Source organism: Nannobrachium achirus (assembly GCF_963921795.1).
Source record: "Nannobrachium achirus genome assembly, chromosome: 11".
NCBI classification, from domain to species: domain Eukaryota; kingdom Metazoa; phylum Chordata; class Actinopteri; order Myctophiformes; family Myctophidae; genus Nannobrachium; species Nannobrachium achirus.
The window spans coordinates 17,787,554-17,859,642 of record NC_137820.1 but is presented as its reverse complement, the minus strand read 5'-3'; the positions used below and the strand labels follow the sequence as shown (position 1 = coordinate 17,859,642).

Genomic DNA, 72,089 nt, shown 5'->3' with positions numbered 1-72,089 from the left:
TTAATGCCAAATGATATCGATTTCTATTTTACTTTATAGGAACCTCAATAATCTAAATATACCACTCGACAAAAAATACATGGCTACCACAATTTGATTAATAGGCGTCCTGAAGCATGGCAAATTATCTGACCAGGGAGTCATTCTTACAAAGAAATGAATGGTTGGAATGGATTCAGCACCCCCACAAACCCCCCGTTAGATGTCCCACAAGCTCATATTGGCATATGTATTTTTTCCAGGACTTCTCACCTTTGATTGGCTCCCACAAAGTTTACCAGAGCAGAAGCATCAGCTTTGGACAACATGGGCAACGTGGGTGAAAGACGGACCCATGCATTCTCAACTTTGATTGGGTCCCACTCCTCACAGGCAGGTGAGTCAGTATAACACCAGCAACAACATAGCAATGTGTGGGGAGGAATTCGTTGGCATAACGACTAAATTCGGGATACAAAAAAAAGAAAGAAGATTACCGGTATATTGTAAAGGCAGCACTGAACTCAGAACCCCTTATAACAACTAAAAAACATGTATGCCCTAAATTAACACAATTTGCCTTCAGCACTTTAAATAAGCACATTTTCGAAACTTTCCCTTCATACAATTCCTTCATTCAGCACACAATAGGATACAAAATCATCTGAGTTTGGTTTTGTTGCAATTAGTGGGAGGTTGACCCCCATTTTTGGATAAAATGGATGGACTAAAAGACTTAACCCCCTATCTGCTCCCCCCTCTGCACTCCTCTGTGGGCAGCACGATCAGCTGGGAGAGGATGAAAAACTTAAAGGTGTATTCAGTGATAATGAAAGTGGCCGGAGGTCATCTTGTCCCTTACTGGCCTTACAGCGTGGAAATGTTTAGTTTTTTATAGATTTTTTACACCATTATAATGTTCTCGTTTTGATCATTAGACCCAATCACTGAATATCGGTAGGCCTACGTGTCCAGCTTCAGGATATGTATGATACTGATTTACTACGAGACTGTGGTATTTTATGAGTTCAGTAGTTTACAATCTAGGCATTTAGCAGATGTTCTTAATTCAGAGTGACTGTGGTTCTCAAAACTTTTATTTTGACCATCATAACTAAACATCATAACACAACTACGGCCATACTCTACTCTGATTGGTCGAGGACTGGCTGGCCACCTCTGAAAACCGAATCTAGCTATGCTCGTAACACGGGCCATGGTGGAAGTCCTTATATGTTCAGCACACATTCTAGTGAGGAGAATGAATGGAAAATGTACCAATTATATTTTTATTTGAATGAAATACAATCACTGAATATACATTTAAGTTCCCTGCGTCTTTGCATTTTTTATTTTTAGTATTTTTGCAGAACATTATGATGTCACAGCCGCCTAACACTTCAATGGGTCAGTCCAATTGTTTCGCAAAACAGGATATGCTGGGTGGAGTTCGCTATCAATTGAATGTAATTCTGGCCCCGCACGACAGCCGCATCAGTAATAAAATCAAGGGCACTTTCTAAGGAAGTGCTCTGCATTTCTCGCAGGTGCCAAGCACCCTTAGGATCTGATATTAGACGTGTGTGAAATCTTGTCTCGAGTTGTGGCCAAAATCTGAATCCGTTCATCCTATAGTCCAAGTGTCCGTCTGCACCAGATGGCCTAGACATCTGGTGCAGACATTCCTGAGATGTCACATTCAAGAGAATGGGATGGACATGAGATCACAGTGACCTTGACCCATGACAATAATTAGTTCATTCAATGTCGACGTGGACATTTTGAGGGAAATTGCCTCCAGGCTGTCCTGAGATATTGATTCACGAGAATTGGATGGGGGGGGACAGACAGACAGACAACCAGAAAACAATGCCTCGAGCCATGGTTGTCACTGGCATAAGGCATAATTAGGAATTTACCACAATCTGTGGCACACCCAGTGTACAAGTGTCATAGCAGGCAAATAATTTACATGTAAATTATGAGTCGCAAAGAAAAGGAGAAAAAAAAGAACACAGTTAAAATAGTAGCTAAATAAAAGCCACCTGAAGTTAATATGATCTAGCATTTATTTTATTGCCGTGGCATTCATAAACCGTGCATAAGGCATGCAGCATATTCTAAATACTGCCATGCAAAACAAATCCACCATACAAAATAAAAATTGTATGTACTCAAATGCAGATGCGGCAAGATTATCAAGCTGACGCTGCAACCCACACCACAATTTAATGAATACACCATGTTGTACGTAGTGTAGGAGCATGACCCCAACGTGAGATTAATGATCTGTGTCCTGTGAGAAAGGTCTGCCCTGAATTCTATCCTGGGCCTCAAGGGCTGTATAAAGCCTGTGAGCTTTTGATCAAGTTTCTCTAGGCAAACACAGACACACACATATATATATATATTTATATATATATATATATATATATATATATATACACACACACACACACACACACACACACACACACACACACACACACACACACGTTGCAAGATTAATACAACCGCCTCTTAGAAATGTATAATTTGTTAAGTGTCACTGTGTCACCTGGCTCTTTACCATAACAACTTCCAGCCTCTCTATGTCACTGTCTAAAAGGAACGCCTATAGGGGCTGTATGCTGGCCCTGAGCATTGTGGACAGGGTGTCTCTGATGGAGATGGGGAGATGCTCAATGAGGGTGATGTATTATGCATGAGCTGCCCCTGTGAGCATTTGTTTGGCATCTAAATCCCACATGTGGCTCAATCTGTACTCCATTCAGTGTCCTGACTGCCGACCATTGATCATAAGCGAGGGACCCAGGGTTGCTGAATAAGCGTTGCGGCTTTATGTTATAGGGGCTCACTGATATGGTATCAGTGAGCTATACCATAAAGTTAGATCCATCATCATATGTTGGCAGTGGACCAGGATTTGGCCAAAAGCACTGATCCCAAGAGATACGAGGAGTGATAAGCAGGGTTTATTAGACAGGAGAAACGTAAGACGGGGAATTATGTTTATGTGATATACTGCCATGGCATTCAATGTTCAATGGAGCAAAACACAAGTAGCTATCTATGTCTTGTCTGTTGATCTAGGTTTGAGTTGTTGTTCAGTAAACCACATTGAAAACTAAACAAAAACATACAATACACACTGATATGCAAGACACTGATATACACACTGTATCTCCCTCTCTCTCTGACACACACACGTCACACACACACACACACACACACACACACACACACACACACACACACACACACACACACACACACACACACACACACACACACACACACACATACCCCCAGCCCCCCCCCCCCCCCCCACACACACACACACACACACGCACGCACGCACGCACGCACGCACTCACGCACTCACGCACACGCAAACAGGCGCACAGTATGATGACATCCTACCCTCTAACGTGCCGGAGGCAAGGCATCACGCTCTAGCAGTCATCACACTATTAAAGGACAGTTAAGCAAGCACTGTGAGTCATTTGTTCAATTTGATCATCAATCTAATAGGCTACACAGTCTACTAAATGTGACAGACAAAACTCACACCTACATTCCTACCGTATGTCGTTTGTCAGATTGACGGTCATCTACCGACTCATGACGATCTACTGTATGTGGTATCCTAGGACACCCAGGTGTTTTCCAATATAGATTACTCGTCATGCTTGGATTCAATACTGGTTTTGACATTTATGAGGGCGCGATTCATTAACCACTTTAGCTATTTTACTTTGTTGTAGGACAGTGTCACACAGCGAAGAGATCCAATTTACAAGCTCGCAACGCACTCAAATTTCTCTTTTTCAAAAATGTGTCTCTGTAATGTACAGTAGGTATATGCCATGTAAGAAAAGTCATTGACTTCCAGCCCATTTGATGCCTTCACATTAGGGGTATCATCAGCCCTATTAGTCAAGCTGACTTCTTCGAAATGTCTGTGCCTTTGCTCTCCCCTCAGGATCTGTCCCCTCATCGTGCTACTCCTGTGTTGATTGTGCATTGTGTCCACAGGTCTGTAATCTGTATCAGGTTACAGTAACCTGTGTGTATAATGTATAAGCCCTGCCTTCCTGTTAGTCCATGTCCAATCGTCGGTTCTGTTCTGCATGCTGTAAGTGATTATGACTATACAGTGTATCCTACCTGTACCCTTGTCTGTGTGTTCATTTATTCTGCCTGTCTGAAAAGGAAAACTTGTTTTAACAACAGAATTCTTGTCTACCCTTCCTGTGGTTGGGTCCTGCCTTAAACTGTGACAAGAACAGGATTAGCTGAAAATGAAGTTGCTCACAGAATGTGTAAAACAATCTTTTCTCTAAAGTCTAGACAAGCTATTAAGTCCTATTTAAACCCCATAGTGCTACCGTAAGTAGTAAAGCCAGAACAACTCACCAACTTATATACAGCAGAGGCAAATATGAAATGGATAAAAGCGTGAGCCTAAGATAAAGAGTTGGTTTAGCTGTCCAGACTCCAGGGCATTATGATTGCTTTAATAATAGCCCTATCTGCAATGAATCCACGTCCCTCCATCGAGATCTCATCAATGCTCATTTCCTCAACTGAATGTGGACTCTTACAATCTCCAGTGGAAGATGTGTCATATGTCCCTCTGTGCTGTGACAGAGAGCCTGGCTATCTGCAAAGAAAACAGGGATTTATGGTAATCGCCCCTGACCAGAAGGGTGTGGGGTGAAAAAAGTGGCAGGTGTAAGCAGATGCATCAGCAGTATTTGCAAAAAGTCACCCGACTCCCAGGAGGATGGTGCTTGTCATTAAGACAAACAGGAAAAGAACTGATGAGTGCATTAATCAGAATGCAGCCAAGCAGCAGTGGTGAACCGTGGTCTGTGGCATTCCTCCTGGGGAGCGTCCACAGCCCATCACACCTGAGGGAGGGGAGGGGGATTAGCTGAGCTCCTCTCTGGAGTTCTTCTATCTGAAATCGGCCTTAGCTCATCGTTTCTTCTCCTCGCCTAGGAGGCTGCGGCTGGATATCAGGCTCAGGCGATCTATTCCTCTGCAGAGTGCCGGCTGACCGACATCAATGCAGTGTGCATTGTCAAATTATTAATTAAAATGCATACAAGCATAATAAGATGCGGGACATGGCCAGACCTTTGGGACGGCTCTAACCTCAAATTGGATCTCAATCTAAATTGCAGATTTCTGTTATGTGTTTAGTTTCATTATTGTGCTCTATACTGTCTTGGAATAAAATATTTACTTTAGCATCACTTTGCACTGATTGTGTGGTATAGTATTAGATTAAGTAGGCTAAGCAGCACTTAATTACACTGTATTACAAAATGCATGATCAACCCATATAGACATAAAAACATAATTAATGAAAAGATCAATGCTGCCATAGATTTCAGAGACAGTGCGCATAACAAAATACATTTGTATAAAAATGTTCAGTTCTATCCAACATTATGTCTCAGTGAATGGATATTGCACATTTATACTAAACAATAGTGACTGACTGCTGATGCTAGGCTTTTACTGCTATTGAAAATCAACATATAGGTTACACTAGCCTATAGTATAAAGGATTGGGCTAAATGATCCAGGCACAACATATAGGCCAGGCCAGGCCTGGTTTACTGTTCAATTGTGTCCCTTTTCCATAATAAAAATGTTCAGTTCTATCCAACATTATGTCTCAGTGAATGGATATTGCACATTTATACTAAACAATAGTGACTGACTGCTGATGCTAGGCTTTTACTGCTATTGAAAATCAACATATAGGTTACACTAGCCTATAGTATAAAGGATTGGGCTAATTGATCCAGGCACAACATATAGGCCAGGCCAGGCCTGGTTTACTGTTCAATTGTGTCCCTTTTCCATAAAGGTGATTTATTTTTAAATACCACATGAACATGGCTTCCGAAAGTGTAGAGAGAATTTGCCAGGGAAAGTTCAGTACCAGCCTCCATATTTTTCATTAACTTTTGCTAATGCATTTACTATGGCTCCAGGGTATTTTGTCAGTGTTCAATGCACTTTTGCTGAATAATAACATCTATCAGTCAGCTCAAAGCAAAAACAGCTTCATTTGCAGAATAAAGGTCATTGGAGCCATTTCTTTTCAAGGGTTCTGAGGGACACGTCTTTATTTACTTTTTTTTTTAAAGAAAATGCAGGGTGTTTTTTTTGTTTTAAAGAAAATACTTACTAGCATATACGGTAAACTGATGGGCATACCATTTTGAATAACAAGTGAATTTTGACCATCATACAGGGTAGTAGCATGTATGGTGAATCTTTAATTTATGCTCTGCAAATAGTGTGATAGTGGAGATACATTAGAATAATTCACATGTAGCAAATCGATGTGTCTGTGCCTAATCATTATCTTATGATGTGTTCATTTAATTATCTGAAAAAGTGAATCTTGTCTACTAAGTTGATCTAATGATTTTATTGTGTATTCGCTGGACGTACTGTATAGCTTACAAACTTAAAATCGCGAATGTTGTTATACTCTTTTTAATCAGCCTTTTGCATACTTTACGCTATATTCCACAAACAAAAATGCAATTAGAAGTGAGAAAATCAAAAAGTCTTGCAAATTCATACAGTGGAATCCAATCGCTCCCTGGCTATAGCCAACGTCCTTGGGAATAGAAGCAACTGTCAGCTTTCCGCAGCCACACTCATTCATTAATCAGCACTAATTAAATGTATTGATTGAGCCAAACATCAGGATTTCCAGCTGAAAAGGTTTACTAGACTGTGAAAAATGCACACAACAAAAAAACCACAGCAAATGGACAAACCACTTGGCACGCCCTTGGGGAGCATGTCGCTTTTGCAAGAGCTCAGAAAGTGAGACAAAGACGTTTCTGCTCATTTCTAATCAAACACCGCCAGGATTCCTGCTACAATGCCATTACGCTGCCACGGTGCACTGCTGTCACCAAAAGAGCCTGGAAAACCCCACTCTAACCCATTTAGGCTTAGGATTATTGAATGCTTTAACTATTGAAAAATAGCAGATATTAGCTCACAGCGAGCTTGTAGATCTGCTATTTTTTGGAAAAAGTCGTGAAAATGTGTGCAAATCTTTGAATATGTGTATTTTCAAATCGAACGTTTGTAACTCAAATTTTGCTTCTGGGTGGTCCCTGGAACTAGATATTTTGAGATGGGGGTCCGTGGCCAAATACATATCATTTTGGGGGGTCCTTCACATGAGAAGGTTTGAGAACCACTGACACAGTAGTCTCTCAAGAACAGACTAACTGAGCTCCAGTTAAGTGAAAAGGACCTTTTCTTTGACCATGGCTGGCCAGATTGCTGACATAGAAACATAGGTTTTTCAAAAAACCTTAGAAGGATTCAAAAGACACTTATAGAATCGGGTCAAAATTCAAATTTTCACTATTTTTTAAAAATAGCAGATCTACAAGCTCGCAGCGCGGCACTCTGTGAGCTTGTATATCTGCTATTTTTCAATAGTTAAAGCATAAAATAATGATATACAATAATGTGTACCCATTCTAAATGGGCTAAATAGAGATGTATTTATTCATACACTGTACAGTATATGAATTAATAGATGTCATTCAAAGGTCCACCATTAAATAATAACATTTTAAAGCAAACCATTATAGTCAGCTTTAAATATTAATCATAATAACATAGGAAATAACAAATCTGAAAGTCCTTGATTGTTTCAGAGCCACGCAGAAACAGTCTATGATTACTGGAACCGACACTTAAGTTCTAGAAAGAACGTATAATAGAAAATATCAGCTATGGTTTCTTCATGTTCATTTCTAAATACACACGCACGCACGCACGCACGCACGCACGTAGGCACACGCACACGCGCACACACACACACACACACACACACACACACACACACACACACACACACACACACACACAGTAATTCTAATGTATGTTGATGAATGATGGGCCAGACGGATGTGTTGATCTCATAAAACATTGAACATTTCATTATTATTTATGGCAAATCGTGAAAATATTTAATATAAACCACTTGCATGCAGAACAGGAAAATAAGAAGAAAGCAGCCATGTATCCTAGCCCAGATATATGGTACATTAGCTTAGCAGCCCATAATAAATGTCTCTGTATTCCAGTTAATTTAATTGAAAGAGGCAAATGAAATAATCAAATGCATAAAACAAGTTATACAGAAATATGGTATGTTTACATTGTATTCATCAGTTAATGTTGTGTACATGATGAGTACAAAGGACCAGGATTGAGGTGTTTAAAGTTGTGAAGTTCATATTTTAAGAAATTACTAGTAACCATGACCTAAAAAGCCATACATACCGGTATACCGTACATGTACATATACATGTGCAGTATATCCATTATTCATTTATCTTTTAAAGCATCAAGAACATGAATGGAAACAGAAAAGCAAAAAGGTAACCTAATCTTTGAAAATGGTTCAAGGGGTATTTCACTTTAAAAGACTTCATCAGACTTCTTCATTCTAACATCTATTACAGAAGGAGCGAGTGAATTTCGCTGTCCATCCCTTATATACCCATTGTAGCTTCAACCATGTTACATTCACTGAAGTGAAAACACATGTCCTTGGTTCAGGTAACTGATATGTCCTTCTAATGCGTGAGGGGCTGTGTTTTTTTATTTTATGTTTTATATAGGCTATTATATCTGTTTGTAAATAAAAAAATATATAAAAAAAGAAATAAAATAGAATAGAATGACGATGACAGTCATCTGTGTTTTCAATGAGTCTATGGTCAGTTAAAATGACCCATAGGTGATTTAATGTGAAATACCCCTTTAAGAAAGTTTAATTAAACTAAAAGGTTTGGTCTCTGCCTGACAGAAAACAAACATAGAAACGCTGTAGTGCCAAAGTGCAGTTATGACAAATGACTTTATAACAAATTGTGTGTGAGTGTGGGTTGCAAATGCAATATATGGTGTCTACTGCTGCATCTACGTATCTTGTAATATTTAGAGTTAGAAGAAAGTTATCTTCTTGCCGTGTCCACCACAATGTAGCTTGTCATTCCAACACTGCATTTTATATGCGTCTCTATGTTGACAATGGCTTAAAGTTAACTACCATACAAATGTACTGCCTCTGTGGAGATCAGGCGGCAGCTCTGTAATGCTAATATGCACTCTTGGGTATTTTAACCCGCGAACAGAATGCATGGTGCTCATTCACAGCCTGACGCTGTCCACTGGTAGTGGTGCTGAAGCTGAAGCAATCACCAATGATGAATGTGTCACACATTAGTGTGTTGTCCTTGTCCTTTTGATTGGTTACGTCGTTTTTTTTGGCCTTCAGAACAAGCATGTCTTACAGTTTGTTTGGCTCAATAGTTGACCATTTGTGTTTATGATAGAATATTAGCTATATTTATACAGTTGTGAATTTCAAATATTTTTTTTTATCAGAAGGGCCCCTCGAGAGTGCTCCGCTCCCTCTGTGCTGAGAGAGTCTAGATCGGCCCCTGAGGCAAAGAAACGGAGCATGGGGCTCAAAGACACATTCTGTTACTGATCTTTGTGTGTGTGTGTGTGTGTGTGTGTGTGTGTGTGTGTGTGTGTGTGTGTGTGTGTGTGTGTGTGTGTGTGTGCGTGCGTGCGTGCGTGCGTGCGTGTGTGTGTGACTGTGTGGATGAGACAGAGACAGAGATAGAGATAGAGATAGAGACAGACAGACAGACAGACAGACAGACAGACAGACAGACAGACAGACAGACAGAGAGAGACAGAGAGAGACAGAGACAGGTTATATATTTAGACCAGTTTTTCATTTAGTGGGTAAAGGTAGGCTATACGTCAACCACAGCAGCCTACGAGTGATTTAATTATTAAACCAATGTAGCTCATATCTGCTCAGTGATTAATGCCAGTTTGAATAGCAGCTCATGTCAGTAATTTGCACTCTGTTGTCATCTAGTGGTTATAAGTGATATAGCAAACCATAATCGAGCCATTCAAAAACATTGTGACAGCTGGATTTCGTCTGCATCCATGGGAGTGAAGAGCAAGTTATAAACCCAAAGAGAATTCTTAATAACACCCCATACAACCGACTAGAACTGGCGCAATGACGCATCCTTTAAGGCTGCGACATTTCTTTTATCAAGCAAAATAATGCAGGCTAATTAATGTAGGGAAAACAACGTTGATGGGACCTAGTGAGCCAACTTAGGCTATGACAAACAACCAAATGTAAAGGTAACCATTCATAAAAATACAATGTAAATGATTCAAACAACTTCAGCTGCGTCCAAGTCTTGCGAATATTTGGGCTACGTTCAACACAATCTGTCTGAAAACACCAAGAGCAAAAACACACTTGCACTTGGCTATAGAATATAGAAAATGTGTCACTTTTGAGATGCAAATTATAACAGCGCAGTCGGGCGATACAACAAAATGCAGTGCGAACAATTTCACATCAACTTAATGTGGGCCAATGTAAAACACACACAAAAAAAGAATTGATAAATAACGTGGGAAATGGGAATACAAGTGAAAATTCCAAACTCTCACATGGAAGTGACCATAAATTAGGCTAGTAGGCGTGCAACATCACCAGCTGCTAACAGTCAGGCTAATGATCAAAAATCAAACCCGGCGATTGCGCTAAATTCAGAAAACGAAAACTCACCCTCAGCAGACTAGACTTCCAAATGAAAAGTTGTCGCCCATGGAAACGCAATTCAAAAGGTCCCATGCGCGACGTGGTGTTCTCCCATTTTTTTGTTTTAACAAAGTTACCCTGGAGGTGCCCGTTTAATGTTCGTGTAACGAAGCTGTTTGAAGTGGTTCTGATACCAAAACTCGGCGTATTCTCGCGTAGCGACTTTCCTCCCCTTCGCTCCTCTCTCCTCTCCTCTCCTCTCCTCTCTCTGACTGACTTGAAGCGCGGCCCACTTTAAACTCAAATGACGTCATTGGCGCTGGTGCTGATGCTGCACACGCGCGCGCACACACACGCACGCACGCACGCACGCACGCACGCACGCACACACACACACACACACACACACACACACACACACACACACACACACACACACACTTATCTCAGTGCATCTTCAAATGCAGAAAATAAAAGCATGTTTCCATTCTAGACATATCTCATGAATCATACCCCCTCAATAATATCTCCCTCTTCTCTCGCTCAAATTCCCTTGACGTGTACACCAAAAAAAAAAATATATATATCTGCCTTTAAGCTCTCTTTTGTTTCATGCTCATTAAGGATCAGAAACATCCGAATGAACTCGTAAAAATCCTCATTAAACTCATAAATTGCTCTGGAGACTGTTGGCTAAATCCCCAGAAACAGTACAACCAACCAAGTGATATGGCAACAGGTTTAGGTTCTATGTAGGGTGTTGTTGTGTTGTTTGTTGAAAGATAATTTAAAATGTATTTTCACCATAAAGAATGCTATTATACAATAAGTAACGTGTGTGCCTAGTTGCTACATGTAGATGGAGACAAATTAGACAAATTGCTTGGAACAGATTAATGAAATTCCAGTTCCTCTCTGAATGAGTAAAGTCTGCAGGCTATATAATATAGCTTTCTCCTACTTCGGGAGAACTTTAAAAAATATATATCCAAGGCAATATATTTCTTGCAGCATAAAGGATTTGACATTTTTCAAAAAAGAAATTTATAATAATAATAAACAGTGTGCCTATTTTTTAAGTTCTCCCGAAGTACTGTAATATAATATATTTAGGAAAGCAATAAAGCCCTTTTATACTGGATAATATGAAATATGACTGCTTGTAAGAATTTGCCTTGTATTTGTAACCTCTCCTCTCTCTATCCCTCCTGCCCTCTCCCTATCCCCCTATCCCCCTATTCCCCTATCCCCCTATCCCCCTTTCCCTTGGTCTCTCTCTCTCTCTCTCTCTCTCTCTCTCTCTCTCTCTCTCTCTCTCTCTCTCTATCTGTCTCTTTCCCTGTCTGTCTGTCTGTCTGTCTGTCTGTCTGTCTGTCTGTCTGTCTGTCTGTCTGTCTGTCTGTCTGTCTGTCTGTCTGTCTGTCTGTCTGTCTGTCTGTCTCTCTCTCTATCTGTCTCTTTCACTGATCAAACGTATGGTCTGAGTTGCCCTAACAACGCATTGGCTGGGCCCGGGTTATTGGGTACTCTCTGTCTCCCAGCCCCCCCCCCCCCCTCCTACTCCCTGCCTCCACCTCCATCTCTCCCTCCCTTGCATCTCTCCATCGCCCTAACAATGCAGATTTGTGCTTTCAGCGCTGTGATGTTAGGCACGTCCATATGTGGGTCTACTGTATGTGTCCAGACACCGTCACTCACAGACAACTTGATGCTCATAGAACATAATAGATAGATTAGATTACATTTGATTTGATTTGATTAGACTTGATTACATGAGAGTGTAGAGCGACAGGAGACTGAGAACAGAGAAAAGGCTGACATGCAAGATATGACCCTCGGCTCACCCAGTCTACTTGTCGAAGTATCCCTGAGAAAAACACTCTCAAACCCTATAGCATAGGGTTATGGCAACCCTGCCCACAAAGCTGCAGTTCTGTTATCCCCAACCCACCGCCACGCTACCCACTTCAACATTATTCATACAACATGACAGGGTAGTTTGTAGTTTGTGAGGGAAGTATTTATTGCTTGGTCTCGCAAAACTATTGCTTGGTTTCGCAAAACTATTGCGTGATCTCGCAAAACTATTTCAAGGGAACGCAATAGTTTTGTGAGACCAAACAAAACTATTGCGATGGGAGGCAAAACTTTTGCGAGAGAACGCAAGGCAATAGCATACTCATGGGAACACAAAACGTTTATGAGAGAACACAAAACTACTTATTTTTCTCCCATGTCTTAGGCTCTGTATAGTAAAATATTACATTTTTCCTTTTATATGATGAAATAGTATAACCTTTTTCATTTTTAATTATAGTACTGATTTATATTTTATTTATATATTATATATATATTATTTTTGTTTCATGCTGTTTTCTTTCACTATAGGCTATAGCTATATGATGTTTTATTCATTATATTTTATCTTATGTTACTGAATACAGTAGTACGACAGGGTCTTTTTGACGATAAGCCTAAATAAAGAATGACATAATTGGAGAGACACATTTACACTGTGTGTAAATGTTAAATTGAAATGTATTCATTATTGCAAGCCACATGACGATTTCACTGCAGTCAGCCAAATGCTTGATGCATATACAGTACAGTCAAATTAATCAAAATGATTGTTTCAAACATGTCAATCAAACTGAAGCCAGGCAGGTAGAAAGTGCCAAATGTTTGATGCGGAAAGTGCACTGTACAGTACAGAATGTAATGGAATTATATTTGACAGGTCATGGAAACTATTTTGTCAAAAATGTTTTATTTGCTTCTCTTCTGCTCAGCTTCAACTTTAGAAGGGAGGGGGGAGAAGTGAACTAAATGTCCCAGAAAGTCAATGGAAGAAAGTAAATACCAAAACATGTACGCCTTCAATTCAGTTATTTAAAGATACCGCAAAGATTATCCAGCTGCCCTGCAAGGTCTATTTGAGACTGGTTTATGAAGGAGCATGATAGATTGTCTTTAGATATGAGAGGGAATTAATGTTAGTTCTTTAAAAGTCTTTGCAAAGTCTACTACTGTATTGTAGATGTGAGAAGGTGTCAAACCTTTGTCTTTTCTAAGTATTTTCAAAATCTTGTGTATGATAAGCATTATTGAATACACCATCTGCAGCATTGCACATACTCCCTCACATCCTTTTCCACTCCCAGCTTCTTATAGGGTCTGCAGTTGCACTTGATGCCCTGCCTCATCGTAAACACCTTTCAGCAAGCACCCAATCCTGGAGTGAAGGGATTCTTAGACACCCCATACAACACCACACCTCATCTTCAACTTATTCCAACTCCTCAACAATCAAATGGCATCAATAGGTTCAGCAATACACTCTCTCTTCGAGCTCTGTCCTTTCTCCATTCCAAGATATATGGGCTTAATATTGATGATGACATCATGGGCATGAAAGGGACATGGACTGGACTCCATATATGGCCATTCAAATATTTGTGAATGAATTTCCCCCATTGACTTAAAAGCACACCACACTTTACATTTCCTGTTGCATCTTTTTAGTTTATAGATAGTGTTAGTTAGTTAGTCAGTTGTCTGTCTTTATTCCATCTTCCATTTTCCATCTTCCAAGTAATATATATGGGCCATATGTCAAATCGACCGGCTTCATCGGGACACGCACAGGTGCTATTTTGTGAATAATTATTCTCTGTTAAAAATAAACTTTTCCCAGATATGGATTTGATGTCTGACATCATCAGGTCTGACATCATAGACCACATGAGAATGACACAGTATACTGTATGTCCATATATGGGCATTCCAAGAAATGGGCTTAATATTGATGACATCATGGATCTCCATATATGGGCATGAAAGGGACATGATCTGACACAGAGATCTCCATACAGTATATGGCCATTGCAATATCTCCATTTGACTTAAAAGGGGACCACAGCAACCACACTTTAAATTTCCTATTGCATCTTTTTTTTTTTTTTTTTAATTGTTTTTTATCCCACGTTTTTTGCAACCCATTTTTCTCACCCGGTGACTACCTAACCTGTAGTCCTGGTTTCCGCTCTCCCCCTGCCGCGCCAGGGGACATTGGGGAGCACCCGGCTGGCTAGGGGGAGGTAGTATAGAAACAAGGACTACTGCATGTTTTTGTGTGAGGGCCTATGCCCAAGGAGACACGGGGAGAACATGCAAACTCACCACAGAAAGGCCCTATCGCCAACCCCACCTAGGGTGTGGGCGCTGATGACGTGGGTGGAGGAACACGCCCCCAGCGCCCACAGCTTCCCCCGGCGGAAATCGAACCCAGGACCTTCTAGCTGTGAGGCGAAGTGCTAACCACTGCACCACCGTGCCCCTCTATTGCATCTTTCTAGCTTATATGGTTGTCCGACTTTATTCCATCTTCCATCTTCCAAGTAAACTTTTTTTTGATGCGGAATTCCTCCCACAGTTTTGGTGGTATGCGCTTGCGTCATATGTCAAATCGTCCGGCTTCGTCAGAACACGCATGCGTGCAAAAACAGATACATTATATAGTTTAATGTATCCACAAGTTTCCGCGGGAGTTTACTGGAGACTATTGGGACCAAACTTCCGGGTTTAACAGCAGACATACAAGCTCACGTCGCGTCGCAGATGCAACCCGTTGTGAGCTTGTAAATCGGCGCCGGAAGCTCCGTACAGACGTCTGCGCAATGCACTATGGAGCGTTGGAAACTCGTGGATATAAATTGATTTCCTGAATGAATTTTCTCCATTGACCTTAATTAAAAATACACTTTGGTAGCACTTTATAATGAAGTACCTCAATAAAGGCTAATTAACAGCTAATAAGGCACTTATTGACAATTAATTAACAGCTAATAAGGCACATTAACAATTAATTAACTCTTATTCAAACATTATTAAACCGTAATTAACGAGTTAATTATAATGAATTAACAACTAATTAATTTTTTATTATAACAGTATAAACAACAACAAGTCATTAATTAAGCCTTTATTAACACTTTATTAGGCAATTTAAAGCCACCTATTCTAAAGTGGGAACACATCGGGTACACCCGCCACTCTGACATGTCTCCTTTCCGACATGTGAGAGTGGCGGGTGTACCCGATGTGTTCCCACTTTAGAATAGGTGGCTTTAAATTGCCTAATAAAGTGTTAATAAAGGCTTAATTAATGACTTGTTGTTGTTTATACTGTTATAATAAAAATTTAATTAGTTGTTAATTCATTATAATTAACTCGTTAATTACGGTTTAATAATGTTTGAATAAGAGTTAATTAATTGTTAATGTGCCTTATTAGCTCTTAATTAATTGTCAATAAGTGCCTTATTAGCTGTTAATTAGCCTTTATTGAGGTACTTCATTATAAAGTGCTACCTATGGGCTTGATATTGATCAGGGATCTCCATACATGGGCCTGAAAGGGACATGAACTGACACAGAGATCTCTGTGAATACATTTTCCCATTGACTTGAAAGGGCCGGACCACGGCAACCACACTTGCAATTTCCTATTGCATCTTCCTAGTTTATAGTTGGTGTGGTTGCCCCCGCAGGTGCAACCAGACTATAGTACCTGTCTGACTTTATTCCATCTTCCATCTTTCAAGTAAACTTCAAAGGGGACCACCGCAACCACACTTGCAATTTCCAATAGAGGGTATGCACGATTGCACGTCCACTGGGACCCACCCCCTAATCTAGACTGAGTGGCAAAACATTGAGCAGCTTGGAGCATTGGAGTTTGGAAGTGCTAGTTGCAAATCACTCAACGGCCCTGCACACCACCTGTTTCTAAATTGCACATAATGCAGGAGGCAGCAGGATGTTGTGTTGTTGAAAACGAGCGCTTCCAAACTCTGACACTTGGAAAAATAATCCCCTGCACAGAATGTCTTGACAGAAAGTAGCTCATAACATGCCTATGGTGGATTTTTATGAAACAAAACCTTTGCAGATAGAAAGAGGATAATTCAAGCTTTCAGTACAGCCGCAATTTTGGTGAGTTTAACTTTGTTTAATGCAATCAGAAAGGACTTTTCTGTTTGGATGTACCGGTATGGGCTGTCAATGGCAGAAAGTCGTTTTTTGCCACTCAGTAGACGTTCCCACATAACTTCCAGCAACAGTGATGTCATGCGTATACCCTCTATTCATTGCATCTTTCTAGTTGCGAACACTTCTGGGTGTGTACATTAGGCCCCAGTGAAGGGCTGCTCAACACTCTTTCCTGTACCAGATGAGGCATGACGTCTGAGCTTATGGTGTGTACAGGCCAGTGACCACTATCCATAGCTCTCACTTTCATTTTGTTACCAGGCAGGATATCTCATAGAATAATACATCATTTAAGGAGGATGTCTCTGAATGTTTCGCAGTGTACATATCCCCAAAGATGGGGCCCGGGTTCAGTAGACAGAGTAAAAGATGGGTCACTGGCACTGCATACACCCACTCTAACCACCTTATGCCCTCCACATAAGTCTACTAACTGTATCACTTCCACAGCCTAATCTGCCTCCAGAACCACCTTATGTAGATATCTCACCATTATTGCCTGCCATCAGCACTGTTCCCCTTAAACTTCACTACTAAGCTCAAGAGGGAAGGAATCCTCCCATGAACAGTACGTGTTCCCAGACACTTTAGACCTAACGCCAATGCATGAGCATCTGTGTTGCTATTCCTGCAATATGCTTCACAAATCCAACCCTCATCTCCCAGGATATGTCAATCTGAACCCACAGCAGTATCTTGTGGAGGAATACTGTAGCTGTAGTTGCTAGCTGGCAAGTTCTCAAGGTCAGTGTAGACAGGCTATGTGACAACTTAAATCTGTGTCTGCTACTGTCAGCTGATGATATTGGAGTGTACATTAATGCAACACTGTAGGTGTCATTACCTGGCAAATTCTCAAGGTCAAGCATAGATGTGCTATGTGACTGAAATCTGTTTGTTCCTGTCAGCCGATGGAATTGCAGGGTACAATTGGTGGAGACCTTTGCTCGGAAGAGCACTGTGCTTCTAGTTAACCTTTCTTTAATTATGTGTGTTTTGTGGATACACAGGGACATGGTGATGTTTAGATTTATACTGAAGTAACTCATTAACAGTAAATGGCTGCATTTAGGTATGTGTAATATTAATGATTCAAATGTATTCTAACTGTGTCTTCCAGAAAAAGCTCTCACCAGTTTCTGGTGCATGAAGGAGCCGATAATAAGAAGCACAATCAAAAACATGAAAGCTTGAGTGCTGGCAGGAAGATGTCCCTCTCAACTGAAGTTCACATTAGAGGGCCTTCAAATGCATATTGATTCGATCCATCCGGAAGGATGTGAAAAGAATCCTCCTGCCAGTGATCACACCATTGTGACATTTTTAAGCTCAAGTGGGCTTAACTGATGCAAAATCAGATGTGCCCTTTGAGATGTAGAATCAGCGATGTCCTCGTACCAGAGGTGGTGACATGGAGAACAGAACATCCCAGACTCGGCATCAAGCCATGGCCAGCAATTTCACACCGACTCCTCCTGAGAGGGAGAGAGGGCTGAAGCTGCCAGTATATGGAGATCAGCAATCTTTTGGCAGACAGCTCTCCCAGTGTGGACATGGTCCAAGAATTCTGATGTGCAACGTCAAGGCAGTGGCCCGGGATGTGGTCAACGTGACCTATAGCAGGTTTGAAGAGCAGGTAGAAAGTGTGCCTGGCATTGCCAGGGATGCCGTAATTGTGATGTGCCGTTCACCACTCAAAAATATATGTGTGTTTACAGAAAAAAGAGAGAAAAGGGAGTGCACCTGTTTCGCTGGAGTTGTCTCTCCTGATTGAAAGAAATTGGTATACCGACCTGAAAATGTATTTTCCGTTTACTAAACAGAAAATACAGAGACCTCTGAACAAACTCTATGATTACTGTTGGATTGTAGAGCTATTTAACACTTATTTTAAAGGAAAAAGGCTATCACTCATAGGATATGAGCCTTTAAATGTAAATACCATTAACATATATTGTACGAATAACCACAATCTTTTTGTTCATTCTTAAATACAATATACCATTTCCTGCACAATAGATTTGATTGCTATTGGTGTTATAATCTGTAGTTGACATCATCTTGCATAACTTTACTTGCACAGCATCTGATTCTATTGTTTTCCAGTAGAGGTAGTGCTTTCCCTAATCATAATGTCATGGTGTAGTTGCTACATAAAACAATCAAGGCTACTATACTACAAGAATGCACAGTTGCTCCAATCCACACCAAACTTACTAGAAACACTGTTCAGGAGTCGTATGACAATAGTCACACCAGGGGCCATGTGTGCTCACCTAGCGGACCCTAAATGGGCATTATTGTTTTTATCCGCCCCAAACTGGATACAAACACTGTACTGGCATGAGAATAATCACACCAAAAAAACGAAATTGCACACATAGGGGCACTACAGCAGTGTTTAACACTTCAAATGGCCATTGTTCTGATCTACGCAAAATGAGACTAGATTTTAAGGCTGTGTAGCCGTCTGAAATTCTAGTATCATAAAGGGAAAGCCCTGTAGCTCACTGGGAGGTAGGCAAATGGGTCAAAAGACCCAACATTTCAACAGTAGGCTAAACTTCTAGGCACACTGCCATGAACTAGATACATTTTAGAGTACAATATAATTGTATGACTGATGGAAATGTAAAATCATATTCCATATTGATGAACAGTTTTTCCCAACCATAATAACGTACTCCACACAAGAAATGAGTCCACACCAGTGTAATTGGGTTTTGAGTTAGTTGTATTGAAATTATAGTCCGAGTTTAGATTGTACTGTACAAGTACAGTAGAGAACAACTTCACCCATAGTTTCTCTCTCAGTCACAAGCATAATGATTTCACAGATATATGGATTTACAGAATACATTAGTCACATTCTGATTGGACAAAGTTAAACATGACAAGTACAGTAGAGCAATGGATATCAGATGTTTTCGTGTTACAGGCACCAGTAGCAAGGCCAGATATCATTTTGTTATCCTGGATCCTGGGCATTGTGACCTGATTGGCATCTCTCAGCGTCATTCTCCTGCGTTAGTTATTTGTTCAAAACATCATGACATTGACACTGAAAATGGTATCTATACCATGTTAAACAACAATAACATATTTTACTATCAATTCCCTCCTGAGATAGCATTTGAAGTGTTAAATGTCAAGGCAGCATAAACAACAAGGGAAGAAAACATGGGTTAAACTTTTTAAAAGTATTTGAAACGGAAAACAATCATTGAAAATTTTAAGTCAACATAAACATTTCGATAGCTTTAAGTTTTAAAGAGGAGAGTTAAAAGAACTGTATATTTCCAAGGGTATTTAAGTATTTTTAAAGGTATTTAAATCAGAATACATCCAAAGGTGAAAATATTTTGATAATGAAAGATAAAGGACTGTATAATTTGGAATCATTGGGGGGAGTGCGTCAAAGGGCAGTCTGAGATTAAACCAAGGATATTTTCTCTTATAATTTGGGGCCTGTAACGTTTAGTTAACATGAGTTAGAATATTTTTATGAGAGAGAGGAGAAAATCACACGTTCCTTAAAATATATTGATAGGAAAAGGAAACCTTTGATCCATCAATAACAAACATTGTCCTGTCGCACCATGACAAACTTTGTCACTAAATTTAGAATCTTTCCAAAGTTTCTTCACAGCCTCACCTGGGTTGATGGTGGGGTGCACTACAGAGAGTGCATTTAATGAAAGAGAATATATATATATATATATATATTTTTGACGTTTTTAATTTGTTTGGTGAAGTCGCTTCACCTGAGATTGACGAATGTAGAATTTTGAAAATTTGATTAGTGTGGTGGAGCGTCATGGTCCATTCCCTTGCTTGACCTATGACCTTCGCGATATGTCCCAGCCAGGGTGGACCTTTTTTTACTCCACAACAGTAAGGTATAGGACCTCTGTCCTCATCATTTCAGTAAGGTTTTATACACTTAATATGACAGTATTTAACATTTCCAGGACGAGGCTATGAGATCTTATCAAAAGAAGAGAGTTGCATTTTGGGACAAGACAACTGTAACTATTAACAAAAATGATATAGGAACTCAGGTGACTTGAATCCTCGTACTCACGAAAAATGATCCTTCCTCACAGATCATGGGAAGAGATATGGACCGTCTGTCATAGATAAGTCAATTAATCTGAAAAATAAAATACACATCAGAATTACTTGGAAGTTAAGACCATTGGGTGTATTTATGTATAGAAAGGTTTGATTTGTTTTAGATATACATCACCAAGGGACACCATTTGTGTCAAATTGTATTAAGTTTGTTCTGTTAGGGGTAAACAGATTTAAACATGGTTAAGCAAAGTGAAATATATATATATACTGAAATAAAATGAGATGAAAACAAAATGAAATATGTAAATACATGAAATTCTCCAAACACAAATATGAATTCCGAAAATGAAATATGAATTCAGAAAATGAAATTCTCCAAACACATTCCCTCCCGTTTGCCACAGCCAAAAATATTGGGTGTGACAAAAATTGTTTTGTTTGGAGGATAATTTGTTAAAATATGGTTAAATGAGAAACGGATGGTACAGAGGTCCAGTAAAGGACAGTGACTGCTCACTGTCAGAGTTAGAGTGAGCTTCCAGGCCTGTGAGGGGGGAAGTGTACAATAGTTAGCGAGGCCTGTTTAAAGCCTCTCTAACCAGAAAATGAATGAAAATAAAATAAGAAAAAATGAAATAGAAACATAACATAATCATAATGTCTTTTTTTTTTTTTTTTTTTTTTTTCCATAATGTGTAATCCCGTATAAGCCCAGTAAGGTTGTAATAATTGTGGAATTTGACTGAACGGGTTTGAATGGAGCCCAGCCATCTAAATTGTTTTTGGAACCGTCTCAGCCTGCTTTTACTCAAGTAAAGAGGATAAAGTATTACCAAAAATAAACCAACATGAGAAATTAAAGGTTGAGTAAAGCAGGGCTAGGCCTCTTCCATCCTTAACCCATACTGCAGTTTATGTGTTAAGAATGGTAAAAGTAAATGTTTTTGGTTCATGTCCATAAGGTGTGGTTTAAAAAAACAGGATTACTAAATAATTGAGGATCTAGAGTTAAAATGTTGAGTTGGCTCTCACACACAGACCCTTTGACCTTGGAGGCCAGATGTCTTCTAGCAGACAGACACACACAGAGCTTCAGTCACACATCCACATACACGCACACGCCCATGTGCCCGCACGCAGAGACAGAATGGGGGAAGGGGAGTGAAGAAGATAATGAGTCACTCACGCACACCAACATGCATACAGTACGTGCACACCCTCACAGGATATGGTGTTTTTCACACACAAGACAGGAGGACGGGAGAAAACTGTGAAAATAAAATAAACAGTCATAAAATTAAACAGGTAAAAATAAAACTGAAATAAAACAGTCAGTCAGTCAGTCACTGATAGCGAGTGTAGTGGAATTTCCACTATACCTGTCTATCCAGGTCAAATCCGTCCTGTCCCATAAAATGAAATAAAATAAAGTAAAAATAATCCCTACCATCTGTCATGGATGAAAAATAATTAAGGCAGAGGGAGAAAAACATTAGGAGAATTACATGGGGACAGATTCAAATATAACCCCAGCGTTGGTTGTTATCATGTCCTGAATTGGAATGTAAACAAATAGATTATACAGAACAAGAGCGAATGAAACCCCTTTTGAGAGAGAGAGAGAGAGAGGGGGAGAAATCAGAAACCAAGACCAAAGGTCATATGTGTGTACAGTATGTAACCACCTGTCATTGATGGAAAAGCATTAGGAGCATCACATAGACCCATTCAAATAAACACAAGCGTTGGTTGTTATCAGTACAAGGCATGTGGAGTCATATCAAGAGAGTAAAAATAGGCACCCTGACTGAGAAGCGGCTCTTGGCCTCTCAAAGTAAAAATAAGAAAAATGAAATAAAAACATAGATTATCGAGCCCTTCCAGCAATCCCCTCATAGTTTTTTTTTAAATAAAACAATAATAAACCATAAACCAAAATGTAAGCATCGGTCAAGCGAGCGCGGGCAAGCCAGCAAGCCAGCAAGCTAGCAGCATTTAAGCAAGATAAGCACATGAATTCCGTAGCACTGCACAGTGCTCACTTCACCTTGGCCTGATTTTTTTTTCTCTTCTTTCATAATAGACAGACCAAAAATGTAACCAGGGGAGGAAAATGGGATTAGAGAGGATTAGACAGACAATATATCAAAAACATTTAACACTAATAAAAGGGTTTGTCGGTCAGAACTTGATTTTTTTTTTCCAGAAGTCGTACTTAGTCAAAAGTAAACAAAATATATAGTACCATTATCTCGGGGCGTCCCAAGGGTCAAGAGTGTTTGTTCTTTTCGGGACATTGTAATCCATGAAAGTCACGCAGCAGATCGACAAGCTCACAACGCGCCCCATCGCAGTGCCAGCCAGGTTCGGCTGGGGGGGTTGGTGTGTTGTCAAGCCTTTCAGCATCTGAAAATATTGTTTGCGTTGTCTGTTCCTTCCTGATGAGGTTTGCAGATCTACAAGCTCACAACGCGTCCCATCGCGAGTGAAAGGCCATTGAAATGTTCCAGGAAAGGTTTTAGGTATTGTTGGTTCCAGAGTAGATTGTAACATCTCATCCGTGTGGGTCCAGGTTTACACGGAAAAAAACACTGCTTCTCGGAGCAGGGGGCTTTTTTAGCTTGAATGGTCATGTTTCTAAAAAACAAAAATGTTCTTGGGAGCGCTGAGATAAAAAGCTCCTGTATTCAACATCTCAGAGTGGCCTGAGACGGAAATTAAAAATAAAATAAGATAAGACGAAAACGAAGACATGTAAGCTTAAAGCATGAAGATTTCCGTCAGAACGTTCGGTTCTAGAGCATAAAGTGAAATCTCCTAATTAAAATAACCACGCTATTTCTTATGTGATTAAGTGGCTCTAATCAGCCGTATTGGGTTATCGTACTGGCCGAAGAGACATTCCTTCAGAACAAAATATGTTCTGGCCCCAAATAAAAAGATTTCTTCTCAGAACTTCTTGAAACAGCCGTTCTAGAGCATAAAATGAAATCTATATTGAAGTCTCGTACTGATTCAAACCCAACTATTGACATGCAATCTCCGTGGCCAAACGGCTGCTATGTCTTCAGAACAGGAAACCTCAGTCCCTATTCTGTTACTCCTTCGTGCAACAAAAAGCGACAAACAATAGACTACAAAACATTAAACAATAAAAACGCAGCTGTGTTAAGAGCTAGCTAGACTCTTAAGACAGCAGGTATAAACTTATGACCTGGGTTCTGTTGAATTTGGACAGTGTGTGAGAATGGAGCTGTCCAGAGTCAAACCTGGCCGCCTCCATTTCGGCATTGTCTCTCTTGGCCGTTAAAACTGTTCTCAGTTCATTCTCCAAGCTTTGAAGATGTGTACAAACGGTGTTGTTCCGTTTGTAAAAAGGTTGTTTAGATTTCGGCAGGTTTTGTGTTTTCTGCCTCCCTGTGCATTTTCCATTTTGCAGCTGGTCGGGTAGGTGGAGGATGAGATAAAAGCTAGTTTGCTTGCCACCTCAGCTGGCGGAATAGACGTCCCATGGTAATTTCTCCGCGCGCAGGAGGGAAAAAAAAAACGTGTAGAGAGTCCTTTCCGTGGGAGTCAGGGGAAACGTCTGATAATATCCTCGGCTGGTTGTTACTAGCAGAGATGAACGAAGTGGGATTCCAAAACAAACTGTCCAGCTGTATCGAATCCATAAACGTCAAATCAGTAGAAATCCGTAACTGGTTCTAGCAGCGGAGAAGACAAAATGAGTCCAACAACGTTGAGTCCCCAATATCTCCTCGGAGCTAATCCGGCAATCGAATGGGCCATTGATGGAAATGTAAAATCATATTCCATATTGATGAACAGTTTTTCCCAACCATAATAACGTACTCCACACAAGAAATGAGTCCACACCAGTGTAATTGGGTTTTGAGTTAGTTGTATTGAAATTATAGTCCGAGTTTAGATTGTACTGTACAAGTACAGTAGAGAACAACTTCACCCATAGTTTCTCTCTCAGTCACAAGCATAATGATTTCACAGATATATGGATTTACAGAATACATTAGTCACATTCTGATTGGACAAAGTTAAACATGACAAGTACAGTAGAGCAATGGATATCAGATGTTTTCGTGTTACAGGCACCAGTAGCAAGGCCAGATATCATTTTGTTATCCTGGATCCTGGGCATTGTGACCTGATTGGCATCTCTCAGCGTCATTCTCCTGCGTTAGTTATTTGTTCAAAACATCATGACATTGACACTGAAAATGGTATCTATACCATGTTAAACAACAATAACATATTTTACTATCAATGACCCCATCGCACAGGAAGTCTAACAACTTGATGGGACCTGTCGGTGTGAATCTTGCATTTGTGGCACATTACACATTTCAGTATCAGTACACAACTTTGTACTGAAGTGCAGATAACATGATGTACCACAATTAGTTTTCACCTTTAATTATGGAATAAGCAGGATTTGAACTAGCGACCTTATGATGGTTAGGCAGCATTTCAAAACTTGAGCTAACAGCTACGGCCTTTTTCAGATCATTTGCAATTTCCCTAAACTGATGGAGAAGTCAACCGAAATCAGATGTTTATTGTTCCGCCCTCATAATTCTGGATAATAGCTCCTTGTGTTACATTTATTCAAACCTGCTTTGGCTTTGTTTTTGTGCAACTAAGAAATATGCCCTACGTATTTCAAGATAGGATCTTGATTTATAGCCTATAGGCTATTTTAGCCTATCACAGAAAGACCTTGAGTAGGCTGTTTTAAGACAACAATCTAGCCAGAAGAAGTTAAAATATAATGGATATGAGTAACATTATCTGATAATGTTAATATTTGTAAGCATATCTCAGGCTCGCTGTCAACCTATATTCCAGACATTTCTCTGTTGTTGTTGTTTTTAAATGTATTGTTTCAGGGCTATTATAGCTAATAATAGCTTATTCACCTGGGTGTGACATGTGACAATGACACCTTTTAACATCATCATTGCTGTAATTTATTACAGATGTGATATGTGGACAGGCTACAATGTGGCAGGGGTCATATGTAATTTTATCTTTCATACCTTTCATAACCCATGCCTAGTCAGTTAAATTGTGAAATTATGGTGCATTTGATAGCTCCATGGAGTTCATGTACAGTACAATGTAAATGTTTGATCTCATTGCACAGGAAGACCAACAACTTGATGGAACCTGTCGCCGTGAATCTTGCATTTGTCTTTGTGGCACATTACACATTTCAGCACACAACTTTATACTGAAGTGCAGATAACATGATGTACCACAATTTGTTTTCTCCTTCTATTCTGTAATAAGCAGGATTTGAACTAGCAACCATATGATAATTAGGCAGCCGTTTAACATGTGAGCTAACAGCTACAGCTGACTTTTAGATTCTTTTTCCTGAACTGATGAAGAAGCCAAGCAAAATCAGACTCACAAAACCTATTTCAACTCAAACGCAAATCCCAGTTTATTGTTCTACCCTCGGGATTCTGGATAATAGCTCCTTGTGTTACATTTATTTTAACCTGTTTTGGCTTTGTTTTCTGTCCAACTAAGACCTATGGCCTACGTATTTCAAGATAGGATCTTGATTTATGGCCTATCACAGAAAGACCTTGAGTAGGCTGTTTCAAGACAGAATACTAGCCAGAATGTGGCCTAGCCTACAATGCAACAGCAAGCAGTTAAAATATGTAGTGGATATGAGTAAGATTATCTGATAATGTTGATATTTGTAAGCAAATATGTAGTATATCATATAATTAAATATTCATATGTATATATATATATATATATATATATATATATATATATATATATATATATATATATAGTGGAAAAAAAACATCACAAGGATGCAACTGGGACGTATCATCAGTGATGTAGCCTGGGGTCGACGGGTGTTTCGGGTCTCGCAACATCATACACCCTCGCCCAGGTGACCCAGCCGGGGTTGATCAAGTCCCGACTTACGTCCCAGTAGCTATCCATGATCAGTCCTATTAGGGAAAGACAGGGTCACTCAATGTGCTGCACCGGAACTACTCTGCCGGGATTGGGGGTACTATTCTGGCGCGTGGAAGAACTAGGCTCTATGGGTTGACTCCTGGCCGGGCTCCTCCTACGTCTCACCAGGTCCTCTCCTGCTCTCACCAGGTTCAGAACCTGTGCGTTGCACCAGACCCCAATCCAAACATTCCATTCAGCTGCTGCAGTTGAATGGCCCTCCTAAAGGCCTCACCGTGGATTTGTTGGGCTTCTTCCTCACGGAAGACACAGGCTGGGGCGCTAACCCAACCTGCTCCCGGGTGCTGTCTAAATTCCGGCCGTCAACCGAGTCTCCGGTGGTCACCAAACTATTCCTGGTTGTCACATAGTCTATTCCTATGAGCCACTATAAATAGAACTAATAATGAAAAAAAAAACATCACAAGGATGCAACTGGGACGTATCATCAGTGATGTAGCCTGGGGTCGACGGGTGTTTCGGGTCTCGCAACATCATACACCCTCGCCCAGGTGACCCAGCCGGGGTTGATCAAGTCCCGACTTACGACCCAGTAGCTATCCACGATCAGTCCTATTAGGGAAAGACAGGGTCACTCAATGTGCTGCACCGGAACTACCCTGCCGGAATTGGGGGTACTATTCTGGCGCGTGGAAGAACTAGGCTCTATGGGTTGACTCCTGGCCGGGCTCCTCCTACGTCTCACCAGGTCCTCTCCTGCTATATATATATATATATTATTTCTTTTCCACTTCAAATAATTGTTATAAATAATTTGGAAAAGTCTAAAAAAATGAAAGGGAGTTTTTCTTTTTTAGTGGCACCAGTAAACCACACCCACTGCTAGGCCCTATAGGCTATTGCCATGGCAAAGATACTTTCTAACTGACAGTCATCTGAGAACTTGTTAATGCATGTATTGTGATAATTTGTGAAAAGTTAGATTGTAGGTTTTATTTACGGTATGTTGTTTTAAAGTTTCTAGAAGCTGAGACTGAAGAGGTGGAAAGCACCTTCCAGTGCTGAACTTGTAAAGATGTCAAAAACGTCTTGAAACCAAAATATATTCGGAAGAATACATTATCCTGATTCTGGAGGGTCATCCCCAACCCACTTCATCATTATAACCTTCCTAGTCAGCATTAAGAGGAAAATGTCCTTGTACCTTCAATACGGTCTGTCTAGAATTAAAAGTAGCCTAAATTGTTCCAGAAAAATCTGAGATAAGATTGTGGTGGTTACATTTAGCTTTACAAAACTACAGGCCTCTAGAAAGTTAGCAAATATATAAGACATAATATCTTATAATATTTATAAAACTATATAACATATATGTATCAGACTTAGCTCCTTTCGGAACCCCTCACTCCACGGAGCTGCGTAGCAGTGGCTCCGAAAGGAGCTATATCAGACTGTAGGCCTATGTATCTATTGTCTGTCTGTAGAACCATAGAAATGTGTATTTGACTACTGAAATGTCATCAGAACTCAAGTCTGTTTTTGCAGACTAAGAATTATGTAAAATAAAAATAGTACCACAAACGTGACTTAATTGTTCCTTCTTCATCACAATCACTCCCTGCACAATAGATTTCACTGTTATTGTTCTTTAATTTCACCATCTTCTTCAACAACTTGAATATGAAGTAGATTTTCTTGTACAGCATGCTGATTCTATTGATTTCCAGCAGAGGTAGCGCTTTCCCTAACCATGCTGTCCGGAAGACGAACGTACATTTTCGTGACGTACCATCCAAGGATCATTCACATCCCTGATCCACCCATTAAGAGGAATATCACTGCTGTCTGATGGGCGATACTCATAACACCGCTTAGATTTCTAGTCATTCTTTTTTCTGCTGTATTCATCCCAAATCCCAGCGTGGGTTATTTTCAGACCGCTCTGACGCTCTCGGTCTCTGCATATTGTGTGAACATGCAGAAGAGGAGGAAACCAGAACCGATCCAACTTAACCCGATTCCCGATGGGAATGCTATAAACGGCACCGGGGCCACGGAGTGAGTATTATTCATTTGTCAATGGATAGGCTTTATAATGAAGGGTAGCTCGTAGCTGCATATTCAAGGGGGTAGCCTATGATGATGATCTATAGCCTAAAAGAGTCAATACAACACTATCTGAGAGTATTGACTCTTTTATGGATGTCTGTGACATCTTTCAAACAAGATCACTAACATGTACACCTGCGCGCGTGTGTCTTTGTGTGCGTGCACTGCGTGCGTGTGAGCGCGCGCGTGGTGGGGGTCACTTTTGAACCAGAGCTCACAACCAATATTGCTGAACTTTAGCTGCCTACATATACTCTACTCCAGTAACTGCACTCAAAGTATGATGAGTGCAGCTGCAAAACAGTTTGATTGGATTCACATACCAGCCAACTGGTAACAAGTGACCTTGGCTTTGTATACATAGATAGAGACTTTAGAATAATATTCAGTGTTTGGTGTGCTGCCTCCACAATCCTAAGAATCACAGTTAATGAAGATGTTGAATTGTTGTGACACTGTGCTCTAGTTCTCGGTTCAGTCTAACGCAGTGCGTCCAGCCGCCCAACACTCTCCAAGCTTCCAAGCTTATAACGAGAAACTACAATATACACATGAGAATAACAGAATGCTCCCCCCCCCCCCCAAACACACACACACACACACACACACACACACACACACACACACACACACACACACACACACACACACACACACACACACACACACACACACCTATTCCAATAACATAGATAAACCTGTCAAAATCACTTTCCATTAAAAAGAAAAAAAATAAGAAAAGAAAAAAACATATTGTGCTGTAGACAACTTGGCTTCTAGCTCAGCAAAGGAAAGCACACGGCATACATCTGGTAGATGATTTGCTCTTTGCCATTGCTCTGGAGTTGCACCACAGAGCTTAATGTATGGCGGGAGCAGAATCAGAATGCATTCCTTCTGTGCTGCCGGGCAGGCTGTGGCCGGCTGAGCAGCGGAATGTTACAACAGGAACTCTCTGATTCAGTCCTCTGGAAGTTGACACAGAGAGCTTTCGGGAATCCCTCTTGCTTTATAGTCTGTCGTATGGCGGTGTCTGTCACCCACTGAAAATAGCTTATCTACAAGCTCACAACACACCATACGACAAAGTATAAATCAGGCTTAAAGTGGAAGTCACAACTTGCGTGTGCGTGTGTGGCTTAGTCTTAATTCCCCTCTTCAGCCCAGTAATACTGTTATATTGTGGTAGCAGACGGACAGTCTGACATATTGCTGACAGGATATCCAGGAGACCTACAGTAAGAACTAGTTAGTAAACACTCTTTTCCAGTCAAGTCTCCATTAGGAATTCAACCATCTGAGAGGCTACTCAAAAAAGAGGTTTTGAACATAGTTTTAACTTTTTGCATCTGCATACAGTAGACACGCACGCACGCACGCACGCAGCCACGCGCACACACACACACGCACGCACGCACGCACGCACGCACGCACACGCACACACACACACACACACACACACACACACACACACACACACACACACACACACACAAACAAACGTGTACACAGGCATGTTGACATCAGGAAGCAGCTGTCTCAGCGCTGCAGGCAATCCCAGGCATTATCTGAAGCAGGTTACTTGCTGGGGGTCCACTCTTCTCCTCTCCTCTCCTCACTCAGAGACTCTTTACTGCTTTGAGCCACATAAGTATGGACTACAACACATTCATCACAATGTTCCACTTACATAATATTTCGTACAGCCAACCATCCCTGAACTGTGATGCCATTATTGTCTGGAAAAGGAGCTGATTTGCACTTAGCCAATGACTTGACAGATCTGCATCGTGAATGTCTTGTATTCATTGTATTATAATCTGTATCTGTAATGTATCTCTTTGACTGGTTTTAGTAGCAGCTCTTGTTTGTTGGACCACAAGCGCATATCCCAGGGAGGGGTAAGCAAATGACTAACCAATGATTAACCACTACTGCAGCTACAGTATCTGTAGAATCTTACCATTACACAGCAGTAGTATTTTATTATTCAATAATAACACAAAATACAATGAATATGTCTTATCTATATACTTTCGGGAATCCCTGTTGTATATGTATGTAATATACAATAAGTATACACAATATCAGCATAGTCAACAGTCTGTGAATTTAATAACGCCTGAAAAGGCACAGGCAAGAAGCAAAATGCTTATCTATGCCTGAGGACTGTCCTACGACGGTTTGCATTTGTTTACATTGCACTTTGTAAGCCCATATACTATCACCAAAAGCCCAATAAGGCTTTATCGCCAGGAGTGTGGATAGCTCACAAACACAACCACAAACGTACTTAGGACAGGGCTGAGTCAAGAAGACTGTGGGGAAAGATGAATACGTCGTGTTCTGCTGGATGTCCTTGGGCATTGATGGAACACGAAGGGCCTGAGTCGTGCTCACTTCCTCGTGCACTTGTAAGAGTGGGGGCCGGGGGGAGGGGGGGGTGAGCTATTGTATGCTCTGTGGAGAGTGTGAGTGCCAGGCAGGCAGCTATCTCTTGCCTCCTCTACCTCCAGCTCTGATCGTCTAAACGCCTACACCTCCCACTCCACCCCCCCTCAAACGCAGCACCTCGTCTCCATGGATATGCAGGCTCGCTGTAGAAAATAACAACACTTAACCCTCTCTATGCTGAATGTGGGAAGAGACATGCATCCTCTCCTGCTCTACAGCAGCTCTCCGGCTCTCTGAGTTGTGATACGCTGCAAAGAGATTAAAAAAGCATAATTACCACTAAACAGAGCAATGCTATTATCATCTAATGAGCAGATCGTGTTATGATGCAAATACAGCACTTAAATGGGTGGAAATTGGATTTGCCTCTCTGTAGGCCTCTCAGAAGATGAGAGATTATGTTGGATGTTTTTGATTTGAAGAATCCTTATGAACATGCATGTCATTCATCATTACTTTTGGTCTTTTACAAGAATTCTTTCTGAGGATCATTTTATCAGTCTGCTGGAGAATAGTCTAACTTAAGGGTTAACATACTTGATTGCCTGCGTAGTGTATCTGGGGATCTATGGGTTCAACCAGCAGGACCTGCTCAGCCTCAGATTGGGATTGAGCTGTTAGTAATATGCTCTGGGAGCTGTGGGAGGAGAGAGAAAGGCAAGAGAGCAACAGGTCAGATGAGATCATTCTGGAGAGCGACCTCTAAAGGAAATGCATCACCATGACAACAGCTTTGTCATGGTGATGACTACTTTCATAAAAAATGAATTGAATTGAATTGAATTGAATTGAATTGAATTGAATTGAATTGAATTGAATTGAATTGAACTGAATTGAACTGAATTGAACTGAACAGCACCAGTGGTTAAGGCATCAGATCCAGGAGGATTAACTCCCAGCTGGAAAGGAACACTGCACCCCCACTCCCCAGATCCTGTTCAATGGATCGAATGGAATGATGTGTTATAGTATGTAGTGGAGATCATACCATTTTATTTAAAGTACCTCATTTCCTTTAGCTAGATTTGTATACGTAGTTCACACAACAGCTTGCTGGTCCACAACATTTACTGTTACACAACACAAACACATGCAACAGGGTTGTTTGTATGAATTGAGAAAACAATTTAAACAAGCCTAAAAGCTTTTTTTGTGGTCTTTATGCTTTTAGTTGACCGTGTATCAGTGAACTGTACTGTCCTGTACCTTTTCCTATGCAAACAGTGAAGGTCTGGTAAAAAAAGGGTTAGATTTGAGAGAAAGAACTTGTTCTTATGCAGAGCCAGAGACTCAGGAGAAGGGGGGGTCATTAATCAAGTTGTGTGCTCACTGTTTTTGTAGTGTTATGTATAAAACAGAACCGACCGACATACCTTTTGGTTCTTTAATCTCTCCTGCAAGGAAATATGAACTTAAATTCTGTGGAGTTGTAAATTCACCCAAATACAAAAAGTAGCATAATGAATTTATCTTTCTTTTCTTTTTGAGTGACCACCACTCATACCCTCAAGACAAACACACACACACACACACACACACACACACACACACACACACACACACACACACACACACACACACACACACACACACACACACACACACACACACACACACACACTGTGTACAGGTATCTTGTATGTCCATTACTCATCCTCCCTCCGCATCTGTCCGCCAGAACAAACTTGGAGGCTCTGCAGAAGAAGTTAGAGGAGCTGGAGTTGGACGAGCAGCAGAGGAAACGCCTGGAAGCCTTCCTGACACAGAAGCAGAAAGTGGGCGAGCTGAAGGATGATGACTTCGAGAAGATCTGTGAGCTGGGAGCAGGCAATGGAGGAGTGGTCTTCAAGGTCTCCCACAGACCATCTGGTCTCATCATGGCCAGGAAGGTGAGATATAGAGCTCCGCAACATTCCCCGTCTAAAGTAAAACAATATTGAGGCATCAAAAATCTACATACGACAGTTGTGGCCCGTGGGTCAAAATTGCCCCGCCAGTCATGACATCTGACCCGGCAATGGTTTTGTAAATACTTTACAATATCTGACTGTCCCATACAGTATAATAGGCCATTGATTCTCAAAGTGGAGTCCAGGGACTCCCAGGGGTCCTTGAGGGGCTTACATGGGGTCCCCAGATAAATTGCGTGTGTGTGTGTGTGACTTTTTAATACCTCTAAAATGACAATTTAAACATTGGCAAAATTGTAAAAAATTAGAGGCAGAAATTGTGAAAATAGCCTATCTACATGCTCACAACGCCTATTATCACAATGTTATACAAAATGTAATGCCTAAACTCTTAGTGCTTGTCAGGTTGGGGCAGTTAAAATATGATATTTTGTGGCTTGCGGCCTGAAAAGGTTGAGAACCACTGCTCTAGTCTAGTCTAAAGCCCCTAATTTTCCACTACGAGGGTATGAATCAGAACTTTTCAGAACCCAGAACCTTCAAGAACCTGTGAAGTTCCGGTACCAATTTCTGCTTACGTTTCCATATAACCAGACCCAACTGGGAAAAAACCCGCTGTACGTCAAAAAAGCTGCTGCCTGCGCACCACTCACGTAATTTATCATGCGACAAACAAAATGACAATTGACAACAGACCAGAAGAGACTTGTTTGAAACTTAAAACTTGAATATGTGAATATAAGCTTTTAACAGAAACATACACGGAATTGTCGTGAAGATACCGTCACGCAAATATGTTTAATATAGGATTTTAAAAATGGCAGTGTTGTGTTGTGAGAGCTTCTCCTCAGGTCTCCTTGGTGTCGTCACCTCAGCTCAACTAATCTAGAGCAGCGGCGCTGCTGGCCCCGCCCATGGGTTCCCACTTCCCAGAACTCAAGTTTAGTACTACCTCAAGAGCAGGACCGAAAAAAGGGTCCCAGAACCTTGTCTGAAACCGGGCTGTGAGCAATGGAAACAAACCCAGAACCAGAAAAATAGGTTCAGGTTCTGGAAAGTTCTGGTTCCACCTCGTAGTGGAAAAGGGGTGTGTCATAACTGCGTCCCAGCATCACTTACAAGTCTGCCCTGAGCTTCTTTCTGCAATACCAAGCATTGTTTTTATTTTATTGCACAGGGATCAATTCTGTTTTTAGAAGCACTGTTTAGATGATTTATCTACCTAGTTTTGCTCTCAACTCTAGTCTCGAGTATGTGTGTGAATAGGGTGAAAATTGGGTTACTGAGTCTGGAACTACAGCATATATTCACTGTCTGACACAAAAAACTAAAACACAATGATTAATAACTACCTAGTGCCTACTGAGGTGTTGTGTCTGTGTCCTAGGCTAGTATTCCTTCCTTCAATGAATCCTTGTGGGGTTTTGTGTGTGTCTGGATAATAGCCTTGTGTTTTCTCTGTTGTAGTTGATCCACCTGGAGATAAAACCAGCAATTAGGAACCAGATTATCAGAGAACTGCAAGTGCTCCATGAATGTAACTCCCCCTACATTGTGGGCTTCTACGGGGCCTTCTATAGTGATGGAGAAATCAGCATCTGTATGGAACACATGGTATGACATGGTATGACTCATACAGTGCAATGAAATGCTTACAAACAGGTGCCTGTGAAAACAGTATGTTTGAGGTAAAACAAAAATATGGGGTCTAGGAATCTAGTTCATAGTTGACCATCAAACATATAATTTTCCGAATGTCTGTCTGAGTGAGTGAGTGTCTGTCACAGCGTTTCTCCTCAGTGGCTGGAGCAATTGATCTGAAATCGCATCACCATTAGCATATGAACACACCTAACATAACTGTGAAGCCCGTTTGTCACTTTCACAAATCATATGCTGTATATTAGCATTTTTATGGTGTATCTACTATCTATTCTGCATCTAGCATGAGGCATATCTATTCTGCATCTAGCATGAGGCAACATGTTTAACCAGATACCAAAAGAACTTCGGTATGTGTACATTCAAATTATGTACAATGGAGAAATGAGCAAACCTAACATTAGAATTGTTGACAATGGAGTAGCAAATAATATGCAAAACAGACATACCGTAATAATACTATATGTGGTTTGTAGTGCTATTAAGTTTGAAGATGAAAGAGCCTGCTTCTTGTCCTTTCTTTGTTATTGCAGGATGGTGGTTCTCTGGATCAGTCACTAAAGAAAGCAGGCAATATCCCAGAGCAGATACTTGGCAAAGTCAGCATCGCGGTGGGTAACTCGGATACCTCGCCCACCAGAAGTATATCCTACTAGTTTACACACTGTTTACATATATATTCAAATATTATTATTATAGAGCAGCGCCCAGGATTACAGCTCAGGCAATTGGCACTGGGTGAAAAATGGGTTATTATATATACTATATATATATATGTATATATATATATATGTATATATATATATATATATATATATATATATATACACATACACACGTAATATTTATTATTATTTATTAATGTTTATTTGACAGGGACAATACAAAAAAACTATGTATCAAGTTATAAAAACAAACAAAATATATATTTGTATTGGATCCGAGCAGTGCACACGCTGTCCCTCTTCTGCTGGTATCCTGTTTTTACAATAAGTAATTTTCTATGAGGGAATAATATTTGATACATTATAAAAAATAACAATAACAATAAAATGTAATATTAATGTAATATAGAATATATTCGAATATACATTTTTTTCCCCCAGATTCAAGAATCAAATATTCTTTTACCAGCCCTACAACCCACAACATGAGAAATACATTTTTCAGTGTTTCTCGTCTATTTTGGACTCATATGTTGCATATATGTTGTATGCAGTTAGGCCATGTGTCCACCAAAGTATTTTTTCCCCCCAGCTGAGAATGCAGGGTGTTCTTCTAAAATGCTCATCCAAACGGATTAAACCCCACGACCGGATAAAAAACACCAGATGTAACCACATATTTCCATACATTTCCAGCATAGCATATACACATACACATACACGACGCTTCCATTGAATACAATACTCTGCGCTTAGGAAAAATTCACGATATTCTATGTGGGCATTGATATGTAATATTTATCTTTCTAGGTCATTAAAGGGTTGTCATACCTGAGAGAGAAACATAAGATTATGCACAGAGGTTAGTAGTGATTTCAAGTACTGAAAGATACAGTATGACTACATAATGCTTGCAGTTGTGTCCTCTGGTAGTTCAGGACCATTAGTGCTGCTGGTTTTATGCTGATATGTGGTTGTTAATTCCATAGGCAGTTGACTTCCTGGTCAAACGGAAAACCAACAGTAATAGGGGGTGCCTGAGGACCCGTGTTGGGAACTATATACTGGAATCATGAATTGGGCTTTGTGTTTCTATATGCCCTCTATAAAATGTTGTCAGCCTTTAGAAATGAATATCACTTAGATAACGGCAGGTGCCGTAAATATGAGAGACAAGACAGATTAAACTTTTGTTTTCCCTTCAATAATAAACTACACCAAGGATATGTACATAAAATAAAGAAAAAAGTTGCTTGGATGTTGCTCTGTGAGTTACACATTTCAGGCTTCAATGAAACCTCAGTAACTACAACTCGATTCATATTCACCTTAATTCCCCTTTTCTCATTTATTTGAAATATACAGGTAGTACATACAGTTGCTCGACTCAAATATGAATGAGATGAATTAAGATATGGCTGACGCTGACACCGCATTCATGTGTTAGAATCTTGTTTCTATGGCAAAGGCTGTTGCATGCTGCCCATGTGATCTCCAAAATACTGTGATGTATGTTCATTTCAGATGTCAAACCCTCAAACATCCTAGTAAGCTCACGTGGTGAGATCAAGCTGTGTGACTTTGGGGTGAGCGGACAGCTAATAGACTCCATGGCCAACTCCTTTGTGGGAACTCGGTCTTATATGTCTGTGAGTACACACACACACACGCGCGCGCGCGCGCGCACACGCACGCACGCACGCACGCACGCACGCACGCACGCACGCACGCACGCACGCACACACACACACACACACACACACACACACACACACATGCACGCACGCACGCACACACAGTGCACCTTCTCCTGCTGCACTCAAACATGATAGCATGCAACAGTGATGCCAGACCTCACATCAGTTGTCCGTTTTGGAAGCTAGAGCTCAAAATCTCTTCCAAACATGTCCATACTGTGAGAACGGCACAAACTACATGCACATTTCTGTTTAAGAGCGGCTGCAGCTGTGATTAATGGACCATTACATAACAATAGATGAGCAAGTGGGAAGCAATTCATCTCCACCTTCATCAGAATCAGTACATTAACCTACAGGCTACACAAAAAAGTAATCTCTCCCGACAGATTCTAGGGAAAAAAAGTTTCATTCCTTTTTTAACCAATGGGTTCCCAAAAAAGACACAAGAAGATGTGTTCCTCCAATCCATTCCTCCAGTCCATTATTTATTTTGATTTAATTATACTTCCAGTGACAAAATGTGTTGAATGCTCTTGGACTCTTGGTCTGTTACTGTTATTAAGATAATAATGTCTCAAGGGGGCATGCTGTGCTGCCCCCTTGAGCAGCATTACCCAAAACATTGTTATAATCACAGGCAGATGTTGGAGCATTATTTTATTCATCATGTCATGTGACTCTGACATTTCACTTTTCTTTTTGCATCAACTGAATTTATTTCCTCAAAATGCATATTTGCTAGTGCATTTTGTTCCCGTCAAGACGCAGACATTTTCATCCGTGGCTCATGAAAAATCGTTATCGAAACAAGGCTACGTGTTGAAATGGTAATTAAACATATGCTTGCTTCCTGTGTTACGCAGCCAGAGCGTCTACAGGGTACACATTACTCTGTACAGTCAGACATCTGGAGCATGGGTCTATCCTTAGTGGAGATGGCCATTGGGCGGTTCCCCATCCCACCACCTGATGCCAAGGAGCTGGAACAGATATTTGGCTTCTCAGTGGAGGGGGAAGCAGCCTCCAGTGAATCCTCTCCAAAGCCACGTCCCCCCGGGCGACCGGGCAGCTGTAAGTCTGCGAGCTCCAAATACAGTACATCTTGTTTATTGTTGTACATAGAAATTGCAAGCTCTATGAATTGGTGAAGATACTTGTCGATTGACATTTCAATTATCTTTAGTGAATCACTTTCACAAAAAGCAAAACTGACTTTGAGACTGATGCCTGTAGTGTCACATTCTCCACCAGCCTATGGACCAGACAGCAGACCTCCTATGGCTATTTTTGAGCTGCTCGACTACATAGTTAATGAGGTGTGTAGATGTCCTTGCTGCATTTGCACGTTAAGTCATGATTGCGAGGCGAACTGTAAATTGATTTAGCCAGAGCTGTTTGTTTGTTGCTTGTCAGCATGACATCATGCTTTAGTTCTTGCTGATTGGAGCCTCTCTTTTTCAGCCCCCACCTAAGCTGCCAGGGATATTTGGCTCAGAGTTCCAAGACTTTGTGAATAAATGGTATGCAATCAGAGATGTTCAAAATATCTAGTTAACAATTGTAATGTTATATCAAATACCTCATCTACTCAGTCAAATTCACGTGCCATCTAGTGGTGTCAACAAAGACTGCACTGTCTAATTGAATCTTTTACAGTTTGATAAAGAATCCAGCAGAACGGGCAGACTTGAGACAACTTACGGTGGGGAAAGTTAAATTGGTCAGTCATTTAATAGTTCTAGTTTATAGCATATAAAATGACTAAAAGCGGTATTTTGTTTTAGGTCCACCCCTTCATCAAGAAATCTGAGGCAGAGGAAGTTGATTTTGCCCACTGGTTGTGTATTACCATTGGACTTAATCAACCTGTAACCCCAACCCATGGTGGAGGCTTGTGAAAGCTGTCACCTGACCATTCAGCGGTTCTGCCCATCAACTGCCTCCTAAACTCATGTTCCTTCTAAAGACTGGATCAATTATGGGATATGGGAACTGGATATTATGTTTGTGTCTCCCTCTCCCGAGTCAGGTAATTGCAATGACGTCCAAACAAGATGGTGGCACATCTAGTCTTCAATCCAAGGTAAAATATAATTGTCAACCACTGTCATAACAGATATAATGGTCAAATTTCTCCAAGGGACCACCTTCAAAAGCTGCAGATGTCATCAAGTGGAAATCTCTTCTAAACTGTTACATTTCAGGAGATGGAAAATCTTTTATTTCTGGTGAATATAGATCAACAAGCTCGAAACACATTGAGCTTGTAGATCAGCCATTCTGCATCACTCGTATGACCAAGTATGGCATCAAGCGGCGGGAAAAAACATAGCCAGTTACCAAATTAACATTCAGCACCGTATTGGTCAAGATGTTTTATTAATTTAAGTCCCAGACTGCAGCTGTACAGTACTTGGATTTAGTATGCTACTTTATCTAGTATTTAAACATTGTATAGGCTGCACCACCGGCCTGTCTGAAAGCCATTTTTTCTACAGCAACCCAGGTCATGTCTTAACTCGCTTTTGTGAAACGTGTTAATCTTGTGAATTAAATACCTTTTGAATGACAACTACCAGTGTATTTGAAACGTCTCTTTATTTTCATGCCAATATTGAACCCAACAGTATTTGATCCAATTTAAACTTTGAATGACGGATGAGCTGACTTCTTGACTGGTTTCTTCTTGGGCTTCAGCATCTTGGCCTTGATCTGTGGAGATACAATTTGAAATTCTCAGAACAGACTAGTCCAAGATATAGGATCGCTGCGTAGGAAATTATTTTAATTACAGCTGCTCTTTTTAGGGTTATCTTTGAATTTTACTGCAACACATCAAATAAACACATGGCTCAGGACTACCTATCAATCAGGATTCAGAAACAGAACGGAAGTGGAATCTCATCATTGCTTTAAATAGCAAACTGATTCTAAGTTAGTTTTGGCTTTAGAACTTGTAGCTGGTAGATCAGGCCAATAGTCCCAAGGCACACTGGTCAATTAAAACAAAGTGTGACAGTGTTTCAGCTTGCAAGCCTTCATCAGGGTCCATCATCATATATTAAGATATGATATACATGTCTTTATTTTGTTCTACTTTTCTTGTACTTTGATTTTGTTTCTTTATGTAAATATATGTGCTTGTTTGCTGTTTAAGAATAAAAATTAAAATCATATATGGAAGCAGGCAAGAAGAATTGTATCTTATATTGAGAATAGGATGTCTCTCCATATTGCTGTATAAGCTTGTTTTATATATTCCAATGTGACTATGCCTAAACTAACCTAACCCTAACCCAATAAAATTAATAAAAATAAAATAAAATGATGATATACATAAACTAAGGCTTTAACAATTTGCCTCGGAAACTAAGTTGGTCTGATCTACCCGCCTACAAGTAAACCAGTCACCCATTTTTTGATAGATAAAGTATGTGCTCAGAATCAATGTTCGTCAGCCATCTGTGCCAGTCTATGACAGCAGGCAATCTGTCACTGGTCACAGCGTAAGACGCAAATTACACCATCACAGCACAGGTTACTTACATTGTTTTAACAATTTGCCTTGGAAACTAAGTTAGCCTTATCTACATATTTTCTACAGAAAAAAGGAATTTGAAATACACTTGTCTTAAGTCTAGCATGGCTGTTAACTTACAGTAGGGTCGTGCGCGAGGATGGCACGGCGCCTGGCTGTCTTGGCATAGGGGTTCAGTTTCCACATGATTCTGGCATTCTTCAGAGGGTTCTTCTTCAGAACTCTGCGGACGATCTTCTTACTGCAATGCAAATAGAACAACAGGCATCAGAATAGGCATCCTCGACCTTTACTGAAATACACGAAAAATAAACTTCAAGGCTCAGGACTTCCTAGTAATCAGGATTCAGAAACACGGACCGGAAGTGGAAACTCATCATTGCTTTAAATTGTGATTTAAACGAGGATTAAACCTTCATTTGCGTGATTTCTTACTTTGGTGCACGAAGTGCTTTCTGGATCTCCTCACTCTTCAGAATCCTGCTCAGGTCAGTGTTGGTCATCTTATGCATGGGGAGGCTGAAATAAAAAAAAATGTTTCTCATAAGTTTTGAGTTCTACACCTTTCTGTAGCATAAGGTAACCCCCAACACTCACTTGTACAATTCCTCTGCATATGTAAATGGCTCAGAACTTCCATTGCAATCAGGATTCAGAAACACAGACCAAATGTGGAAGATCATCATCGCTCACAATCAAATGTGTGCATTAGTCTGATTGATGTGTATTAGAACTTTAGGCCAGTGGTCATCAACATGTCCAACTAAGTAGCGAAGACTTGTCCATGGCAAATTTGAGATTTTATTTAAGCCATTTAAATGTTCTTATTTTGATCATAAGCCCCAATTACTGAATGTCAAGTATCCAGTTTTTCTTCAGAATAATTATGTATGACACTGATTTACGCACTAATGTGTATGGCAAGTCCATTAGTAGTGGTTCTCAAACGTTTTTATTTTCAAGGACCACCAAAACTCTTAAATATGAATGTAATATAACCAAATGGACTCAGAGCTACAGACCAGTTACACCCCCCAAATCAGTCCTCCCAACACTCACTTGTAGTCCACCTTCAGGGAGGACGCTTTGCGCCCAGTTCCATACAGCTCATCTAGCTTACGGAAGGCACTTTCTGTCCAGATGCAGAAGCGGCCGACATGTCCACCAGGGGCGAGCCTCAGGAGGTTCAGTTTGTTGACATTCTGAAGGCTGATACCTAAGAACAAACATTCATGAGGTCAAACTGCAGATTGAACACGTCGCAGTACATTTGGGTTCTATGGACAGGCACAGGACACAAGCTTTCATATCTAAATAGCTCAGGACTTCCATTAAAATCACGATTCATAAACACGGACCGAAGTGGAATCTCATCATTGCTCATTATCAACCAAGCATAGCGATAATACTTACTGAAATTATTCAAACCTTTACTTTAAAATACACACCAGGGATATTTCTGAATGCTTTAGTGACACCGGCGTCTTGGTTATAGATGATGCATGGTCCCCTGCGCTGGACTCTCCTGCGGTTCCTCATTTTACCCTTACCGGCACGCATGCGCTGGGAGTTGTACACCTTGTGGAGGACAAACACTAATCAACCCACTACAACAGCATTTATATCATCACTACTGCCCACAACCGTTCACAAATAGCTCAGGACTTCAATAAGTACAATCAGGATTCAGAAACACGGACCTGAAGTGGAATCTCATCATTGCTCATTAACAAATTTGAGCACCCAACAGCTCCAATTTTGACTTACCCTCTTGATGTCGTTCCAGGCCTTCAGCTTTTTAAGCAGAAGCACTGCATCCTTGGTCTTCTTGTACCCTTCAACTTTGTCGTCAACCACCAGTGGGACCTCAGGGATCTCTTCAATACGGTGTCCTGATGACAGACAAAAACTCATGAATTAGTAATTTTTATCATTTAACTCTCAAAGTGTAAAAATGTGTGCATGTGAAAAATAGGTTTTCATTGTCAGCAGAGCTGACACCCTCTCACAGCTTTTAGACCGCAGGCAACTGTCACTGATCAGGGTCAGACGCAAATTACAAGTCAGTCCTCCAACACTCACTTGTACAATTCCTCTGCATATCTAAATGGCTCAGAACTTCCATTGCAATCAGGATTCAGAAACACAGACCAAATGTGGAAGATCATCATCGCTCACAATCAAATTTGTGCATTAGTCTGATTGATGTGTATGAACAGAACTTTAGGCCATTGGTCATCAACATTGGGTTCAATGTTGTCTGCATGCTACAGGACAGTTTCCAACACTTTAGATTATACTAGGGCTGGGATGCGATTAAAATGTTTAATCTAATTAATTACAGGCTCTGTGATTAATTAATCGCAATTAATCGCATTTTAATCGCACATCGATATTTGACCTGAGAAGCATTTTTTTCAAGTAAAACACATTTTGTTGTATGAGTGAATCAACGAGTGAGTTTTTTTAATCTAAATTTCGCATCCACTGGGCCAAGCAAAGCACTCTGATTGGCTACTTCTCCCTTTGCGTTTGTTGTCTCTTCTTGGTTGGTGCAAAGCTATGATCGATATGCCCGAAACTGAAGGTTCTGTGGTGCAAAAACTAAGTGCGATTAAAATGCGTTAATTGTTTTAATCGCGTTAATTTTCTGTAATTAATTAATCGCAATTAATCAGTTAAAGTCCCAGCCTTAGATTATACTAATGTCGAGTATAGATTTACCCTTGGCCATAACCAGGGCTGGTAGGGCAGAAGCTGCCAGAGCAGAGCAGATGGCGTAACGCTTCTGGGTTGTGTTGATCCTGCGGTGCCAGCGACGCCAGGTCTTGGTGGGGGCAAACATGCGTCCTCCACGACACATCTTATTGTAGGGTTAAGGACGCATATGACAAGTAAACCGGTCACAATTCTTTTTTTTAAGATCAAGTACGTGCTCAGAATCAATGTTCGTCAGCCATCTGTGCCAGCCTATGACAGCAGGCAATCTGTCACTGGTCACAGCGTAAGACGCAAATTACACCATCACAGCACAGGTTACTTACATTGTTTGCACTGTGAGTTTTTGCACAATAGTTTTAACCATGTTCAAGGATACATTTCCGAAGGCTCCCTGGCCAGAGCGGTGGGTACCGCCACCCCTCACACGAGGAATACGGGCCACAGCTCTTCCTGTACCCCAGGACTCGGCACTGGTCTGGTGACCTGGAAAACAATTCATGCTCATGAACAATTCAATTCAAAGAAATTGCATATTATTATTTACAAGGCAACTGACAAAAAAAATGACTGGTTTGCTCACCTGCTTTCTCACTGACAGCATAGGGCTGACGGTTATTTTTGCGCATGTTGGTGTGCACAAAATTCACGATGTCAGGGCGAATGGGTGCCTTGAACACAGCTGGCATGAGGACATTCTTGCCTGAAGTTTCTCCTTTCTCGGAATACACCGAGATCATCGGTCTGGCACAAGCCTAAATAAAAAAATAAAAAATAAATTAATACAGAGAACAGATGTCAAAGTACTGAAAGCCCCACTAAAGTCAGACAGAGGCTTAACACACATTGTACAATTCCTCTTCATATCTAAATGGCTCAGAACTTCCATTGCAATCAGGATTCAGAAACACAGACCAAATGTGGAAGATCATCATCGCTCACAATCAACTGTGTGCATTAGTCCGATTGATATGTATAAACAGAGAAGGCCAGTCAACATGCCCGACCAAGTAACAAAGACTTGGCCTTGTCCGTGGCAAATTTGAGATTTTATATAAGCCATTGAAATGTTCTTATTTTGATCATAAGCCCCAATTACTGAATGTCAAGTATCCCGTTTTTCTTCAGAATATGTACGACACTGATATACGACGACACTATTATGTATGGCAAGTCCATTAGCAGTGGTTATCAAACGTTTTCTTTTCGAGGACCACCATAACAAATGGACTCAGAGCTACAGACCTATTAGTCATTTAGGGCTCTCTTTATGAGTTTCTGGTAATATTATTGTACGCTCATTTTCTATGTCCTTGGCAAAACATGTAATTTTGACACAAGCCAACGTGGTGATGACCCCTGCTTTAGGCTATTTGAGTAGCAAGTGGCTGGTTTAATAACTTGTTGTCGACACCGGCGTCGACAACGTGTAAGATGTAAGATGCGTTTTGATTCATGGAAATTGACATAAGCGGCGAAGAGGGGTTTAACATTACCACGAGGATAGCGGGCCACATTGTTGGCCTACATACTCGCCATGTCAAGTGTTGACTGAGTTACATTTATATAGCAATATAGAAATCGTATGATACTTCTTCTAACAATATCACAGTGCGTAGTCTGCGTACTCTGCTACCTACCTAGCATAAGCACGCTAACAATGTATCATTATGATCACACGTGTAACGTTAGCTTCACTTTTCCAAAATGGCTCCTCTAGTTAGCATTGCTATTAGCGAGCATTGCGTCCCGAGACGCCGTCAAACCAGATTATGAAGTATTTCTGCACGCACAAACAACACGAGAGTCGTTCGCTTAGATGCAAAGAACACTCACAGACAACAGATGGCATTTGAAAGCCACATTTAGACACATTTCTCACCATTTTGGGTAGTTATTTTACGGCTCGCCGGGAAGCACGCTCCTCACGCTATGGCGGCCACAGTAAAAAGGAAGTAGAAGCAGCAACGTCAGAGGTATATGCATCCGCTCCGGCGAGCCACCACTTCCGACTAACAGAATAAATATAGACTATTATTGTGTTTCTACTTTCTAAACTTTCAATAGATGAATTCCTTAATAGATAAATACGTGTATGGGTTAAGATTATTAAAAAAAATTATACTGGGAAAATTCCGAGCTCTAAAAACGTCTAGCTTAATCCCTCTGTGTGGCACTAGTTCCCGTTGGCGGAGCGTGATGAAAAATAAGCCCGAACTACTTTCGGTGCAGAACAGAGCAATGTTTTACTTTTTTACATCAGATTCATTTGTATTTTATAATCTATTTAACTCTACTAAAAAATAAAATAAAATGTATATGTAATCATTTATTAATAATCATGAATTAATATAGGATTATGCTTATGAGTGTCATTTGCCCAGCATTATTTCATGTAATCATTCATTATAATTATGAATTTAGACAATATGATTGGGATCATAGAATGTATTGTTCATTATTATTATTATTAGTATTATTAGTATTATTTTTTTTAGTAGTAGTACCAACTTAGTAATATTAACTGGAAACAAGCCCTTAACTTTGGGCTTTTTGTGTTTGTGTTTTGTGTGTATAATCGTACCACTGTAGGCTACTATCTATCAATCAATCAATCAATCAATCAATCAATCAATCAATCAATCAATCAATCAATCAAAAACGAATAGTATTATATGTGAAGTAGTCCTCCTGTACATTAGGTGGCAGGCTGCATCTTATAGTTATAGCAATGGTTGTGACGTACCATGGCCCATGAATCTCTTACGTCACGTACTCTGAGCGCGCGACTGTCAAAACAACAACAGCACAACTTATTACCATACATTTAGTTCAACATCTACTGTATCTGTCTGTTCACTAACGTTAAATCTGTTCTGCAACATCTCTCGTAACGTTAACTGTAACTACATCATGTCTAAATTGATAGCCAATGGAAGGACGTTTTTTAATCTCCTTCGGTGAGTTTGCAGCGAGTCTGTTGTACCTCTTTAGATAAAACAGACTGTTTAGATAAGTCTGTTTAGATAATTTATGATGTGATCTAACTAACTTGTGCACAGCGCAATGACTAACTGATTTGTTCTTTGTATTCTAGGTCTCTACAAGATGATGAACATAGAAAATCCAGTGCATATGAGGTAATAATAGTAATGTAACGTTGTTAATAACCACTTTCACCTGGCGTCCTGGGTCTGGGGATCTTAGTACGTTGGGCATGTCAAAATTTCAATTTCCAAATTGAAATTTTCAAAATCGATGTATTAAAAAAAGCCTGTCTATAGCAGTAATCTGTCAGTGCATGGTGAAAAAGGTACTAAAATATAGTGTAAAATATCAATACTGCAATGTAGAAATACCCTGTTACAATTAGAAGTCTTGAATTATAAATTTACTTGTGTAAAAGTACAAAACAAAAGTATCAAAATGTATGTAAAGTAGCCTACCAAAGTAGAACGTTTTATTATACAGAATGTCCCATTTCACACGTTTTCAATGTATAAAATGTCTCAAAATCCTTTGAAAATAGCAGATCTACAAGCTCACAATGCATCACATCGCGACACATTGTGAGCTTGTATGGCCAAAATGTATAGGGTTGAAGTGGTTAATGTATGTTTTTGAATAATAATCAAAACCTACAAAGTAACTAAGTTTTGTCTCTCAGATGTAGTGAAGTAGAAATAAAAGTACTGGAAATTGGAAATAGGCTACTCTTGTAAAGTACAAATACCTGAAAATTGTACAGTAAGTAAATGTACTTAGTTACTTTCCACCACTGCTAGCATTATTCATGAAACGCAAGGTTATGTAATATCACAATTCAAAACCATTCTAGGGCTATAGCCATTGCTATAATGATTATATTTTTCATTTCAGGAAGACATTCAGATATTAAAGGTCAACGGAGATTGCTCTACTGTGCTGAATATGTATTATGGCAATAACCCACTCTTCGTTTGTGAAAAAATGGTAAGCTCCAGTGCAGCACCTAAACTGACGAGACCAAAGTGATAAAGCTGCAAACAATGATGTTTGTTGGAATTTAATAATGCTAGTGATATTTGAATGCTTCTATTTCACATTAGCTACAATTTTGTAAAACACGTATCACATTTGGGAACTTACTTCTTTTTGAACCCCACAAGCTGTGGCTTTCATTCCAAATCCTATTGTTGATGATAACAGAATAGTGGAAGAAAATATGGTACAAAAACATTAATTTGTATGTGAATAAAGTTCGCTCAAAGTTTTAAATTTAAATTGTGTGCGTGACATCAGACAGACACCTGAGCAAACTGATACTGTATGCTATGTGACGTCTTATCATGCGAATAAATTATTTTGTGATGGTTCGAACTCAATGGTTTATTTTTATTTGATTTATTTCGTTTAAGCTTCCAAAAGTTGAAATTGAAGATGAGAAAATGGATGAGACATCATCAGATCTTGACAATGAGGTTAATACCTCCCACATGGACTTAGGACCACAACCACTCACCATCATGAAAGCCAGGTAACATTTCACACCCAATCGCAGATTTGTCTGTCTCTTAGTTTTAACAAATGGAAAATGAAAAGTATTTACATTTTTTATTTTTGTTATAATTTTACAGGCAACTCCTGTCATGGTACACAGTATTACACAACAGTAATGTGTGTTCTGTGGACAACTCAGCCCTGTACCCTCTGTGGGTGCGCTGTGACATGTCTGATCCCGATGGAACAAGCTGGCTAGGAGCGGAAACGGTGTGCAATGGCAGTAAAGTGACCGGGGTCAAGTTATACTCGGTCACTTGCAAAGGTAAAGCATGGGCAGACGCTGATCCATCTTGAATAACTCATCCTTAAAAGATGCTTGACTGGCTCTATTCCTTTTTTTGCGTTCACTATTACTATGACACTATATTACCGTATTTGACTCATTTAGCGTAGGAACATGGTGACGCAGCCAGTTCGGGGGAGTGGTCCGGAGGTTGCGCGCGCTCACGCGGTCGGGACGTGCGTTCCGACCGCGTCCCAGAATACTTAGGGGGCTATGCCCCATAGCTGTTCAGTTGCCACTGCACTGCTGCCCCGCCACCTCCCCAGCTCCACCTATGGGTTCTGCGTCAGGCCCCGCGGGGGGTCTCGGATCAATTGACCGCAGATATAGGTTGAAGCCCACGATGTGCGGTGCCCTCGGGATCGTGGGCATACAGGTTGAAGCCCACGATGTGCGGTGCCCTCGGGATCGTGGGCCTGCAGGGATTGATCCGAGCGCAGAATCCAAGGCCATAGTCATGCTCTGCTTAGTCTATTAGGATGCTGTATTAATGCTCATTAGGTTATCGTATCTATGCCTGGTATACGCTGCGCTTTATGCATTAGGCTGCTGCTACATATGTCATGCTCTGCTTAGTCCGTTATGCTTAGTGTATGCTGCTTATGTTATGCTGCTGCTGTATTATGCTGCTGTTTATATGTTTGCTGTTGCTGCTGCCATTCTTGTCAATAAAGTATTATTCAACCTAAAGATCGCTCCCCTGAACTAATATATGTTTCTTAATTAAGTTATATATTCTGACTTTAATTTTGTTAGGCCCAACTGTTGGCAGAGGATCCTTTGTTACATTAGAGAAGCTAAAGCAAGAGCACAAGAAAAGGCATCATCCAAGCTTGGTATGTCATGACTCTGCTTCTCTTTCTACACTGAATGAAGTCAAGATGAGTTGACAAAAGAATGGGTTCCTTTTACAACACCACTTTAAAGTCACCTACATCGAGTTTTCACCTGTGTAACAGGCTCACTTATTGTTAAAATGTAATATTTTCTATATTGTCGTTAAGTTTATTGATTTATATTCATTTCTCTGATGTTGAACTATTCCGCTAAGTGTCCTTGTGCTTGAGAAAGATGCTATACAACTAACATGTATTATTTCACATCTTCACCTCTCTTATGTGTCCAGATGGTGATTAAAGGCAGTGCACTTTACAGCCTATTTGGTGCCATTGTTGTTGAAAACACCACTATTGGGTCTCAGAACAGCGTGACAGCTGATTTTAAATGGAGCCATGTAGAGAGCATCCTTGAGATCCCACCTCTGTCCTCTACAGCAACTCTGGTAAGCAGCAACAAGTAGCACGTCTAGCCCAGAGTCGTCTAATCAGAGAGTTCGAGGTTTGTCACTAAGCCAATAGATGTGTCCATAGAAGACGTGGCCCCATGAAGTGAACGGGAGTGACGCGACTCTCTGTAGGTAGAAGGCTCTGGTCTAGCCTACATGTATACTATGTCTTTGTCATCACATATTTACATGTGTCATGTTAAAAAACTCAAGAAAGAGAGAAGAGAGGAATCAAGAACACAAAATAAATGGGCCTCTGTTCCTCTGTTCTTGTAATTATTTTCATTTACAGAACATCAAGGTTGCCAGTGGAGATATGAAAAGCCCAATGTTTCCGGTGTACAGAGAGCTGGAGTTCCTTCAGGTTGTTATTCTACAGTATTTGATTAAGTATAATAAATGGACAGAAATAATATTGCAAAAACTTGCAGACATTCACAATATACTGTAGTATTTCACAGTACATCAGTAAATGTTTATAAATGATATATCATTATTGAAAACTAAGAACAAAATAACAATTAAAAACATAAAATAAACACAGTGTGACTATTTAGAAGTTGATCAAAAGCGCATATAATGACAGATATAAGGACACGAGGACAACACATTATCGATAGATCACACACCGTTTTGCCAATTATTTGGGGGCCCACTCGCAATATCCTCACGACCCACCAGTGGGTCCTGGCCCGCAGGTTGAGAATCGGTGCTGTGCATTGACTCAAAATGACTACCCTCTATGTTTGTCAGACTCTGGCCAATGGTTTGAGAACTGGTGAGACAGAGTGGATGGAACCATTGGAGACCACATCAGCTGTAGAGCTCATCAAGGACTACCTGGAAGGTTTGATCGGCATATTTCACTATCTAACCTCACCTTGGCTTTACTGTTAACTGGTAGCATTAAAAAGACTTCATTTTGAAAATGCTCTTATACTCAGAACTTAAGGACATTGGAAAGACACTACAGGAGCAGGCTGCAAAAACATCTGAGGTATGACAATAATATAATATACATCTATATGCAGTATACACACGTGTGTGTGTGTGTGTGTGTGTGTGTGTGTGTGTGTGTGTGTGTGTGTGTGTGTGTGTGTGTGTGTGTGTGTGTGTGTGTGTGTGTGTGTGTGTGTGTGTGTGTGTGTGTGTGTGTGTGTGTCATATTTCTTTATTTTATTTTTACAGGCAACAAAGCAGAGAGCTGAATCTGAGAGCCTTATATTCAGCTCTTTCATGCAACGAGGGGATCTGGATTTTGTTGAGCAGCTCTGGGTTCGGATGAGAAAGAGTGAGTCCAGACATGATATTTGTGTGTGTACACACACACACACACACACACACACACACACACACACACACACACACACACACACACACACATACATTACCAGACATTGAAGATCATCGTCCATCTGTTTCTATTCCAGGCGTGACTTCGTACCAAGACATTGGGGACTGTCTGAAACTGATTATTGGAGCTTTGAGATATGGTGATGTCAAACCGTGGGTATGTGTCCCACGCTTTCTGACGAATAACTGTTAGCGTTTATGATCAACTTCAGTTATAGTCAGTCCTACACAGACTACAGGTTTACCAGCAGCTGTAGGATAGATTCTAATGTAATTACGAGACAGGAAACCCCAAGGCCATCAAGGGAGAAGGAGAGAAAAAAAAAGAAAAAAACAGTAAAACCAAATCAGTTTCTCCTATTCACCACAGACCACAGACTGATTACCATAAACCAGTGGTTTCATCCCTTTTCATATCAAGGTCCATTTGATGAGATGTAGCCTCTCAGACCCAAAACTTGGGGTTATTTTGTTATCGTTGGATAGGATTTTCCATGCTGTATTGATGTGTTAGGAGAGATAACAGGCAAAAGTTGATCAAAATATCAATTCTTCTACATTCTCTAATTGTGTAGATTCTTGTAAATTTAAGTATTGCAGATGCTTAAGAATAATGTAACTTTGAAAGGCATAAAATGGAACCAAATGGACTTGTAGGGGTTAAAGATCAATAAGGGTCCATTTGGTTACCAACTCTGCATCATTTAGCTGGGGACCACCTGGAACCCCCTCAAGGACCACTGGTGGTTCCCGGACCGCTGGCTGAAAACCCCTGCCATAAACCACAGTGAAAATGTCTTGACTTGACTATCAGAGTGAATAACATGTAGGAATTGCCATGGACCGTAGTCTACCTGGTGGCTATTTCACATCACATGTCTGTTCCTTCTAGATTCACAGGGACAGCAGTAGCTCACTCAGCAAGCTAATCCTACAGTCCTACCGACAGCAGATGGAACCCGTGTCTCTGACTGGTGTCACCCCTGTCCACATGCTGCTGGAAATGGGTCTGGATAAGATGAGGAAGGACTACATTAACTACCTTATTGGTATGCACATCAAATGTGACAGAGGAGAGAGAGAAACTCTTATGTTGCCACATCCACATTACCTGATACTTACCTTTTGCTTATGATTATTGATAATTATGTTATAATGTGTTTATTATATGTGCTCGTCTTTGGCTGCAGTATGTAATGTGAAGTACACTTCTGTTTTGCCTATTTCCAGGTGAACAATTGACCACTCTAAACCACTTGGTAAGCTCAATACAATTCATTATACAGTTTAAGATATTGATATTCATTTTTAACGGACCAATTTGTAACTCTGTGTGTGTGTGTGCTTGTGTGTGGGTGCATGGCATGTTCAGAGTTATTTTCTCAGCACCGAGGTTGACTTGCAGGAACAGGTGATCAGAGTGAGGAAATTGCACCACCTGCTGGAAATAGTGGTGACCTGCAGTACCTTCCTCGGCCTGCCTTATGACCGCCTCTTCTTCCTGACACAGTACGACCAGCTTACACGTTGCTGCTCTCATACATCAATCCATTAAGTCTATTCTTGTCACTTCTGACACTGAAATCATGTACTACTTTATTCCCCCCCCCCCCCCCCCCATCCCATCTAGGTCATGTCTGCAGTATTATAAGACCTGTCCATATGATGAAGAGCATGAGTTTAAACTGCAGATCAAACCAACCCTCATTGGCCATTTCTACCAGAAGTAAGGAAAATGACTCTTTCCCTACAGGAGTAGATGCTGTATAAAATAAATTGTAAACTAGATGAAAAATTGATCGATTGATTGATTGAAAACTTTATTAGAAGTTTGCATAGGAAAAGGTACAGTTTCATGACGGTACAGTTCACTGGTACAAGGTCTACTAAAAGGAGATCCTAGAAAAGACTAAGCTTATTTCCACAGGAAACCATTGAAGTATCTCATATAACATTGAATGACAGACGAATAGAACACAGTACTATGCAGTAGATATAGTCAGTAAAAAATAAAAAAATGAATCAGCTGTCAGTCGGGACCTTTCCTGCTCCTCACTCACAGATCTGCTAATCATTACATCACTCTGTCTAATCCAATCAGAGCTCTCGCTCAGTAAGGGAGGCTCCTTTAAATATGGCTTGTAGTGATGCGCGGGCCGACCCGTTGACCGTGGGGCCCGCTGGCGGGTTATCGCCACTCATGTGCAAAAAATAAATAAGAATAATCACCTGCTCTTATTTGCCTTTGAAAATGAAAAAGGTTGAGCTCCTCATGCTCAATTCAAGTGTATTCAAACCGTTGTATTCTTATTCTTATAGGCCTACTATAAGAATAAGAATACAACGGTTTGAATACACTTGAATTGAGCATGAGGAGCTCAACCTTTTTCATTTATTTTTAATAATTCTTTGGGAAAATGGAAAAACCAAATTATGCAATAAAGAATTATTACAAATAAATGAAAAAAGTTATTGAAAAAACACGGCCTGCTCACGTATTAGGAGGTTAGTATGAGTCACCAGAAAAACTAATGGGTGTTTTTGATGAATTTATCATGGTTAAAATGGAGTTTGAAGTTACAATGGGTGTGTATGGGGAGGCGTCCTGCAGGAGGAAGGCCTGATAACATTTACATCAAAAATCTAAATATTGAATCAAGTAAATTAAAATCTGTCCAGGGTGTTCATAAAAGCCTGAGTAGACGATAAAATGACCAAAAGTTTTTTTGACAGTGAAATATCCCTTTAAATCGATTTTGATGCTATATTATCTAATTTTGCCGGGGACCTCCTGGAACCCTCTCAAGGACCCAGACCCAGTTTCAGAACCACTGCCCTGCCCTTGGGTGAAACCATTTTCAGAACACATGTGCAGATGTCTCAAAATAGTGTGTGTGTGTGCGTGTGTTCCAGAGAGCATCCGGTGGTGTGGGGGGTGGAGATTTCCAGCGGCCACGGTCCCTGCGAGGTGCGGACCTCCCTTCAGCTCAGCGACAAACCTCTGGTTGATCACATAACCTTTGAAATGGGTATATATAGCTTCCTTGTAAATTGATGCACCGCATAGTTCTTTATGGTGATTATGCATGCAATGAAGGCATAATTGGTAGGCGTAATTGTTCCGATTTTGTTTGCTCTTCAGACATGCCAAATGAGACAGTGAACGGGAGCTGCCTGCTGGACATTAAAAAAGAAGAAGGGACCGTGAATGGGGACCGCGAGGAGGAGCCAGCTTATTTCAGCACTATGGTGTCCTGTAGCCTTGTCAGCTTCGCTTGAAATCAAACCAAAACTCAAGTAAAAACCTGAGCATCATGTTTGTTTTAATCTCTTTGTGTTTTGTCGATGTGGTTGAATGGCAATCACCATCATTTTGACATTTTCAATAATAAATACATATAAAACAGGTTTTAATAAGACACTTTATTTTCATAGATTATATTCTCATCATTAAAAAGAAAACTTGGATTGAACTGCATCTGTTAACTTAGAGGTACATCATGTACTGTAAGACCATCTCTAAAATGACTGGTAAAATCCTATATGTAGTAGTGATCCCCTCTGTGTGAGTCGGAGAGGAAATAAGTTAAAGGCTAAACGTAATATCTGGTTGTACAGCAAACCCATCCAGCTGGAGTAATAGTAAAAGTATTTGTTTTCATACTAAACATCAAATCAATTTGAGTGTGCGTGCAAGCGCACACGTGTGTATATAGATGTACGTTTGTGTGGTACTGTAAACATGCACACTTTGAGAGCTGTTTTCTAGTTCCTCCTCCTCAGCAGGAACATGAGAAAGACGGCACTGAGCAAAATACACAGGGTGCACACAGTGGGGACGACTATCTCAGTCACCATCTCCATGTGGCTGGTCAGGGGGTCTGAAAAGCGCACAAACAACACAGTAATGTAATGTATGACTCACTGTGCTCATAAAGCAGGCTAATTATGCTCAAGCACAGCACTCAAAGGGTTAATCATATCGTCGTTGTCGGGTGAAAACCTTGTATGTCCAAAACCGTTCGTTTTGCATATATCATTTTAAAAATGATTTAAACTTGTGAAAACAGCCGATCTACAAGCACACAACGCCTCGCAGCGAGGCGTTGTGTGCTTGTAGATCGGCTGTTTTCACTACTTTTGTGTGACGGCCTTGTATGATGAAGCAGGGCTTTGCTTGCTGAAAAAAGGTTTACATTTGAAACTTGGAGATACGAGGTTTCTGCCCGACAGTGACAATATATATATATATATATATATATATTTTTTTTTTACCACTATTAAGTCACTTGTTTTATCAGATTAATCATCATGAGGGATTTCTTACCATGTATAAGTCTTAGAATATTGGCAGCAGAACTCCGCTGTTCCTCTAATAATGAAGAGAGAGAAGATACTTTTGTTGAACCAAGGCATATTAACCCTTTGAGAACTGCATGCACATATTGCACAGACGTTCCACAGATGGTACTGTATTTTGAATGCGTGTATGCTGATAGTCGTGATGGCAAAGCTGCTGCAAGGGGTGAAAAGCACAGCCTGAAGGTGGCGAACTGAATTTAAGGCACACTACCAATGTCAGACGTGTCAAGACCTTAAGCTGGTCTTGGTGTCTAAAAGCTTAAAGGTTAGACTTAAAGCTTAGCTCTTACCCAATTGGTTAAACAAAGAGACAAATGTATTTTCTTTGAAAATACAGAAGGAATTAGTAAAGACTTAATTCAATAGGAATATCTCTAGCCAAACTTTACTTTAACCTTTATTTTAGCAAGGTATTGCCTTAAATAGAAGAAAATGGAGGTACATTACGAAATGATTACATGGGCAAGGCATCATTCCTAACAAGCAAGTTGTTGGGTCGGGAAAAAGCTGCAGCACAACGTTAATGTACATAAGAGTATAAAAACTAAAATACACAACAGTCAAAAAAGGCAAGGCAAAGCAAAAAAAAAAGGGGGGATCTTCCATACCCAAGATAGGTCAATGAAAGACATGCAGCCCTTATGTTCCTAAACTTCATCATGCACAGGCCAAACCTTTGGCATTTCTGCATGTCCCTTGGACTTTCTTCTAGCTGGAGGGGCAAACAAAGAAATATCCTGTTAGAGATCTTGTTTTCTTTCTTCTTTTTTTTCAGCCTTGCCTAATAGCACAATTTTTCTATTGTGTTCTAAGAAGGGACATGAACACTTATTACTGATCATTGTATTCCCATGATTTGATTTAATTAATTTATCAATTTATCAATATGTTATAAATATTTTGAGTCAGAATCTTTATTTGTTTACCCCAGCTAGGTATCTACCTTTCCTGCTGAAGAGCAAGGATAAGGATGAGATAGTTGCACTGACCTGCAGCTAGGAGCTGGTTGCTGGAGGAGCATGCCTCCGTGGCCTTCCTTTTCCAGTTCTCAACCTGGGAGGAGTTCAAAGCAGTTTACACTTGTTTAAAAGTTGAATCAGAAGGAAGTTACGCAATACTCATCATTACTTCTGCTTATTTCATAAAACGTATGGAAGGTCCTCAATTTCAGAAAAGACATTGTGAGTACATGTGTGTGAGTGAGTGTAGATATACGTTAATTCCAATAAATACGGACTAAGTAAATAGAGAGTGAATACTATCCACTCTACTTTACCATCCTCTTACCTCTCTCTGATTGGGGAATCCGTTTGAGCTGATGATGCGCTTGTAGTACTGAACAGAGGCCTTTGGGTAGCGGGGCTTGCTCTTGTCCCTGAAATCCACGTAGAACAAGCCAAACCTCTCGGAGTAGCCCTCGTCCCACTCAAACTTGTCCAGCAGGGACCACGCAGTGTAGCCTCTCACATTGACACCATCTTTGATGGCTGAGAAGAAGCAGAGGGAAGAATAGCTGTGATAATGACATTTCAACAGCCAAATAACATTAATGCGAGAGAATGACAAATGTTTCTTATCATGTATCATGCAATCTCATTAGTGTGGTTTCCCGAAGGGCAACACACTGTAGTTCTGGGGAAACTTTCTTTTCACTAGATAAACTTTTTTCACTCGATAAACCTTTCCGCTGCCATTAGAAATTGATGGAAATCAGATGCAAATGGAAATTGAAGGAAAAACATTTGAGGAGTGGTGACTTGTTACACTTGTTAACTTTCTGCAGAATATAGTCATGGCAACCACACTTGCAATTTCCAATTGCATCTTTCTAGTTGTAATTAGATTTCTATTATGTATTTGAAGAAATGGGCATGCACATTTGGTATCACATTAGAAATACAAAGCATTGAGAAATGTTAGGGCATCCAGTGCAAACTACATTCAAATAAATACAAAGATTAACCTTTTTTGTCTAACTGGAGAAACTGATACAAAAAAATACTTCACATTTTAGCCCTTTGTTTTAAATATTCTTCATAATGTATTCAAATGTTAACACTTTGCATTTGTGTCAAATTCCGGGTACCACCAGTGTAACTGGTGGTAACTCACCTTTAAGCATCTCATTGATGTAGTCTTTATAATAATGTATTCTCCAGTCATCACAGAGCTCTGTGCACACCATCTTCTCTGACACCCCATTCTCTGTCACGTAGATCATTGGGTTCCCATACTGAGTCTACACAGAGGAACAAATCACAACATACTGTTAAGTCATCAAATATTCATGAAACTGGTTGGGAATGATAAAAACAAATCAAGGGACAGAATCGAGACATGTAGAACAAGAGATGTTGATTTGTTTTGTTGAAGTGTATATCTTTATATAGAGCTCACTTTCTTAATGAAAGTTGTACATGGAGAGGGGTGGAATCAGATTATCCCTGCCCTCAATCACATACATCAAGTTGCAATTTTTATCATATGGTTTTCTTTATGCTATGTATCTTCGCAACAACAAGGAATACATAAAGCGTATTTGCCCTTCATCACCTGATGTCCCACATTGCCTAACCGCCCCCCATGCACAATCTACCTTGACAAAGTTGAGCAGGCGTCTGAATCCCCATGGCACAGAGTACAGCCACTCAGAGCCTGGGTCTGGCCAACGCGGGTCCACCAACTCTGCCAGGTCACGGTCTGTGAAGTAACTGCTACCGCTGCGACCTGAAGGGTAGTTCTTCTGGGTGATGTAACGGGTGGTAAAATGACCAATGCCAAGGAAATCACAGGTCCCTTTGATGTAGCCCTTTTCTTGGGAAGAGAATGTGGGCAGACGAGAAGTCCCGAGGCCCTGCTGAGCACTCTTTCTTCCTGGACACACCAAAGGAATACACATGGTTAATGATACAGTAGGTTCTCGATATAACTAATGCCACTGTTCAGTGATGTAATCTCTGACGGGCTGCATGCAATATATCTTGCCAATAAAGTCTTTCATGACTTGAGGGTAGTCTCCATGAAAGATGGGTGTGGCAAACCAGCCCAGGTAGAATTGGACGTATCTCTCAGCTGCCTCAATGTCTTTCTGGTTGCTGAGATCCACTGGCTCTCCCCAGTCCCCGGACAGAGAGATACCGACCAGACCTGCAAACAAGCAGGCAGTAGCTCTTTAAAGTACCCATATATTGTACTGCTGAAAATACAGTAGGCTACTATGGAATGATTACTCTCTGAATGCAGTTGTGTTGCTTTACCTTTTTGTTTGCCCCTCCACTGTGTATCGTATGTATGCCAAACTTTGGCATGTGCCTTTTCAGAAAAGAAAAGAAGAAAAACTTTGATATAACATTACAATTTAAAATTAGTTATTTTTATTTTATTATTAATAGCTGGAATAAATAATGTTTTTTTTTAAGGTATAGAATCCATTTCATGTGTCCTACCTTGATAATGTGATGAGCTGCCCTGTAGGCCCCAGTTCCTCTCATCTTCAATCCAGGAGCATGCTCTCCAGTCTCATAGCCTTCAACAGCAACAGACTGAAGTGGAATGGAATGTCATTGCATTAGAACATTAAAATACTTGTAATTATTTATATAACAACATACAGTATATATATATTTATATAACTGTATACTAACTGTGTGGGTGTGCGTGAGCGTGTGCGTGTGTGTGTGTGTGTGTGTGTGTGTGTGTGTGTAACTCTGTCCAAATGTTACAGAACGAGAAAGTGATGTACACATACCCACGGGTTGTTGAAGGTAATCCAGTACTTCACTCTGTTGCCGAATCTTTCAAAGCACAGGTTAGCAAAGTCATTGAAATGATTGACCATGCTGATATTCTGCCATCCACCGTATTTCTCTTGCAAGAACTAGAAAAAGAATTGGGAGGGAGATAGTCAGCCAACAACACATTATCATGCAATAACATAGTATAATTCAAATAGGCTGGGTTTACAGGGTTATTTTTTACAGAAAACACATATAGGTCCTACAGTATTTTAAATGCATAAAATACTGTATAGGGTATAGGCCCATTGATGTTAGAGCGACTGCCTAGGAAACGGAACGTTCCAAGTTCGAACCTTGGCTATTAAGTGTCTTGACACCCCTAACTGCTCCTGATGAGCAGGATGGTGCCTTGGCATGGTTTCTTCCACCATTGGTGTGAATGTTTGGGTTTGGGTGAATGTAATGCACATGGTAAAGTGCCTTGGATAGGTGCTATATGAATGTGTGCACCATTTACCATTAATATTTTTCTACACATTTTCCTATAATGTACTGTATGTAGAAGTGTCCATACATTTATAAAAAAATGTAAAACATAATATATAATATATTATATATATATATATATATATATATATATATATATATTTATTTTACTTTATGGTATATGCCCACCTGTGGAAGATCCCAGTGGTACAGGGTAACAATGGGAGTGATTTTATTCTCCAGCAGATTGTCAATCAGCTCATCGTAGTACCTAATTCCCTTTTCATTCACATGGTCAGCTGGAAAAGAAGTCACAATGTAGAGTACACTTAAACATTAAGCTATACCGGTATACTGTATAGATGAAGAACTGTAAGTGACAGTGTGTTCTATAAAGACTTGGTCAGTCATCGGTCACTCACACTTGATCCCAGTGGGAATAAGCCTGGGCCAGGAAATGGAGAAACGATAATGGTTCAGCTTCAGCTCCCTTATCAAAGACACGTCATCCTATACAGCAGACAGACACACAGAAGAGTGGTTTACAAAAGCTTTCATTTAGCCCCCACCCTCTCTTCTCTATCTCACACAGATACGTACACACAGGGTATAAAACGTGAGGTAAAAAGTGCATGTCCAGTTTAGTTTGTGTATTAATCATTGCACCTTGAGTTTGTAGTAGCCCTCGCAAGAAGAGTCTCCAGTGTCATTCCGTTGGATTTTGCCTTTCTTGTGTGCGAAGACGTCCCAGATGCTCAGTCCTTTTCCATCTTTGTCCCAGGCTCCTTCTGTTTGATAGGCTGAACTGCCGGCACCCCACGAAAATCCTAATAACATCAGCATCGATTGTTAGCAGCAGCAACAGAGTTAGAAGACTTAGACAGTGGGACTTGCTTAATCAAATAAAAAAAGACTTGAACTTGACTTGGACTTGAATGCCAGTGACTCTGGCCCTGATTTCAACCCCAATGACTTGTGACTTGATTTGAGCCTTCTCTTGATTTGAGACTTCAAGTCTTTTTAAGTCATTTAATACCATATTCATATTGCTAAGCACATGCTAAGCACATAGGGCAACATCATCCTGAGAGGGCATCAAAATGATCCAAGCCAATCGCCAAAGGCTAATAATCATAAAATGAGTTGATAATCATAGAAGAATTATTCAAATTTTAAATGAATTAAGGAATTAAGATTATGACCTTGACGTAAAATAGTTGGGTTATAACCTGTCCTCAAAGAGGAAATTAAACGTACCGTATCAGCACTACGTTCTGTTGGGCTGGAAGAAACCTTGTTTAAAAATGAATACAAATTGTGAAGAATACACATGATTTATGTAAATCTTTACATACTGTATTATTAATTGGCATTCTGACTTATTTGGGACTCAAAACAAACAATTATGACTTGTTTGGGACTCAAAGCAAAAGGTTTAGGACTTGGACTTGACTGTGTTGACTTGGGACTTGAGAGCAAAGACTTGAGACTTGCAAAACAGGGACTTTGACCCACCCAACAAAGGCTTAAGTGGTTAACTACCAAAATAGGATAGAAAACCAAGTGTCACCTGAAGACCAGGTGTTGAAGCCACTATAGGAGATCAGCCCAAAATATAACATGCATCTAAAATATCATCATTCATGCCAATAAACACAACAAGCACCTCACTTGCTCAGAACTTTTCAGAGTGCTCATACCAGTTGGAAAAGTGCCATAATAGAAGGAGCCTCTGTCGTTCTTTGTCCAGTCGAAGTCCTCAGCCGCAGACAGACACAGCACCAACACAAGCACATGGCACACCGTGGCCGCACAGCGGGGCAGCATGGTACTCCTGAGCTTGCAGCACAGTCACTGTGTCGTTCTCCAGTAACTCACTGACCTTTACATACAGAGGAAAACACCGCTCAGCATCACCTCTACACCACAACTGCACCGTATAATGGCCTATATAACAAGCCTGGCCTGGGACAAAAACATATCAACGATATTTTCAAGAGTGCATAGTCAAGGGCAGGCACATGCTCTTACTGTACATGCACAGACTCAAATATTATATCGGAAGTTGAACTACCTTTATGAACTAGTTCATGTATAGTCACACAGACATGTACTTAGGTGTACACACACACACACACACACACACACACACACACACACACACACACACACACACACACACACACACACACACACACACTTCCTCCCTTTCTCTCTCTCTCTTGCTTAAAAAAATGTGAAATTATTTCGAAATCTGGCTGAACTGCCATCAAACAGTCTGGAAGCATCTAGCGTAGTGGACTATACAGTGGGGCTCATGTTCATAATGCAGAGCTAAATGCTCCTATTCAGACTCAATGGACTGTGAGTTAATTTTGCTGAGGTGGACAGATCCTTTACAAAGTACGGTTTCACTTCTGTAAGCAAAGTTAATGTTGGAGAAGCCGATATGTTTATTGTATACTAGCACAGAAACAATGGAAGAATAAAGTCTGATTTATACTTAGTTGCGCAACACCATCGTACGACTGAGTATAAATTAAGCACAACAGTACACTGAGCTACTCGGATGGGATTAGTCTGAAATTAAGTTACGAACAATAGCCTCATCTGTTGAATAACCATTGGCACCTGATGATCTATTCTCTATGTTCAACAAATATGAATTTAAATGCAAATGATTTCAGGTATGAAGCACAAATCCATGAGTATAATTTCAAAATTAAAATAATCTTCTACTTTGGGAAGCAAAACCTTATATAACGTCATATTTCATATATTTAAACTAGACCAGGTCAACCTGGTTGTGCCAGACCCCCTGTCTGTCATCATCATTTATGACATCATGCCTTTTGTAGGCATGTCATCATCATGTCATCATCATATATACCCTTTATATAGAAAACCCGGACAGACCGACATTTGCTTATGTAGGCCTACCCATTTCATGGGTCTGGCAAATATATACTGTATGTAAGCATATATGTGTCAATTCAATTAAAATGTGTATAATTGTAAAAAAAACAATAGAGACAAAATTGTAGAATGAATTAGATACATTTTAGAATAATTCTTTAGCAGAGCTCAAGTAGTTTGAGGCCATTCATCAGAAACCAATTGAAAGGGTGCCAAATTGTGGTTAAATGAGTATAATGTACGGGGTGCCCACTGGCCTAGTGGTCAAGGCGCATACCACATACTAGGCTATGATGCCTGCTGGCGTCGCCGGTTCGATTCCCGATCCGGACGACCTTTGCCACATGCCATTCCCCATCTCTCTCCCCATTTCCTGTCAGTCTACTATCCTATCAAATAAAGGCATAAAAAGCCCAAAAACATATCTTTAAAAAAAAAATGAGTATAATTTATGTATGTATATATATATATATATATATATATATATATATATATATATAGTAATTAAATTGACAAAACAGCGCAGTGCCACTTGTCTCAGTAACAATCGTAAAGCCACTCAATCACTTAGCAGCAAAAGGGCAGAAAATGGAACTTCATTCATGTGATGTACCCTTTTCTCTCTTAACTAAACATTTTGTCTGTTTTGTGTCAGATCTCGAAAAGAATATATTACCAAAAGGCAAACATCCACTAACCTATACATGCAAACTCTAGAAGCATCCCTACAGTATGTGACCAAAAGAAATAATTATTTCCACCTACAATACTGTATACCAATCACACAATGAATACAATTTCTTTGCAGCCATAGTGAATAAGTCATCAAGAAGAGTTGTTACCCAGTTACCTGTGTGCCTTATGAGGTGTTGACGAGCAGGAGTCCAAAGTGTACACTGAAGTCCCTGGGTGAACCTCAGTACAATGTGGAAAGCTGCATATATCAATTGGTGGAATCTCTATTGTACATCACCTCCAGCACCACCCTTCCAACAGAGCTGTCTCTGCTCTCCATACAAAAGCAAATCTCATTGTGAGGCTCTCTGCATTGTTTTGGCTGTTTAGAAAATGCTGAACGGTTTGCTGGTGGAAAGTGTTTGCACTGCATTATGCATTTGCAAAACGTGGTGGCTATTAGGCCATGTTAGGGGAGGAATATGACACAAGTACAACACCGATTATTTAAGTAGATCTGTGGAAGTCTGCTTGCCCCATGTGGTGTGTCATTTATGTATTGTAAATGCTGCGCAACATCTCAGATATTTTCATTCAGTCTCCTCCAGAATTATTGGCACCATTTTAACGACAGAATCGGCAATTATTTAAAACATAACCACATTTTAATTTTCCTAAGTAAAACAAATATTTGTTGATTATGTACAGTATTTTGATCTCATTTAATGTCACTGTCAGAGAGAAACCTCTTATCTCCATGTTTTTACTGTTTATGTTGTATATACGTTAAGTACTATGTTCTATCCGTCTGTCTTTCAATGTTATATGAGATACTTAAAGTGTGGTTCCTGTGGAAATAAGCCTCGGCTTTCTAGGATCTCCTTTTAGTTGACCTTGTACCAGTGATTTGTACTGTCATGAAACTGTACTTTTTTCTATTGCAAACTTCTAATAAATTCTTCAATCAATCAATCAATTGGATAAGTCTGTCTGTGGGTTTTATAAATATTTAACCAATGACATGACAAGAATTAACAAGAGCTGACTAATTAATAACTATACATTGGATCCATTTTCTGAAAAGGTTTTGGACATACAAGGTTTCAACCCAACAGTGACGATATGATACATCACGTCATATATCGTTGCTGTTGGGCAGAAAACTTTCATCTCCATATTTCAACTTAAAGCTGTACTGTGGAAGCTGCTCAACTAGTGGTCAGTAGCGGTATTGCTTTTTTCGGCCGGAGTCGCCGGACCACCACGGCCGTCGCGAGCACCTCCGCCTTGCCGATACGATTCCGTAGAGCCGTCTCCCATCATTTTTAGACCAGAATTGAGGGAGTAGCAAGCAAGATTCCTTCACCAATGTAAACACATTTGCTGAGGGAAGCTACTTCCTTTAGAGACAGCAAGACTCGCTGTGATTGGCCGGTGGTGTATGATCGGCGCTGTGATTGGCCGGTAGTGTATCATGTGGGAGATGACATCATTTTGCCGGGAAATTCTCCCCCCCTCACAACTCATAGAAAACATATAAAGAGAAGGCTTCAGAAGCTGAAAATAACAGAGTGGGGGTTCTAAAACTTTAGCGATTTAACAGTTAGGACAATTTTAAGATTTGTTTTATAAAAAAAGTTACATGGTATAACTTTAAGTTGAAATATAAATATTTTTTCTTTTACTTTTTTCATGAATTGAATGGTCTACTTTATCATAGAAGCACATTGTACAAAAGCAATCAAAATACAAGATCCACAGGCTCACGCCATTTTCACTATTTAATGTAATAGTTTTATATAATATACGATTATAATCTATTATAGACTATACATTATAAGAATCAACTCAACCCAAGGTAAAACATTTTATTTTGTGCTTATGAATACCACTAATTACATAAGGCAGATTCCCTGCTTTCGTATATATGGCCCTGCCATACATTTTCATGCTCGGAGACACATTCATGCTCAGAGACGCATCTTTGCCGTTAAAAAAATCCTATTTGTCAGAATCAAGAACAGGCTACAAGCACTGCATAACACTGTCTTATGGCATACCAGTGAGAGACACTATATATTAATAACAGGAAAATGGGCACATCAATTCTACCACGTGGTATTTATCAGACCGATGACACGCCTCGACTTCTGCAAAGGAGAAAAACACTACTACCACCTACGTACTTCATCACACTGTGACAGTTACCATCTATATGGGTGGTATACACTTACATACCATGGAGGTCCCAGCATATTGAGACTCTCATTCCGACACTATATCAGCTGATTTCACCCATTCTCTGGGTGGCACTGTGTTTAGGCCTAGAATTATTGAATGCTTTAACTATTGAAAAATAGCAGATATACAAGCTCACAGCGCAGGGATCTGCTATTTTTGGAGAAAAAAAATAGAAGGACGTAGAAGGATTTAGAAGACACTTATAGAATCGGGTCAAAATATTCAAAGATTTGCACAAATTTTCAAGATTTTTCAAAAATAGCAGATTTACAAGCTCGCAGCGCGGCACTCGGTGCCGCGCTGTGAGCTTGTATATCTGCTATTTTTTAAAATTTAAAGCATAAAATATTGCGTAATAATGTGTTCGGGCCTAAATGGGTTGAAATCAGCTGGTGCAATGAGATGAATGAATAGTGTAATGAACATGGTCCTCCATGACAGATAATGGACCACTGGTATATCAATTTCACTTACCATCAGCTTATCATATGGAACTGCTATCACTTCCACCTGAATAAATTAAACCTCTTAAGTGACATACAAAATAAATCAACGAGAAAAGAACAGTCTGTTAATGCGTGGTTCTTTGTTGGTGCAAATGTCAAAAAGTCTCAGTAATCATCTTCATCTCCATCTTCTTCGTCATCATACCCGCCAGGCAACTCTACGTCATCTTCTTCTTCATCGCCCTCATCATCCTCCTCCTCCTCCTCCTCCTCTTCCATATCGTAATCTGTGGGGGCACTCAGCAGTAGTTTGGTCTGGTTGATCTCACTTTCATTGTCCAGACTTACACGAACCTCCTGTGAAATAATGAAACCACGTCCACAAACACATCAATTAATCAGCCATTAAACAATGATTTAATCTACACAATTATTGCGACCATAGGTCGCAGTTTAGAAATGAGAAACGGCACATCTTGTCTCCGGACGTGTCAGGTTTTTTACGGTCTATGGGTTTGACGCTCTGACATCAGAATCCCTTTTATGCCCATATATGGAGATCCCTGATGTCATCAATCAGGACTTCATATGGAGGCCACATACCACACTAACAAATCCATATATGGCCAAGACAAATGGCCAAGACAGCCCATATATGTGTGGCTGGTTCTACAGACAGAGATCTCCATATATGGGCATAAAAGGGATTGTATGTATGATGTCAGACGTCATAGCACTTTCACATAATGAATAACTGAGTAAGCATGTTTGGGGTCTCACAGGCACAGCATATCTCTATATACAGTAAATGGATCTTCATATATGGGTACCAGGGGTCTCCATATATGGCTAACTAGTCCGATATACATCACTGGCCAGATGACCAAGACATGGCGCGACCTTGCCCTAAATCGCTTGTCGCCCTGAGGCGTCTTACTGGTGTTAACTATTAGAATTTCACTCACTCTGTTCCCTATTGAAATTGGCAAGAGAAATAAACATCCAGCCTTCGTGCACAAGTGCCAACACTATCACATAGCGTAGGTGGATTCTGACTTCACTAAAATGTCATCTTTAAAAACGTGAAAAGTATTCAATTTACACTAATCTTTATTTATACCTCTGTTTCTGGGGAAGAGGGCTGAGAGGCACCTTCATCTGCTTGAGCGTTAATGATTGATTTCAAGGCACCTTCTTCGAACTGAAACACAAGTGAAGAGCGAAACATTTAGTCATATGAGGCACAGAAAAGATCAGACTAAAGGCCCTTTTCCACCGGCAGCGATAACGATGACGATAGCCATAAAATATCACAGCGATAATTATGCCTTCACATTGATGTCCGATAAAGTTATCGGACATCAATGTGAAGAGGCGCCAATTAACAGCCGCTCGCGCATGAGCGCACCTCGATCTGTTTGTCAGAGACCCAGTTCCATATCACTGTGATCTTAACCACATCGTTGTTGATCCTAACGATGTAGTTGTCGGCTATCGTTGTCTTTATCGGTGTTGGGTGGATGCTGCCGATCCACTTCAATTGAAAACCCACTTTTTTAAATCGTTATCGTCATCGTTATCGCTGCCGGTGGAAAAGAGCCTTAAGGGTCGATTCACACTCTAATAGTGAGCCTAACTAATTTCGGTTCGGGGAGCCTTCCCGAACCGAAATTAGTTAGGTTCCTTATTAGAGTGTGAAACGACCCTTACTCACAGTGGTGTAAACGTGTACATTTATTCAAGTATGTACAATTTTGAGGTATTTGTACTTTACTTGAGTATTTCCAATACTTTTACTTCTACTCCACTAAATCTCAGACTCAGAGGCAAATAGCCTATTGTACTTTTACTCCACTACAATCATTTGAAAACATTAGTTACTAGTAGATTTTTATTATTATTGCACAACAACATACATATTAACCATTTCATTTTGGACAATTTAAAATAGCCGATCTAAAAGCTCACAATGCGTTGCATCGAGCTTGTAGATCTGTTATTTTGAAGCGGTGAAAGCCTCTTCCAAGGAGTGGCTTTGTGTGTATCGTGCGTCCAGACTTGAGGATTGGTCAAGCTTCACATCATGACAATTTGGCCCTCCATATAAAAACAATCATTCATTCAGAATTCATAAAAATATAGAACTAAAGCACATAGAAAGTAGAATGTATAGACCTAGAACACAGAATGTATAGATCTAGAACACAGATTTCATAGCTCTAGACTAAAATAAAAGTTCACCGCTTCACTTCGAACCGAGGTTTGATTTTTAAAAGATTTTTTATACATTTGACAACTTGAAATTCTGCATTATGAGTACTTTTACGTTTGGTAGCCTACATTAAGTACATTTTGATGCCAAATTAATACTACTTTGCTAATTTTACTCAAGTACATTTTGAATTGCGGACTTTCACTTGTAACAGAATATTTTTTATATTGCACCACTGGATCAGACAAAAGCCAGCTCTTAACTCAAAATCATCAACCACCCAACTCGCCTTCAGTCTGTTCAGCTGGTCCTGTAGCATCACTTTGATTTTGAGAAGCGTTTCCTCTTCTTTCCTCAGCTCCTGAAGACGACTGTGCATGTTTACAAGGTAGAGTCACGGCCAGACCATTCCTCGATAATATACCGAAGGCGAAAAAATATAATGAAATTAATCGCTATGAGCTCCCTGTATAAGCACACATGAAGATGACAACGTTACATGTGTACACGCCGGGTGCTGATGCTAAGGAACCAACCTATCTATGGTAGCTTCATTCGCAAAATACATGAAAAGCAAAATAGGTAAATGATAGCCTTCACTTGCTATCTCGGTTTATATTTATGGGTACCGTAACATATCAATGTGTACGTTGATATGGTTGCAATAAATGATATGCTACTCTCGACTGGTGCTTATAAGCATTTGTTTTCAGTAGCAGATGCTAAACTGATAACCACTTGTGGTACCAATGTTTTGCTGCCAGCTAGTCACGTGTTTCCGACTTCCGATCCGACCGGAGTACAGATGGGACGTTCGCGGACGGATCGAGTCTTTTGAACGGCTCTTTGAAATGAACGATGGGATCCGGTTCGCAGTAGGGAGCAGTTCCTTTTTTGATGAGGGCCAGAGGGGAGTCAAAAGTATCAATACTTCAATGTAGAAATACTGTTACAAGTAAAAGTAAAATGTTCGTTGAGTAAAAGTACAAAAGTATTTGTATCAAAATGTCGGATACCAATAAAAATCTAGTATGCAAGAATGTCACATTTCACAGGTTTTCCAATGAACAAAATGTAGAAAAAATAATTTGAAAATAGACGATCTACAAGCTTTGAAATAACGCGACGCATTGTGAGCTTGTAGATCGCCTATTTTCAAATGGCAGAGATGTATATAGGGTTGAATTGATTTGTAATTCTAATCAAAATCTCCTAAAAAGCAACTAGTAGTCTAACTAAAATGAGTCTTTTGAACGGCTCTTTGAAAGGAACGGATCCCAGAGATCCGGCTTGCTTCAAAGAGCCATAAATCCCATCTCTAGACCGGAGAACATTGCGCACGCCCTCTGCAGACCCCCTCGTGTATTTTGTTCATGTTGGCTTATACGATGCATTACTTTTAACCCCAAATGCCTTTTGAAGTAATTATAGGATATAATATTAATAGCTGAAAACTAGTAATGTCTACTTTGCTATTAAAGGCAAATAAGGCACCTTACGTCCTTACACACAGGAGAAGAGAGTAAAAATGTGCATTTACACAGTCACAGGCCTACCATATCAGGCAAAAATCGAAGATTTTCTCAGGGGGGCTCTGAAATATTGCTAATGTCATATTTTGAACTATAATACTATACTATAATACTAGAGATAGTGGTGCTATTTTGTTATTATACATAATACTAGTGTTTGTCAATTGTGCTTACTGCTTGATATGATATGATGAAGAGACTCCCTGGACCTGGACCCACTGAAAACCACCAGGCTGATTTCTACCTTTTGTTTTGGCGACATCTTGTGGCATGACTGGGCATCTTCAGTGTGCCTCATTAAAGATGCTGAGTTGGGAAAGACCTAAGGTAATAAATACATCAATACATCAACATCAATACATCAATTGCATAGAAATAACAATCTAGAAAAAATAACGTAGTTAGACCAAGCACCTATTAATCAGCAAAAAAACGTTATGTATAAACTACAAATGCTATTTAGCTTTCATGTATGGTCATCGAGGGTCCATCCATCCATCCACCCATCCACCTATCTATCTATCTATCTATCTATCTATCTATCTGTCTGTCTGTCTGTCTGTCTGTCTGTCTGTCTGTCTGTCTGTCTGTCTGTCTGTCTGTCTGTCTGTCTGTCTGTCTGTCTATATGTCTGTCTGTCTGTCTGTCTGTCTGTCTGTCTGTCTGTCTGTCTGTCTGTCTGTCTGTCAGTTTTAGGCCATGGCCAGAGACTTCTGTGTATTGTCATGTGTCTGTTTAGTGTTTCGTATTATTTATGCTGTGATTTCTTGCTTTATAATTACCTATTTATAGTCTGTTGTAATTATCTGTTGTGCACTCGGCCCCAGCAGAATTGGGTCCTTCAATGGGCTCGAGTTTATTAAGGGCTTTAAATGAAGACAATTAAAGTAATCAAGCCGGGTGGGACGGGACTCATTAAGTACGTAGACAAAAAATACATGCAAAAAAATACATGCTTTCTACACTTTTATACAACACTGAATTAGTGCATTAGTTAAGCTAATCTTTGTTTCTAGCCAGTTCCCAATGCTCTCTCCTCCCCTCCAAGAGGTTTGAAGTGGCAGGTGTCAACTTTATGGCACTGGGAAGTCTAATTTGTAACAAATGTAGTTCATGGTGTTAGTCTCCCCCATAAAACATAAAGGTCACTCTATTGGAAGACAAATAGGCCCTAAGGAAGGCCGGCTCGCTATTTCAACAGACAGTATGCTGGCTATGATTTAACAAATAGTAGCTGCTACTTTTTACAATTTAAGTGAAAAACACACACACACACACACACACACACACACACACACACACTCACACGCACACACATGCACACTGCGCACTCGCACGCACGCACGCACGCACACACACACACACACACACACACACACACACACACACACACACACGCACGCACGCACGCACGCACACGCACACACACACACTTTTTATGTGCCGGCCGAAGCATTATGGTACCAATGGATTTCAAAACAAGTACCCGTGTTTTAAAGCAAAATGAAAGTTGAATGTATTAGACAGACATTCAGGTCCCTTTCATGCAGTTTCACCCAAACATGTTTTGAATTACTTGGAACCTGGCATCACTTACACAGCACAACAGGAGAACACTTGTATGATCTGCATGTACACTTCTTTCTCCATCAAGTGGACTGGCCCATTGCTTGTCTGTCCAATTGTCCAAATTAACCCCCGAAAGCAAACATGCTACGGTGGCTGTGTACGCTAAAAAGATCCTTCCCCCACCACTACCACCACCACCACCACCACTGTCACTAATATTAAAAAGGCAGCGAGTAAAGTAGATAACGAATTCAGTGAAAACTCAAATAAATCACAGATGGAACTCATTGATGTGAACCAGATCTGAAGCGGCTCTTAATCAGTCTTCAGAAAATGTTAGAAGAGCCCATTAGGGTCTTTATAGGATTCCTTGACTAAGTCCATCCAGATGTGTGCATTGATAATCACAGCACGCAGGCACGACAGGAGACTAACAATGGAGCCTGGCCAAGAGCAGAGACATACCTGTCTGTGTTCACACACACATGAACAAAGGCTGCTGTAACATGTTAAGCTCCTCAAATTTCCTGAACTAGATACCCTCTATTGTCTTACTAGACAATCAATTCATTATAAGAAATGTTTTAGAATGGAAAGTAGAATGGCAAAAAGTAATCTAGGCTTTGTGAGATGTACTGTATGTGTTCCCGTCCCCTTCGTCCGTATATTTGCCTTATTCTAAATATCCTCTAACCAAAATATATGTTTCTTACGAGGATAAACACAGGATCATTCATAGCCCTATCCTTTGCTTAATGAGTTTAGGATACTGCCTACTTGCCCTTAGGCCCCTTGTGGCCTTCCTGTATGTGAATAGACATACCTGTTTCTATGCACAACGATGTCAGCTAACATGATGTCATTCAATTTATGCCGGATTCCAGTTTTCTACTGATCCATGGTCCGCTCTGCTCTCATCATCTTTTGTCTCTGCATGCAATCTGTCTTGGTGGAGATACCGGTATG

The 72,089-nt window shown here is 40.2% G+C and overlaps 5 protein-coding genes across 5 annotated transcripts; 2 read left to right on the top strand and 3 right to left on the bottom strand.

Annotated features, from left to right (window-relative positions):
• Positions 1-28,703: 28,703 nt before the first annotated feature.
• map2k1 (mitogen-activated protein kinase kinase 1) lies at positions 28,704-39,126 on the top strand (the record flags this gene model as incomplete). Its single annotated transcript, XM_080736447.1, has 11 exons — positions 28,704-28,786; positions 32,970-33,180; positions 34,669-34,815; positions 35,397-35,474; positions 36,339-36,390; positions 37,053-37,177; positions 38,092-38,299; positions 38,480-38,544; positions 38,690-38,748; positions 38,885-38,930; positions 39,013-39,126. 11 exons carry the CDS (start codon positions 28,704-28,706, stop codon positions 39,124-39,126), a joined length of 1,188 nt encoding a protein of 395 aa, XP_080592573.1.
• A 681-nt stretch (positions 39,127-39,807) lies between these two features.
• rpl4 (ribosomal protein L4) lies at positions 39,808-45,435 on the bottom strand. The gene is made up of 10 exons (XM_080736387.1): positions 45,367-45,435; positions 44,068-44,239; positions 43,864-43,970; positions 43,491-43,629; positions 42,534-42,658; positions 42,215-42,344; positions 41,826-41,982; positions 41,202-41,285; positions 40,887-41,007; positions 39,808-39,940 (listed from the first exon to the last, which is right to left on the bottom strand). Exons 1-10 carry the CDS (start codon positions 45,367-45,369, stop codon positions 39,869-39,871), a joined length of 1,110 nt encoding a protein of 369 aa, XP_080592513.1. The 5' UTR covers positions 45,370-45,435; the 3' UTR covers positions 39,808-39,868.
• A 2,451-nt stretch (positions 45,436-47,886) lies between these two features.
• Positions 47,887-54,226, top strand: zwilch (zwilch kinetochore protein; the record flags this gene model as incomplete). The annotated part of the gene is made up of 15 exons (XM_080736553.1): positions 47,887-48,000; positions 48,101-48,288; positions 49,066-49,145; positions 49,436-49,591; positions 49,887-49,958; positions 50,348-50,441; positions 50,539-50,591; positions 50,783-50,885; positions 51,025-51,104; positions 51,840-51,996; positions 52,178-52,206; positions 52,320-52,456; positions 52,578-52,673; positions 53,861-53,976; positions 54,108-54,226. The coding sequence occupies exons 1-15, from the start codon at positions 47,912-47,914 to the stop codon at positions 54,224-54,226; spliced, it is 1,569 nt and encodes a 522-aa protein (XP_080592679.1). The 5' UTR covers positions 47,887-47,911.
• Positions 54,227-54,712: 486 nt separating this feature from the next.
• On the bottom strand, positions 54,713-61,359 carry lctlb (lactase-like b; the record flags this gene model as incomplete). The annotated part of the gene is made up of 14 exons (XM_080736504.1): positions 54,713-54,828; positions 55,275-55,319; positions 56,299-56,362; positions 56,597-56,796; positions 57,422-57,548; positions 57,906-58,183; positions 58,295-58,456; positions 58,567-58,621; positions 58,756-58,851; positions 59,058-59,186; positions 59,722-59,831; positions 59,955-60,042; positions 60,199-60,359; positions 61,233-61,359. 14 exons carry the CDS (start codon positions 61,357-61,359, stop codon positions 54,713-54,715), a joined length of 1,758 nt encoding a protein of 585 aa, XP_080592630.1.
• Positions 61,360-64,977: 3,618 nt separating this feature from the next.
• On the bottom strand, positions 64,978-68,764 carry snapc5 (small nuclear RNA activating complex, polypeptide 5). The gene is made up of 3 exons (XM_080736563.1): positions 68,312-68,764; positions 66,931-67,011; positions 64,978-66,167 (listed from the first exon to the last, which is right to left on the bottom strand). The coding sequence occupies exons 1-3, from the start codon at positions 68,399-68,401 to the stop codon at positions 65,976-65,978; spliced, it is 363 nt and encodes a 120-aa protein (XP_080592689.1). The 5' UTR covers positions 68,402-68,764; the 3' UTR covers positions 64,978-65,975.
• Between the last annotated feature and the right edge of the window lie 3,325 nt (positions 68,765-72,089).

Coding starts and splice junctions, on each gene's coding strand:
- rpl4 (XM_080736387.1), bottom strand. Junction 42,345..42,533: donor CCTGGAACGACATCAAGAGG/GTAAGTCAAAAT, acceptor GTCCTCCACAAG/GTGTACAACTCCCAGCGCAT. Junction 39,941..40,886: donor TCCTCGCGCACGACCCTACT/GTAAGTTAACAG, acceptor GTATCTCCACAG/ATCAAGGCCAAGATGCTGAA.
- snapc5 (XM_080736563.1), bottom strand. CDS start 68,401: ATGCACAGTCGTCTTCAGGAGCTGAGGAAAGAAGAGGAAACGCTTCTC. Junction 67,012..68,311: donor ACCAGCTGAACAGACTGAAG/GCGAGTTGGGTG, acceptor CTTGTGTTTCAG/TTCGAAGAAGGTGCCTTGAA. Junction 66,168..66,930: donor CCTCTTCCCCAGAAACAGAG/GTATAAATAAAG, acceptor ATTATTTCACAG/GAGGTTCGTGTAAGTCTGGA.